Genomic DNA, 72,089 nt, shown 5'->3' with positions numbered 1-72,089 from the left:
GAAAATAGAGTAATAAATAAATCTTTAAACAGGTCTTGGGAAATATATACAGGCATGCAAACTTCTTTAACAAGAAGCAATTGATACACAGCAACAGAACAAACATAATAGAGTCAATAACCAATACAACGAAGGCAACTAAGTCCTAATTATTCAAACATTCTTTCCTTGTTTGCACCTCAAATAGAATAATAGAAACCCTAGACCATTAATCTAAATGTTTACTGGCAAGAGTTTCACTAATTGTTTTTACTGAGGTATATACGACTGAGTCAGATAATTAGTTACTAGGAAAAATCACCATAGATATCAGAGAGAAGTTTAATATCAAAGCGAACCTCGTTTGCTTCATTTGATGGTTTAAACACTTTTCCAGTGCTTTTAGCTCCATCTGTTAAATCACCAAATTCATTGATCGACCAACCATGTTTCCCAGGCTTCAACCCACTAAAGTTGGCCTCGATCCTAGCCAATTCCATATTAACCTGAGCTAAACGAACCACACCAAACACATCTGGACCTTTAAATTCAGAAACAGCCGCAGAAACCAAAAAATCTGTAAGCCATGAAAAAATATATACAAACTATATCAGTAGCATGAACTTTCACAATTACTTAAAAATTTTGAGCACTGAACCAAAATATGATTCAACATGCAATGATTTCTTCTGAAGTAGAAACAGGATTTAGATCATTTAACCGTTAAATGCTTAAACTCATGTTAACTGTTGGCAAATGAGTTCGTTTTTTATTGTTCAACTCAAACATTTTATAAACGGTAAAATTTGGCATTTTATCCACCAACTATACTCAAATCACAGTCCTGTATGTTCACATTGATGCAGCTCTACATGCTTGAATGATTGGCTGGAAAAAGGATATGCTTGTTTGAAAAAGAACCCTTATTCTATCTGTGTCATAGCTGTTCGGGGCAGGATTTCCGCAATAGCATCATGCTTAAGAATGGAGAAAGAAAAAAGATATAACCTTCAGGGATCCCCTGCCCAATTAATCTCACTTTTCGCCCCGTCTGCTCCAAAGCTTCAGTCATGGTCTTCAAAGGCGTTGAACCCAGAACCCTAACCACTTGACTGTTGAGGTCTACCTCTACACTTTTTACCCCTAGAGAAGATCCAATTGAATAACAACATTAGAAGATCAAACTAACAAACACAATGGGAAAAACAACCAAATATTTTCGATTGTAATGCAGATGTTCAGAAAAACTTACCCTCAACAGTATCTAACTTGTTCTTGACAGACTTAACACAACCGTCACATTTCATATCCACCATGTACTCTGTCTGCATACCAAACCAAAACCAAAAATTTATCTTCAGCAAAAATCAGCAAAACCCCTTAAAACTTTCATCACTAACAATTATTTACATCCTTAATTTTCTCATTAATAATTCCAAGCATTGAAACATCGTCTTTTTTTCATTTTTTTTACAAGCTATATACGAGGAGGAAGAGGGGGATTCGAGCTTGAGTGTAGAGGGGAGCACGATGCTCTAACCAACTTGGCTAAGACCAGGTCTGCCAATGCATTGAAACATCTATAAATAAATAAATTTCGGATCAAAAGTAAATAAAATTCTGAAGATTGAAACTTACCAGTAGCTCTGGCAACGCACCATCACTCTGCAATTCAAAACAAAAATAAATAAATAAAAAATCTGTAAAACGCTCAAAACGATCAAACAAACAAAACCCATAAGAAAATCCAAATCAAATAAACAATCAGATTACAACCCATTAATTTTTTTGAGAAAAGATTAGAACCCATAAATAAAAAAACCACAGAATTAATCACGAAACAAGGAAGTCGATTAATTTCAACGAACCTGAAAGGATGGCTTTTGCTCCGATGCGGGCGCGTCCATCTGGGTAGCCGAGGACGATTGGGCGAAGCTTGTAGCGAGGAACGGAGGGTTTGGGTTGAGCAGAGACGGCGCGGAGGAGAGAAAGGCTCTGTTTTGGGGTTTTGGGAATCGAAATCGAAAAGAAACAAAGGAGGAGGAGGAGGACGGAGAGAGGGAAGAAAGGACAACGGCGGCAGGAAACGCAGAAGCAGCTGCTATGGCAGTAGTCGTAGCCACTGACCTCAGAAATGCCATTTTTATTCTTTATTTTTGCATTTGGGGTTGGTAAACTTTAAACCTTAAACTTTTGGGAGTTGGATTTCTATTCATTTGTTTACATTATCAATCTCAAATTTTTTTACCAGAAAAATTTGTTGGTAATTTTGGGTTTTTATAATTACCAGTCATCTTCTTCCTTTCACCTGCTTGCTTGCTTGTTGTTTCATCCATCACAAAAAAAAAATTAGGGCAAAATAATTGGGTGTAATTTGTTGGTTGTTTATGGAAGATCCTCTTGGACAAACGTTTTTTTAAATATTTGGATTTACTTGCTTTTTAAAAGAAATAACAAATTAGCTGAGGTATCGGTAGAAGACAAGACACCCATAACACCTTTTTATTTTTTATTTTTTTATTTTTTATTTTTTATTTTTTGGGAAAAGTGGGATTCAAAAGGATCGCCAACGAGAAGCTTTTATTAAAACAAACATACACTTACAAACAAAACAAAGGCTCAATTTATTTCTAGAAACAAACAAAGAACTATCCTAAAGACAAAGAAAACACAGAAAATAAGCCCAACAACAGTGAAGCCCAAACAAAACCGAACATCCGAGAAACATTTACTGTGCTCTCCACCGCCAATCTGAGAAGCAACTAGCCATCCAATCCTCCATCCACCGCCGATCATCACCTCCACAAGCGCCACCTGCACACAGCCATCAACAAGAGATAGTCGCGCGAGAGAGAAGCCAACCATCGGAAAGAAACTCTAGGAAAATCCCAAGCAACACCGCCGCGAATGGCAGACAACAAGGAGAACGTGGTGGTGTGAGAAACACCCGAGCTAGATACAACAACAGAACTCTACACACAAACTCAACATAAACCATGGCTGAAAAACAAAGCACGGAAGGGCCATGAAAAGGGATACCCACGGGGGTTGAGGGATAGGAAAAGCCAGAGAGGAAAACGAGAAGAACTATTAGCAGATGGAAAGGGAGAAGAAAGAAAAAACAGAAGCAAAAAAACCAGAGGAAAAGGAGAAAGACCATCAACAGATGGAATGGGATGAAGAAAGAAAAAGCAAAAACAAAAAACCACCTGTCGACCCAGCCACAACAGGGATTGGCAACACCAAACAGAAGCACGATCGGGAAATCACTCACACAATATGGTGAGAAGCACCCTCAAACAGAGGGAATAACTCTCACAAGGAGAGAAAATAGTACTAGTTGCTTTTCCTTTGTTGGCGTTGTTCCTTTCTCTGCCTTCAGATTTGTTTAAACACCTTCTATCTTTAGAGTTTAGAATCACAACAAAACAAATCTAACTAGAGACTACTTGAGATCTATCTAGTAGAATCTCAGTTCACAGTAATTCTAGAAAGTGTGTTGTGTCATCATATTGTGTCATCACTTAGGCCATCTCGTTTAGAGAGGTTAAAGGTCTAAAAGTTAAAAATAGTCTAATTTGTCGAAAAACTCATATCCAATTGATGGCCAGACTATAATTTTATAAAGCCCACCAGACTATTACTTGACCAAAGGGGCATCAGGCTACCAAATGTAGCCTTTCTCTTTGCCCCTTTTTTGTGGCCTAACTCCGCAATTGCAATAATTTATTGAAATTCAAAGAATAGATTTGAAAATATCCAATGGTAATTAATTAATTAACTAATAAATTTAAAATATAAAATTAAAACTAATAAATTATTAAAGAGGCTATGTTTAGCATCTTCGGTTGGAGATGACATATAAATATAGTCTGAGATTCATCATTTAAAAATAATTTTTTGCAGTACTATAATGCTAAACAGGACTATGTTTAACCCTTTCGATTAAAAATGATCTCAGATTTATTTTGTATGAAATATATGGACCTCTTGCGAGGTCTATACGCCCCAACTAAGAGTTGTGCCAAATTGCCAATGTACTTCTGTGATTATTGTTTTACTTCTTCAATATAGAATGTGCTTTTGCATTCTTATTGACTTATATCGAGTCAACTTATACCAAAAAGAAAAGGTTCTATCTCGTTATTTTTATCTGATATGTATATTTGCAAGTCAAATATTACGAAGGGGAACTGTTATAAGTACTTTAAAATTTTCATTTTACACTCTTTGCAAGTATAATTTTCTTTCTGATTATAAAATATTTAGAGTGCAAAATATGATGTTTGGAATGTAAATAACAATTTTCTTACAAAAACCACTAATATTTTAGTCAAAAAAGGTACAAAATACAAGGGTCTCTTCTAGCCACTAGCCACAAAAGACTCGGTTCGCTAAACATATAACAGATTTGGATAAATCAAGCACCGTTGCAAAACCCAGTAGAATATATCTGAATAGCGTACAAATACAGAGCTTTCTCTAGTCACCGGCCACAGAAGAGTGTTCGTTAAAAACAAAATTAAAACTGCAAGTTCTTGACGCCAAAACGACTAACTCTGCAAGTAAGCTAATTATATGTCCAATACCATGTGGTGAAATGAAAGCAATAATAGTAATTTGATGCAAAATCTAATACCGGTAAACCAATTCAGAAAATTTCTAGCACGAATATTCAATTAGTTCGGACCTGTTTACTATTAAACTCTGACCAAGGTAAAAAAAAAAAAAATTTCTATCGCCGAGGCCCCCTCTTCCTTTATTGAAGTAAGTGCAAATGGTCCGATTCAAGATTTCCTAAGAATCAACTTAGTGAAATCTCATACTTTGTATATCCCGAAAAAGGATTCTTATTCTACCCAGACCAAAGCAAGATTTAATTTTCCTCAAGACTCAAAAGAGCACAGCTATAGGGCTAGTCACCTTATACTTATTAGAAACCCATCTCAAATATCCCTGACCAAATGATACACCTTCCTTCCCTGCACCCTTCTGTGCCGTGAACTTCACACGGTACGTAATGATCTGGTTGGCCTTCAGGAATCTAAGCTCCGGTGGACTCACATCCACATTCATCTTTTGTGGTGCTAAAATTTCCAGCTTGTAAGTAGAATTAGCCGGCCCGACATTCTTCACTGTCCTTGTGTAAAGCTGAGACCAAGTCTTGTTATTGGAACCTACTATGAGAGAAAAAGTAGGGTAATTTAGCTGTGCTTCTGATATTGATCCTACTTCTGAGCATTTTACTTTTTGTTGGGTGATGATCTGTATCTGTTTCTCTGTGTATTTCAAACCGCACAAGTATCGGATATAATCCTTCGGTTGTGTGTCGTATAGGAGCCCGGGGTCATTCGCTTTTGTAGGGTTAACATGGCCTGCACCTATTGCAAAAATGTCTGCTGGCCTAAGTGTTTGATCAACTATGGACTTACCTCCGAGGTTATGTACATCTGCGGTTGTCATGATTGCTGATTTAATTGCAGCTGGAGACCAGTCGGGATGGAAACTCTTGAGCAGAGCTGCAATGCCACTTAAGTGAGGGCATGACATTGAAGTACCTGAAATTGTGTTGAATGTTGCTTTAGACTTTATGGCCTTGTCCACTGGAATAGGCCATGCCGCTAGGATGCTGACACCAGGACCAATGATGTCCGGTTTCAAAATCCCAGGACTTGGAATGCTTGGTCCTCTTGATGAAAACGAAGCGACACTGGGAGCTTGCGAATCTCCAATAACAGTGCCTTTGAGTAAAATTGTGGCTGTAGGTTTGGAGGATGATTTTATATAAGACTTAATTTTCAACCCTGCGGCATAACTCACATGTGTTGCCGGAAGCACATGAGGGTCAGCTGATGTGCTATAGCCATCAATCTCTTGGTTCATGAGAATCATGGCAGCACCACCAGCTCTTTTCACTTCTGCCCCTTTGTCGACTCTTCCGCTCATTCCGCCTCTCTCGCACAGCACTATTTTCCCTCGAACATTTTCAAGCGTACCATGTTCGCAAGAGGGGGAAGAAGTGTTGCCAATTGTGCCTGCATGCACAAGGGGTAACATTAATTTCAAATTTGAGCTAAAATTCTTAGGCTGGAAGAGAGATTCCCCATTGTATGCCTTCTTATTCCCAAGACGTGTCGTTGCTCTTATGCTTCTGTCAATAGTGCTGGCGCCGACGGTGAGAATCCATGGGGCCACATTTGATAAACTAGAATAGGAAGGACCAGAGTTTCCGGCAGAGCAGCTCACAAAAATTCCCTTTTGCATTGCTCCGAATGCGCCAATTGCAATCCCATCTGTATAAAAAGGACCAGAGGGACCCCCAACGGAAAGCGAGATCACATCCACGCCATCATCAACAGCAGCATCAAAAGCAGCCAAAATGTCACCCTCGAAGCAACCCAAAATTGAGCATACTTTGTAGATTGCCAAATGAGCATATGGCGCCATGCCAACAGCTGTGCCTTTGGCCATTTCAAACACTGCGGCGCGTTTCACAAAATTTCCACCAGCTGTGCTGGCTGTGTGTGTCCCGTGGCCTTCTCTGTCAAATGGAGGACCTCCTGCAGGTTGCCCGTCTACGAAACTTCTTGCACCAATAAGTTTGTTATTACATATTGCCCCATCAAACTCACATTTGCCTTTCCATTTAGCTGGAGGAGGAGGCACTCCTTTGTCACTAAATGAGGGATGATCGGGTGAAATCCCGGTATCCAAAACTCCAATGATCACACCTTTACCATAATTTGCTCCTTTCCAAAATCCCGATCCGTGCTGCAAACCCAAGAAGTTGAGACTATGAGTTGTGTGCAAAGGCAGAATAGCCTCCAGATGAGCAGAAACAAACCCTTGTTTCTTTTCCATTGCTTTCACTTCCTCTGGTGTCAGCTTTGCTGCAAATCCAGTTGCCACATTGTGGTATGCATGGACAATTCGTGTCTGCTTCGAGCTTTCAATCATATTTTCTGGCAAAAATGACCGATACCACCTCTCCAAGTCTTCATCAGACAGTGCAGAAGGTTCCAGAGAAACCCGCGGCTTTTCTACCAAAACAATATAAGTTTGCATGCCATTTTGCTCCTCATCTGCAGCTACTAGTGACGGATCAAACACGAAAATGAAGCCAAGAAGATTAATAATCTGCAACACCATAGCAAACTTTTTGCCCTCCATCTTTTAATTCGATTGGGATAAACTCGAAAGAAGTGAAGATTTGTTTCAGTATACAATTCCAAACACCTAATGATGATTCAGTTTAAGCAAATGTGAAGGTTAACTTAATTAAGCTGTGATTTGATTGATTAACAGATTTCCAAATTAGGGTTATAAGCATATCACATGTGGCATAAGAGTACAATGCGGGAGTTTTGGAATATGCGAAGACTTGGTAATTGCTTGCTAATCCATATACAGTTAGAGCAATGCGGCGATAGACCTTGTGTTTGATTTTTTTTTTTTAGTCAATTGGTTTGCCATTATTGTCACAAATTAACCTTTAATGATCCACTAATTAATATGAAATTGTTGTAGGCATATTTAACTGAATAATTATAGAGTGGGAGAGAGAGAGAGGTGCGACAAGCACGATAGAGAGAATTTGGTGAATTCTAAGGTATGTATCGTTTCACCCCGTTGTACTTCAATTCATAGTAGTAGGGAAGGTAAATTCATTGTCCAATATGTATTGCAACTTAAATAGGATACTATCTAAAAGATATGGTAAAACCTCATAAGAATATCCTATAATTTACACAATCACATTCGTAAAGTAATTAGGACTGCAACACTCCTCATTGAGTGTGTAAATACTCAAACAAAATATGCAGTAGGTATTCAGCGGTGAAGTAAGGTCAGTTGATGAAGTCATTGGTACAACGGGCATATGTGAGTCTCAAATTAACAAAAGGATGGATTGGTAGTAAAACTCACAAAACCTCGCTATGGTAAACAAGTTAAAGGAGAAAAACTCATAGACTATGGAGAAACTTGAGAAGTATGCATAATGACAAAACTAAACGTTCACGTACAGGACGAAAGTAGAAAAACCTCACAAGGGTATGACCAGTCCAAGATGGGTGCTTCATTCAACCTAGTTAGGTAGTAATAACTCAGTGAGAAAAATGCTCCTAAGGGAAAAGAGTGTTAAGATCAAGTGAATATAATTCTAGATACTCTCCCTGAGTTTAGCAAAACTTCCAAAAATAAGAACTACAAATAATTCAAATAAGATAATTTATTCCTTGGATGACTTTGACAATGACTTCGTGAAGAGATCGGCCAGGTTGTCATGGGAATGGATTTGCTTGACTTCAATGTTCTGATACTTTTATTGCTGATGTGAAAAGAGGAATTTCGACAGATGTGTTTTTGGTGAAGATGTTTTTGGAACCCAATAACATTTTCTCTAAAAATTCTTTTAGTCATTTTAAAAGCACTTTTATACGAGCCTGAAAATGTTCTTTTATTCTTAATAATTTTGAGGTGTGTACTGTTGAATTCTGATTTAGCAACATATGCTTCCATTTTGCATATTACGTTACTCATGTAAAAGGTCACATTATTTCATGCTATGAGATGACTAGTATGAAGATAAAAAAATAAAAAATAAATAAATTCAAAACGGCAATTATACAATTTTCAGCAGTTAGAAAAAAGAGCAAAAAGACTAAAGACAAGAACTGTTAATTTCAAATATTCAAGCCAAGTTACACAGAGGAATATTAATGATCATTCGCATTACTTTTAAATATTTGATGATCATCATCAAGTCAGGCTATACAACGTTTATCCACAAATTCACAAAAACAAAAAAAAAAAAAAAACAAAAAAAAAACCCTCTTGTATAAACGTAAACTCAATTGAATTACATATTGTGGATATATAAAATAACCACATTTCAGTACAAGAATGACATGTGGATGTTTAGTTCAGTATGACGGTTTTACCTTGACGTTGTGAACATACCACACCAGACCTCAAATGCCTGCCCTATAGGTTGTGGGTCTTTGGGACCACACACATATCAAGTGTCATTCAAACATGTGATATCACACTTCTACCACCGTGCCTTCTTCGGTACAAGGAGGCACGAGTTGACTCTTCGGAGTCTTCTTTGGGTGTCCCGCGCTACGCCGACACTATTAACTACCAAAGATCTTTCAGGAACTTTGTGTAGTTGCCCACAGAGAATGGTCTGCATCACACTAGCAAAGTATAGTTTTCTCCCTTCTCTTAAACTATTCTCTGACATGTACATCAGAAGTCCTTTCTCTTTTTCTCAAGTGTTTGTCAATTAGACTAACGGTTTTCTTATTATTAGTGAAGCTTTGTCAATTCAACCTTGGACGAAATTTACATCCACTCATACTTAATGAGGAGGTATCATACTTTGACGAAACACGAGGAAAGCATTTCAACTCCTTCAAGATTTATGTTGGAAAAATTAGGGTCTAATTGCTATATTAAATCACATAAAAATTTTAAGAAATAATTCATGCAATTATATATCAAAATTAATGCATGTACATGAGTAACCAATGTTAAATGAACATGATATAATGGATTAGAAAAACCTAGAAAATACGGTTAAGACAAGCGTTGGACATTTGTCCTTAAGACAAATTTACGCCCCACTATGGTGCTCATGGTTGATTGGTGCATGTCTCCCAAGATAAAACGACCACGTCCTTGTAATGTTAGAGCGCCAAATCACAAGGCTCTATGAACCACAATTGTGTTGAAAACTCTCATATGAAATCAACGAGACTTTCTAATATTTTATGCACTATATGTATGTATGATGAAAAGTTATTTTGTGATTATAGGGGGCTTTCCTATTTATAGAATGTAAGATACCTATTTGGAAAGCATGTGATTATTCATGAAGAGTCAAAAGTTGCAACTCTTCATTTGAGTAGATACATCTTTCTACCAAAAGGCTCCACTTATAATTTCCATTCAATTAATAAATTTAATATAATAATATTATTATTAAATTTTCCAACTATTTATACAAATATAAACGACAACTTTATTCTGAATTCAATTTTTACTGGCCAGTTTTTATTGATTTTTAGAGATTGTCATCTTCCAATTGCTGCCATATGAGATAATGGCATGGGTCGTAAATACCTGATGTGGGAATGTTCGTTGCTTACTTATGTGATACTGTTATGCTATTTTAAAAGCTTGTCACTTAATTACCAGTTAGTATTACGGCCTAATAGTATTCCTCTTCACATATAAGTGAGAAGTCTTAGGTTCAATTCTTGTCAAAAACGAATTTAAACCACATTATTACTAGTCTATTATAAGACATAGCTTACTATCTTGGCCCTCTTAATGTAGAGAATAACATTTGTTAAAAAAAAAAAAAAAAAAAAAGAAAAAAAAAAAAAAAGAAAAAAAAAAAGGGTTGTCACTCAATCAACATTATCAATTCTTCAACTAACTATTCAAATTTTATTTTCACTTTTAAGTTTATCTTATCTTGATAGGGCTAAGGTTTTGCTTTTCCAACTCTTTAGTAAACAATGATTAAAATATATCAAGCGACCCAATTTGCTAAATTGAAAATGATTGTTTGCCACTTTTTCAATTTGTTAATTATGTTGCTACTTTCATTGAAGATGCTAGGGTAGGGATGACAACGAGGTGGATTGGGTTCGAATGTATCTTCATAGCCGAACCTGTTTATTTTCGCAAAACTCGAAACTGTAGAATCCCCAAATGGGGTTTCTCTATAACCAAACCTGTCGGGTAATATATTTTTCATTGGGGAATGGTTTTCCCCATTATGATATTTATATATTTATATTATTAATTAAATAAAGAATTTTAAATAAAAACGATATTAAATAAATTGCTATTATTAATACAATTGATACAATGGATCAAACTGTTGTAGACCTAATTTACTAAACAATACAAAGGACAGAGAGAGAGGGGGTGCGACATCAGTAGAGAGAAAGAGAGAGATGTGTAATTGTGAGGTGTGTGTTGTCTTACCCCATTGTGTCTTTATTTATAGTAGTAAGAAAGGTAAATTCCTTACCCCAATAAGATTACAACTCTAATAGAATAATATCTAGTCTAAGACTGCAACACTCCCCCTCGAGTGTGTAAATACTCAAGTAAATAGCGCATCAGGTCTTCAGTGAAGTAGTAAGTACAATTGATGAACTCGTCGGCACAATGAGCGAATGCGTGTCTCAAATCAACAGAAGAATGCATAAAAGGTAAAACTCACAAAACCTCGCTATGGTAGTAAAACCCAAGGTGGGATAAAAACCCATAGACTAAGGAGAAAAGTGAGAAGTTGCATTAAGTCAAAATTTTATGTCTTCTGGACGCAAGTAGAAAAGCTCACAAGGGTATGACCAACCCAGGATGGGTACCTCTTCAAAACCTAGTTAGGTAGCAAAAACCCAGTGGGAAAAATGCTCTTAATCATAGGGAAAAAGAGTACATTAAGATCAAATGTGTATACTTCTGGATACTCCCCTTGAGTTTGACAAAACTTCTAAATGAGAACTACAAGCATTGCACATGAATAGTTAGGCATACCAATTCCTCGGACAAGCTTCTAGAAGGTTGACTTCTGAAGTGACGTCATGTAGAGGTCGGCAAGGTTGTCTAGGATCGGTTTGCATGACTTCAGTTTGTAGATGCTTTGTTGATGTGATGTAGACACAATATATCGTGAAGTGTGGCGAGTCTTGGAACGATTCAAAGATCTTTCAATTAAGGTCATATCGTGGACCTCCAAGATATTATGATATCCCTAACGGTAAAGACATAACCATTTGGCCGAATCTGTAGTACCTTCATGGTAGAGGAAAAACATCTTTAATACCAATCTAGTGGCTGCATGTAGGCGCATTGCTGCATCTTTACTAATAGATCAACAGCGAATGAGATGTCATGTCTTACTCAATGGGCTAAGTACAAGAAAGCACAAAGTTGAACTTGGATATGGAACTTCGGATTCATAACCTCTTCAAGGGTCTCATTTGCATATAGCATATGGAAGATCATAGGTATACTCAATGGTAACACCTTTGGGGTGTAACTCAACTAGTAGACCAAATACCGTCTAAACAATGCTTGAACTGTCAAGGCATAAACAAGTTTTCCCAAGATCATTCATCTCAAATTCCATCTTTAGATGCGAGGCAGTTTTCTCAAGCTCTTCCAGAGTCTTAGTGAGATGCATGTCATTGATATAAACTGTAACTCTAGCAATTTGGAATAAGACCTCATAGTTTAACACGCAAGGTCATTTATTCATATTCGTAACTGATCAAATAATCACTTGGACAAAAATACCACATCCGCCAGGTTGATTCAATTCGTAAGTGAACACCTCAAACGAGTTAAGAGGGTGTTCCGTGGTTTGGAACTATTTAAACTAGTCCATGTAATTCTTCAGGAACTTACATGTCAATCTCCGTATCAATATCCCTATGGAGAAACACTAACCACACTTCATTATGCTGCAGTCAATCACAAGTTGTCTAAGAGAACCATTGTGCCATAAGGCGTGCATTACATCACACTGTTTCATTCTTCTCATTACACTTCATTTTCCACTAATAGCACGACAGGGTTACCTTGGGCAGTGTAGGAACTATGGGTCCAAAATAAAATTTTGGTAAGGAATTTAACCTGAATTGTGATTTCAGTTTTCTAACTAGTTCTTAGTTCTCATTCTTCAACGTAACACAGTTTGATATCGTCTTTTTTCATTTAAGTCAATAGCTACCATATAAGTGAAAACATCATCGATGATAATCTCATTCCAATTCCATTATCTCATCCAGACCAGTATAGTGAACCAAGAACTTCAAGTCTTAAGAGTAATCCAGATTAATCTTATGAGATGGAAATGATTGAGACATCGATTGAGTATGAATTCGTTTTGTGCCATGATCTTCCTCTTCTAGACATCATCGATGATAATCTCATTCCAATTCCATTATCTCATCTAAACTAGTATACTGGACCGAGAACTTCAAGTCTCAGGAGTAATCCGGATTAATATTATGAGATGGAAATGATTGAGACAGCGATTGAGTATCGATTCGTTTTGTGCCATTATCTTCCTCTTCTAGGGAAGTAAATCCTATGAACCGAATGATATGTCATGCTTCAGGCTGAGACAAATTGATTATCTATCCGCCGATGTACCCAACTGTCCAACATGGATGGCTAAACCATCCAACAAGGGCGGCATACCCTTCGGGGATGTTGACTCAACGTTCGTTAAGTACGTCTATCCTTGCAGGTATGTTTACAGCTAGTATATCATCTCGTCACTTTAGCTAGATTATAGGAATGCTTTTGGAGCAACATTCTGAAAGCTAGAATTCATCATACTTGCTTATCACAGTTGTGCTGTACGGGGATTGAGATGAGACATAGTGGGCAACGTCCAAGCAAATTTACGTCATTCTCCAAGAACGTTGATGTTTTTATCTCCCCCTAATGGTAAGAAGACTATCTTATGGAAGTGACAATCCGTAAATGAGTAGTAAAGAGATCGCTTGCAATGGTTCTAAGAGAGCTAGTGTGAAGGAGAATCATAATCATAAAAGATTCACATCCTTATGTGAGGACCCATATTGGTACGTTACGGCGGCGCAACTTGGCACATGGAATGCACACCCAAAATGCATAAGTACAAAACGTCAGGTTCGTACCCAATAATCAACTATAACGTCAAATAGGTTGGGTGGCAATGGGCCTCAAGGCGGACCAAAATAGCTATGTACAAGATTGCATAGCCCTAGGCAAAAACCAAAAGCTTGGTGCATTCACCAAGGTCCGGGCGATTAATTAAATTTCACTTTATGATCACTCTGCGAGGTTGTTTGGGGGTGAAAATGGGAATTCAATGCCTAATTATAAACCCAAAAGAAATGCAATACTTTATCAAAAACCTTCGATATAAACTCTCCTGCATTATCCAGTTTTCCAAACTTTATGGGATAATTAAGGTGGTGATCCCCTAAAATTAGCTAGGAGGTTTAGCAGCAATGTGTGTAGACAAACATGTAATCAGTTTGTCGATTCATCAACCAAAACCATAAAGTAATTATATGGTCTACATTTCGATTGGATTAGTCCACATATATTCCCTTAAATCCACAGTGAAAAAGAGTGATTTCATATCTGTGTGAGGGATGATATAGAAAATCAAATTCCCTAATGAGCGGGCTTGTCAAAGTGTGCTTGTAAGCACAAGATCTTTACTTCGGGTAAAGAGATGCATTGTAGCATCATTGTTCGACCTAAGTGTCCTAAAAAGTTGTGCCAAGGCAAGTACATTCTCGAATCACCAGGCTTTAGCTTGGCCACATGTGGCGTGTCCCAGTTGGGAGGCAGCTCATTGACCCCAAAATATAGCTTCTGACTTTGAATTTTGGAGGTGGTGCAAAGATATTCCACTCTATTTTCTTTAGTGGTTTCATTCATGATCATTGTTCTTTCGAATATCCTTAAAACTCAACGACGTTCTTCAGGAACATGGAGAATATAAGGTCTCCTAAATGGTAATTCAATACCATTCATACAACGAGGAGAGTGGCAATGATCTTAATTAGGTTGGATAAATCTAAAGTCGTTGTTAGAGATGTGATTTAGGCATAAAGTTAGCATGTGTAGTATCACATTCATCTAGACGACTAACTTTCCCACATTCGTACCTAATCACGTGTTTAATTGAATTCGGTTGCATGTATTAGAATTCAATTAGCTCATATTCGAGGACAATATCAATAACATTATCCATAACTTAAACAAGCACCAAATGTGAATCCAAGAACATCGAAGAGTTACTAAGGGGATTTGGCCAACAAGGTCATTCATGTCTACATTCTGCTCTTCCAACGATATTTAGTGGAGCAAAATTAGTCTTACATTTTGACTACGAGAATGGTACTCCTCAACGACATTGGTAGGGGCATGAACAGATGCATAACCAATTATCTATTACATTAAGACGGAAGTAGATTATGCAAGGTTGAGGTTCAAAAATATGATCCCTTATTCTTGAAGTTTTAGGTCTTAGGTGCCAAGGATCATGCTTTGGGCATGATGCCACACCCAAGCCTTGATTTTGCCATACATTGTGAAAACAAACTCTTAAATTGGATTGTGTGAGAGTGATAGGAGCATATTTAGGCGACTTAGCTAGCTTATTCTTGTGGATTTGTGTTATTATTTCTTAGTTAAGGTAGTATTTCAACTCATTTTCGTGTGTTTGTAGGTCCAAAGGGTTAAAGTACCAAGAAAGTGCATTTTGGTGCATTTTGGAGCAGTTTTGGGCACCAAATGGATAGGTTGTATATGGGCCAACATGGATGGACGAATTTGGAGTTCAAAAGGCTAGAAATCTGATGAGATGATGAAGGAACTAAACTCAAGAAAAAGTGGATAAGGAATTAGCTCAAAAGAGGAAACATTATCCAAAACCTTATCCAACATTATCCAAAGCCTTATCTTATCTTATCCTATCCTAACCTTATCATGCCTTAATCCTAGCTGCAAGGGGACCTAAATAGATATTTCTAGAACCTATTTCTAGAAGCATTCTCTTCTAGAAGTCCCAAATCAGCCACAAAGCACATTATTTCTAGAAACCCTACAAAGGTGCCGCCTATTCCCTTCTAGAAGGCCTTGCCTTGCCTTGCAAGCCATTCCCTCTTTCCCTCCAATATGTGTCACATCCCTCTAGGCCCTATCCCTTATGGATTCTGATTTATAGGGCCTCATTCCTTGTGGATTTGGGTTACACAAATCCTTTTATGAAACTAATTGGGCCAAACCCTCTCCTAAGTGGATTTAACTCACTTATTCCGAACTATATAATCATATTTTCAGCCACAAATTCGTATGAACCCCTTATGCCATTCAGAAAATCCTTGTTGCAAGCCATAAACACCATTCTCCATCATTCATTGAATCCACACACTTCCATACATAATCTGCCGCACCCTTCCGCCCTAATCAGCCATCATTCATCATCCCAAGCAAGAATACATCGTTCATAACCACCAAAACCACCACCCACACCTTGTGCCGCAGCAAGGAAGAAGGTGGAAAACCCTTGTACGTGCATGCCATTCGACTTGGAGTTGCTGGACGTTTTAGGTGTAATCTTTCTTGTGTTTTTCAATGTTTAAATTCAAGAATCCTTGTTTTGTGAGTATGAGGAACTAATCCCCTCTTAGCTAGGGGGAATTTCGAAACCATGGCCATATTTGCATTATGATTTGATTACTTCCAGTTGTGATTTCATGAATTGAGAATTCAATTTACTTATCTATTTGAATTAGAACTTGTTTATGTATGTGGGTTGAGAGTGCACACTTAATTTGCATGCATAAATTTAATGCCAGGATATAAGGGATCTTCACCTAATTGTTGTGAACTTATATACATGAGTAGTAAAGGTTGTTAGTTACAATCATGTTAAGTAAATTCTTGGCATAAGTATCATGCGCTTTCATACTTACGAATGCCTCATCAACACTTATGATTTTCATAGAATTTAATGATCTTTGATTGCTTCTCTATTATGCGCTTTCATGTAGAGAACTTTTGAGGAATAATTTGATTGCAATGCGCTAATTCCATTCAATTCAATGACTTAAGGAAAATCTGAGGGTTAATTTAAGCGTACCTAATTAACTTGGGGTGTTGAAGTTAATGATTCATTGAAAAGGCAACTGGAGATTGTTTTGTATGCAAGTATGTCATGTGTGGAGAAAGACCTCCTAGCTAGCCCATCATCCATCTATTTCCACCAAATTCGTGCAAATCTGCCTAGTTCTAGTTTTTATTTTGTTTACTTTATTTTCGCCCAAAACCAAATCCCCCTTTATTTTAGAGTGTCTAACTAGTTAGAATCTGTTTTAGATTGTGTTTTCAAGTGTTTTGAGTCAAGTTAGAACCAAAATTCGTCCAAAATTGTGTTTAGGGTCAAATCTGCCCAGTTTGTATTTTTAGGTAGTTTTGAGTGTTTTTAGCTTATTTTGAGTCTTGTGAACTTGTTTTGAGTCTTTTAAGTTGAGTTAAGTGTTTTAAAGGTTAGTTTTATCTATTTGAGTCAGTTTAAAGTGTTTAGCAATCCCTCCTAATCCCCGGTTTAAGAACGATCCTTACTTATATATATACTACAATTGTCAAAAGTTGGTTTAATTTGTGTGTTAAGTTAATTTTCGCATCAAATTTTGGCGCCGTTGCCGGGGGGAGCTTTAGTGGACAAAGCACCCATGGCTACCAAGACTCTCATTGCCAACCGAGCTTTAAATGCTCAACAATATGAAGGCGTTGGTCAACGGGACATACCACGGCATCAACAAGTTAATGAGGTAAGTGCTATTTCCGAACTTCAAAATCAAATGGCTAATCTTACTTCTCTTCTTTCGCAGGTGGTTGAAATACCAAAGGTACAAAGTATGGCTGTTTGTGGCGTGTGCTCCATGAATGGACATCTCACGGATAAGTGCCCACAATTGATCGAGAACGGAGCGTGGGAATCTGCCAATGCCGTGGGTTATGGGAGCCAAAACCAACCAAGGAGTGATCCTTTCTCTAATACCTACAATCCCGGTTGGAAAGATCATCCAAATTTCAAATGGAGGGAGCCTCAACAATCCCAACACCAAAGCGCATTTAGGCAGCAACCTCCGGGATTCTACCAAAGGCCATATGCACCCACACAACCCCAAGCATAACCTGCCCAATCCAAATCAGGTTCGTCCATAGATAACGATCAAAATTTTCAATTACTAACTTCTATGGCACAGTGAATGCAAAATAGGGACAAAAAGGTTTACTCCTTTTTCAGAATAACATTTTTGTACCTTTAATATATGTACCTAGGATTTAGAGGATTATGGGGACCGTGACGCCACTTTATGTACTTGGTTAATAAGATTTTGTTGCTTAATCCTTGCAAACAAGAGAAAACGGTGCCATGAAACATGTGATAACCATCATTATTGATGCTTAATCCTTCCATATACCCACATTATTATTGATGGATCGTTAAGGTTTTAACAAGAATGATAAACCAGGTGGCAACGCACAATGCAAGAACATCCTCCAAATTTAATCCAATCAAATTAATCTATCTAGTCACATGCATAAGCTATAGAGAAATAGATGGTGGCAGAAAGAGAATAGCAGCGAGAAGCTGTTCTGTATTATGAATAAATTCCTTGATAATCTGTTTATCATATTGATACAAGATATATACAACCCTATAGTTGACTTTATAAAGCATAAAAGCTAACTAATAACTCTTGATTATTTACATAAACCAATATGGAGAGAATGAAGGGATCACGGTTTAACAGCAGATATGTTGGAGAGATTTGAGGTGGATTTAATACTCTTGTCATCCCCCCTGAAGAAAAACGAAAGAAAGTGTAGATTGAGCTTGGAAGCAAGGAAAGAGAACCGATCGCATGAAATTCCTTTGGTGAAGATATTAGCGATTTGGTGATGAGTGGAGATGTGTCAAGTTTGAAGGACACTGTGGGGGAGAAGTTCTCGAACAAAGTGGTAGTCAATCTCTATGTGACGAGTACATGCATGAAAAACAGGATTGGCTGTTATGTGAAGGGCAGAGACATTGTTGACGGAAATGCAAGGTGGAGTATGAAGAGGAGAAAAATAGCCTCCAAACTTACATTGTTTTTCTCAAAAAGCCCGTCTCCTCGAAATTTTCTGTAGAACCAGATTTTGACGGTATCAGTCATTTTTGCCTGAAACTATTGCAAATTCAAACCAGCAGAGGATCGTTCATACATACCGCACTGTGGTCACTGGATTTGCAGCTAAACTGACACTAGAAGATGTGAAAGCAATGGAAACCAAAGAAGGGTTTTTGTCGGCTCATCCCCAGAAAAACGTTTCTTTGCTAACTACTCATAGTCCTGACTTCTTGGGGTTACACCAAGGATATGGACTATGGAAACGAGCAAACTATGGTGAAGGTATGATAATAGAGCACTTGGATACTGGCATTGGACTCGATCATCCTTCATTCAGTGACGAAGGAGTATCCACTCCTCCAGCTAAATGGAAGGGCAAGTGCGACTTCAATGGAACAATGTGCAACAACAAGCTTATTGGTGCACAAAATTTTTTGGGTGCAGAAGAAGGGAATATTACCGGAACACCATTTGATTAACATGGACATGGGACCCTTACTTCTAACACCGCTGCTGGAAATTTTGTGCAAGGCACCAGTGTGTTTGGAGACCCGAAGGCATGGCACCTTATGCTCATTTGGCAATGTACAAAGTCTGCTACGGGCCTGGTTGTAGTGAAGCTGATACGTTAGCTGGTCTTGATGCTGCTGTTAAAGATGGCATGGACGTGCTCTCCCTCTCACTTGGAGGCTTCTCATTATCGTTCTACAATGATGTGATTACAATCGGTGTAATTGCAGCAATTAAAAAAGGAATATTTTTCAACTATGCAGCTAGAAATTCTGGACCTTTCCATGAATTTTATCAAATGAGGCCCCATGGATTCTCACAGTTGGAGCAAGTATCATTGACAAAAAACTAAAATTGAAATATGAGAAGCTCAAAACCTATGGCACTATTACAGAGATACGCTTGCTCCCAAGGTCGCTCACTTTTCATCCAGAGGACCAATCATTCCAAGCCCTGGAATTTTGAAACTCGACATCATTGCACCCGGCTTGGACATCCTAGCAGCATGGCCTAAATTAATGGACAATGCCATAGTTCCTAATCCTAAGGTAACATTTAACATAATTTATGGTACCTCAATGGCAACTCCTCACCTAAGTGGCATTGCAGCTCTGATCAAGAAATCACACCCTGATTGGTCTCCAGCTGCTATTCAATATGCCATCATGACAACCACTGATGTACTAAACATCGCAGGCACGCCCATCGTTGATCAAAGGTTAAACCCGTGGACGTCTTTGTAACCGATGGAGGCCATGTCAACCCTGCAAAGGCAAATGACCCGGGGCTCATCTTCGACATAAAACCAGGGGATTACTTTCCTTACTTGTGCGGTTTGAATTACAATGAAACAACAATTATATCATCACCCAACATATAGTAAAATGCTCGGAAGTCGGACTAAACAAGGTTGTAGATCGTTGCAAGTTATTAATTTGTTAAGTGAGCATGACAGTGGGCACATACCATTTAAATATTCAACAAATATATGTACCATGTATGTGTATGTGGGATGTATGACACAATAAACATAACTTGGACATAAGATACTTTTTGGCTGGAAAAACCCACTTCTAGGTTAAAAAACCGGGGACTCTCCACTGAGTCCAATCCACCAGTGTAAACAAAGGTTCATACAAAGACCACATAAGCTCAATTCCTTGATCCCTATCTAAGGAGCAGCTTTACGTTTGTGCAACCTTGCCTTACACGAGATGGACTCATTCGGTCTTCATGAAGTGGCAGCTCCTCTTAAGCTCATCACCTTGTGGCACCGAGATCAACACGATCAATGATGTGATATGATTTTATGACATACACATGAAATCTAGATTCAATTGACCAGTCAGATTCCCCAGTCAAATAGTTGAAGGAAGAATCTAACTTGAATCCAAAAGCTTGGTCTAAAACCAAATTTAAAGCTTAAAACCAGACCAAGACTTAAATGAAAAACCTTAAAATAATGCAACCCTAATAGACAATGATTGTGTATTTATTGCATGAGGAAGGTTTGGTAGTTAGGGTTCATAAATGGAGAAGATGCAAGCTTAAAGCTTTTAAGGTAACTCTCCTTCTCTCTCTCTAAAACTAAGTTCTAAACCCTAAAGAACAATCTCCCCTTAAAGTAAATATACCCAAGGAAATCAGATTTTTAGTCAACCAACTTGTCCCAATGACACTTGTCGGCTGCAAAAGAGATCTAGGCAAATCAATGGCCAGAAACTGACTACCATTAGAAAGGTGTCAGTCAGCCCATGTGGGTTGCCTTAATCTGTGTGTCTAGACAGCTAGAAGTTAGCGCGCAAAACTGACTAGACAATCAAACTAGACATAATGCAACACAAATAGAAATATGAAATGCACGTGTATGAACAAACCTTTGAGTTCAAATGTACCATTTCTTGTACATTCACTCCAATAACAACAACCCATAATTTGAGTATATTCTAAAGCTAGATTGAGCATGTGTGATGGTTCAATTACAATATATGACAAGGAAAGCAAAACACTTAAAGCTAGACTTTACAACCTCCCCCTTTTGGCTTTCCTTGACAAAATATCCTAAGCCTATAACTAATTTCACTCAAAACCATCACTCAAGAGAACATCAAGCAACAAAAGAAGACCAAATAACGACTTTTGCAAAAGAACAATTCTTGACAAGAACAAGTGACATTTATTATGGGTAAAGGTTTGCAAGATATGAAGTACAACGAAATTTTTCTCTCACATTTTGTCATGGTAAGACAAAGAAATGGTGGAAATCACACATAAGAGTCAAATTTGTTGCACAAGCACATGATAAGAACCAAATGAGCACAACGGTTAAAGAAATTGCAATAGATCATATTGATATGCCCAAGCAAATTGAAGCCACAAATAGATTAGGAACAAGTAAACACAAAAAGATGCATGCATTGTGAATTGAACTCCCCCATAATGACAACTCCCCCAGAAATGATGCTTGTAATATAAACATATTCTTGGCCAAGATTACCACATAGAAGTAAAGATTTACACCAAGAGACAAACAACAACATAACAACTAGATGAGAATGAACTACAATGTAGCATGGATATCTATGCTTCCAAGAGATATGTAATTTGAAGAACACAAAAAGTAAACATGCAATGAAGTTCTCAACGGACAAATCTTCAAAGGCATACACAGAACATTAATAATGAGATTAACACAAGCTCATAATCCAGCAGTGATCTGTCAATGTATGGGAGAAAGGATGTTGGATAACCATCTTAAAATCATAGAACCAAGCATTTAATCTCAAAAGCATTTTCAAGGTTAACCAAGCTTTTAATAATCTATTAACCTTAAGAGACAACACTTCCTACATAATATGGACAATGGGCAAGACTCGCAAAAAGCAAGGCATAAGCCTTGAAGGAAAAACCAACTTTGGTGAGAAACTTTTAGTGAGGCACCAATTTGAGAAGTGCTAAGGTCATTTAAATGAAGGTGAAATTTTAATGAATCACCATTGAAATTTGAGAGAATTGCATACATGACCTAAGGAGGGGGATCTTGAGGCACTACTCATGACATTGCATGGAAGGCTAAATGAGGGGATTTTCCCATTTGATAATATACACTTTCTTTTAAAGATACCTCTTTCATAAAACACTTTCCCATTTGTTTTTTGTTTTTTTTGTTTTGTTTTGATTTTGGGGAGAGGATAACAAGAAGAGAATTGACACATGGTCTAGATTATAGAGTAAGTGAAGTCGCTACCACTCAATTAGGACCAAAGCAACATTAAATTCAAGAACACCACTAGATTTGGATGATTGGAAAAATGATTTTTCAGAGGCCATGAAGATAATAGGGAGAACCTTTGACATCATAGTCAATAATTATCCAAGGATAATCCTAAAAATATCATGAATGTATGACAGTTAAGATAAGCAAATAGAGAGACAAAACATAGGTATCTGATGAACATGCTGACAAGACAGACACAACCTGGAAGCGTAGCTATTCAAATAATTCAGTTCGTTGCAGAAAGACCAATAGACCGTCGGAGATCTTCATACCTTCGATTATCTAGGGCTTTAGTGAATATGTCAATAATTGTTTTTCAGTTCGCATAAAGTTTAGTGTAAGAATCTTAGCTTCCACTAGATCTCTAATGAAGTGATGCCTAATGTCAATGTCTTTGGTTCTCGAATGTTGGACAGGGTTCTTAGAGATATCAATTGCACTTATGTTATCACAATAAACAAGAAAGGTGGATTGAGACATACCGTAGTAGCTGAGCATTTGTTTTATCCATATCAGTTGAGTGCAACAACTCCCAGCAGCCACATATTTTGCCTCGGAAGTATATAAAGAGACACAATTTTGCTTCTTGTTATGCCAAGCAACCAAATTGTTCCCAACATAGAAAGTTCCCTCTAAGGTACTCTTTCAATCATCAATGCGCCCAACCCAATCAACATCACTGTACCTAACCAGGTTTGTGTGGGTATCATGAGTATATTGAAGTCTATAATCAGTGGTTCCACTCACATACTTGGGATGACCCTCTTGACTGCTTGTAAGTGAGACTCATTGGGACAGCTTTGAAATCGTGCACATACCCCAATAGAAAATGTGATGTTTAGTCGACTAGTAGTCAGGTAGAGTAAGCTTTCAATCATGCTTCTGTATAGAGTCTGATCAACATCCTTACCACTTGAGTTTTTATGAATTTTGGCACATTTTGGCACATGTGCTCATGGGAGATCTAGTAGCTTTTGAACCTTCGAGGCCAAACTTCATCACCAAGTTCATGCTATACCTTGTTTAAGAGATGAACATGCCATCCTTTTCTTGTTTCACTTGAAGTCCAAGGAAGTAGTTTAATGATGTGGTAGAAACTAACACACAAATTAAACCCTATAACTTAAAAGAATGTAGTATGAGCAAGTAGGGATCATTCTAGGCTGGGGATTAGGAGGGATCCTAATCAACACAAATTAAACTTAAAAAAACTAAAAACTAAGCTAGACTAACACAAAATAAGAACTAAGGGGAATTTTTGGATGAATTTTAACAAAAATAAAGTAAATTGCAACAAATGAATTAGGTCTTGTACAAGATATAGATGAAAGGCTAGCTAGAGGATTGTTCTCCACACATGAAACATATGCATACAAATCAATTTCCAGTTATTATTTCTATAAACCATGAATGAAAATGCCACAAATGAATTGTGAATTGCACAAATTAACTCTCAGATTTTCCTAAGTTCATTGAATTGGACTCAGCAACGCAACCTAATTATTCTTCTCAAGTTCCCTAACTATGAAAAGCAGGATAGAGATACATCTCAAAGATCATCAAGTTCTGTGAAAATCATAAGCATTGATGAAGCATTTGTAACTATGAAAAGCATGATACTCCTGCCAAGAATTTGCTTAACTCAATCTTGACTAGTGACTTTTACTACTTGCAAATATAAGTTCATAACAATTAGGTGAAATTCCCTTATATTCTAGCATCAAATCCCTGCATGCAAACTAAGCGTGCACCCTTAATAAACATACAAGAATAAGTTCTCTATAAAGCAGATAAGTAAATCACATTCATGTTTTACGAAACAATAACTGAATGTAATCAATTTATATAAAACATATGTTCATGGCTTCGAATTCACCTCTAGCTAAAAAGAAACTTAGTTACACATGTTCATCATAACTGAAAAGCAATCTAAAATAAACATTGAAGCTTAAAACAAAGATAGAAAGAACTCTGAAAATTATAGCAACTTCAATGGATGAATGGTAGGCATGGCACTCTCTAAATCTCTGCAGGAATTTCATATATATAGGGGGAAAATGGCTGAATCCAATGAGGAAAGGGTTTTGGCGATTTTGAGTTATTTTAGGACTCTAAAAACCAGGTAGAAAGTGTTGGAATGTGATTAGGATTCCTCCTTGCAGCTGGAGATAAGATAAGATAAGATTGGATAAGATAAGATAAGATAAGATAAGATAAGGTAAGATAGGATAAGGTTGGATAAGATAATGTTCCTCCCCAATTAGGATTTCTCTTTCTTGTGTAATTCCTTGCCTTCTAAGCCTCAACTTTAATTTCTCCAGATTTTAACACATATCTAGCACCATTTAAACACCCAAACATTGAGCCCATATGCTATCCATGCATGCTATCCAATCTAAGTCCAAAACTGCTCCAAATTGCTCCATTTTGCCATTTATTGTCAACTTTACCAACTAGACCTACAATAATACAAAAATAACTTAAATTACTACAATAAATAGAAATTAACTAAATAAATGCAAAGAAAGAAGATAACAAAGTCGCATAAATATGCTCCTATCATTTAATTCACCAACCAAGCTCATCGCAAATTCACTTGTGATCATATTGATAAATTGTTTCATAAGAGAATCAGAAGTAAACCTAACAACTATGTCATCGACATACATTTGAGCAATCACAACCTGAGATTTAACATTCTTAACAAACAAAGTTTTATCAACAGAGCCACGAGTATAACCATGAGTACGAAGATGGGAAGACAACCTGTCATACCAAGCACGAGGGGCTTGTTTAAGATCGTAGAGACCTTTCCTCAATTTGTACACCTCATCTGGTTTGTGAGGATCCTCAAAATCCTGTGGTTGTTCCACGTAGACCTCCTCATGAAGATATCCATTAAGGAATGCAGTTTTGACTTCAATTTGAAAAAATTTGAACTTTAAGTGGCATGCAATAACATAAAGAAGCTTGACTAATTCAAGACAAGCAACATGAGCGAAGGTTTCATCAAAATCAACACCTTTAAGTTGAAAGTATCCTTAAGTAACAAGCCTAGCCTTATTTCTAATAAAATTCCTTGACTCATCAAACTTGTTTTTGTAAATCCATTTTGTGCCAATAACATTAGTGTTCAATGAACGATCAAAAAAGGACTAGACTTCATTCCTCTCAAACTAATTCAGCTCTTCTTGCATGGCTAAGATCCATTCTTCATCAATTAGAGCATCTTTGATATTCTTAGGCTCAATCTGGGAGACATAGCAAACATTTGCAACTTCATCAGCAATTTGTCTTCGAGTTCTAATGCCTTAAATAGGACATAAAAGTCTTGTTCAATGCCTAATTCACTCTCATTGTCACTGTCTGACACCACACTTGACTCACCAGAAGCATCACCATTATTCCTAGAAGAGGGAAATAACATATCATCATTTTCAATCGCCAAAAAGGGAGGGAAATCAATGTCATCAATCTTTACGTTTATGGACTCCATAATGGTTTCTGTTCTCATATTGAAAACTCTATAAGCCTGACTTGTGTTAAAGTACCCTAAGAAGATTCCTTCATCACTCTTAGTATCAAACTTTGCTAGATGTTCAAGATGACACAGAATGTAACAAACACTCCCAAAAACTTTGAAATACTTTACCACTGGTTTCTTACCCCGCTAGAGTTCATAAGCAGTCACATTAGTGCTAGGTCTGAGGAACACTCAATTTGAGATGTAACAAACAGTGTTCATGGCCTCAACCCAAAAGTGCTTAGCCAAGTTTTTGTTGTTGAGTAACACCCTAGTAATCTCTATCAAAACACAATTTTTCCTTCCCACTACACCATTCTGTTAAGGGGTGATTGGAGCAGAAAATTCATGGTTGATGCCATTTGTTGAACATAAATCATCAAAATGTGCATTCCCAAACTCGGTTCCATGATCAGTTATGATTCTGACTAGAGCAAGATGGCTAGAAAGAGATTCATTCAACATTATTTTATACACAGTGGAGGAACAGTTGGAAGGTATCAGATATTTCCCTTAAAAAGCATACCTAAGTGAATCTAGAATAGTCATCCACAATTACCAAGATGGACATTTTGCCACCAAGAGATACGATCTGAATTGGTCATACAAGATCCATATGAATCAATTGAAGAGGCTTAGTTGTTCCAATGTCAGTCACTTTCTTATGATCTATCTTAGATTGCTTTCCCAATTGATATGATCCGCAAACATAAGAGTCAGAAACAGAAAGAGGATACAGCCCCTTCATAACCTCATGTTTGGACAACTTTTTGAGGTCTTTGAAGTTCATATGCCCAAGTCACTTATGCCACAATACACTAGTTTCATCCATAACTTTATGGCACTTGGAGTATTCAGCAACTTTAGAGACATCAAGAATGTAGCAATTGTCTCCAGATCTCAAGAGTAGAAGCAAGTTCTTTCCATGTTTATCCCTAATCCGACAACCTCGTTTTGAGAAGCACACTTCATCAGCCTCATCATCACATAACTAGCTAATGGTAATGAGAATTGACTTTAACCCATCAACATAGCTAACATTTTCAAGCTTAGGTAATCCAGGGATCTTGACATCACCTTTCCATATGATCTGAGACTTGTCTCCACCACCAAACACAACACCACCGCCAATAAAAGGAGCAAGAGATAAGAAAGCATCCTTGTCTCTAGTGTGACGAGAGCACCCACTATCAAGATACCACACATTTGGTTTAGTAGCAGATAAAGCATTTAGAACAACAACGCATCTATTTGAATCCTTCTCAACCCACTTTGAACTTTTCTTAATATTTGTAGATGAAGAAAAATGAACAAGATGAGCAATTTTATTGACTTCGATGACCAGACGGTCCACCTGATATTTCAGCAAGTTAGTCTTTGTATAGTACAATTTTCTACATTTTGGATGAATGTGCCCCACTTTCTACAAAACCAAGACCATTTTTGCCACCATGTAGTTTCCCAAAACTAAGCGTCATGTCAATTTTTTCAGCTCCATTAGTAAGGCGAATAACTTTATCATTTGCCTCATTCAGCTCAAGTAGCTATTTCCCGTTAGCCTCATGATACATTACATTGCTTGTCTTCAACACATGAATTTGATTTGTCAAGTTTTCTTGAGATTTTAGCAAGTTCTGGACTCGAGCTTTAAGAGTAGAGATGACATCTTTATCTTCAACTTTTTCATTGCAATTATGAGCTTTCTCATTCAGCTCCTCAACATGAGCCTTAAGATAACCAATCTTTTCATCCAATTCAATTCTGACTAGACGAAGATACTTGTTTTCCTTTTGTAACTCAGTAACTTTCTTAGCTAGTTCAATCTTCTCCACTTTTGTAGAGCAAGTCTCATCAAAGAGTGTATCATACTTAATGCACAATTCATCATAAGTCATCTCCTCATTGCCATTCATAATAAAATCATCATCACTTAAAGACACTTCCCCAATTAGAGTAACAAAAGCAACAACCTTTTCTTCATCATCTGACGACATATCAGACTACATAGAACCTTGCTTGTTGTCATCACTCCAAGCAAGCATCATTGCCTTTTCATGCTTTTGACCAAGGATTTTTGTATTATCAAAATCAGCAGCACGGTGCCCTCTTCCACGACATCCAAAGCAGGGACCAGGTACCTTCCATAAACCTTTGTCTCCTTTTTTAGTGAACTATTTATTCTTCACTCCAGTGTATTGTTTTTCTTGATGATTTGTTGGCTCACTAAACCATTTAGAATCCTTCCCTTTGTTTTTAAGAATTCTACTGAATTGTTTGACGAATAGAGCAAGATCATTTTCTGAGGCATGTCTACACACATCACCAACAACCCAACAGTTCTAAACTGTTACATCCCACATCGGCCAACGGAGTGGATCTTGTAAGCCTTATATGTATATTCCAATCTCTACCTAGCACGAGGCCTTTTGGGAACTCACTGGCTTCAGGTTCCATCGAAACTCCGAAGTTAAGCGAGTTAGCACGAGAGCAATCCCAAGATGGGTGACCCACTGGGAAGTTCTCGTGTGAGTTCCCAAAAGTAAAACTGTGAGGGCGTGGTCGAGGCCCAAAGTGGACAAGATCGTGCTACAGTGGAGTCGATCCCGGGTTGTGGTGGCGGCCCGGGCCAGGATGTGACAATTTGGTATCAGAGCCAATCCTTGGTCGGAAGTGTACTGATAAGGACGTCGGGCCCTTAAGCGGGTGGATTGTTACATCCCACATCGCTCAGGGGAGTGGATCCTGTAAGCCTTATATGTATATTCTCATCTCTACCTAGCACGAGGCCTTTTGGGAACTCACTAGCTTCGAGTTCCATCGGAACTTTGAAGTTAAGCGCTAGCCTGGGAGTAATCCCAGGATGGGTGACCCATTGTGAAGTTCTCGTGTGAGTTCCCAGAAATAAAACCGTGAGGGCATGGTCGGGGCCTAAAGTGGACAATATTATGCTACGGTGGAGTCGAGCCCAGGATGTTGTAGGGGTCCGGGTCGGGATTTGACATAAACACCATGAAGGGCCATCTCTTTTCTCTTTTGGAATCCCTTCATCAATGTCAAGCTCCATCTCATATGTAATGAGTTTCCCAACCAATTTTCCAAGCTTGATCTTATTTAGGTCCTGAAACTCTTGAATGACAATTTCTTTGCTTTAAATCTCTTGGGCAAGCATCTCAAAATCTTTTGAACAATGGTTGTTTCATCTATAGGCTTCCCTAACCTCAGGGCTTCATTTGTTAACATTTCAACTTTCTCAAAAAGGACCGAGAATGTCTCAGACTAGGGCATTCTCAAATCTTTAAATTTCGAAAGGGTCATTTGAAGCTTTAAATCTCTCACTTGTTTATCACCTTTGTGAAGAATTCAGAGTTTGTCCCAAGCTTGCTTGGTAGTTATGCAATATCAAACATGAGCAAATTGATTAGACAAAATGGCAGAAACAATTGCATCCTTTGCTTTCCTACTAGCCTCAACGAAACCTTCAACTTTAGAGTGAGATAATCAACAAGTATAAGATCTTAAGCCTCAAGGAATATCTGAAACTTCTCGGTCCGAGAAGCATAATTTGTACCATTAAAGAATGGAGGTGTATTGTAGGAGCTACCGACACGATCACGATCCATGGTGAGATTCCACCCAATATCATAGAGCTCAGCAAGAAAGAAGGAATGTTAGCCAAGTTACTTTATTTTGTCCTAACCCTATTCTAATCTTACACCACCTAGGTTCCAGCTGCAAGGAGGATCCCTAATTATATTAGGACATTTAAATAAATGATTCTAGAAGGCCTAATCCCATTCCTAAAGGGAACCGCACCTATTTCTTCTAGAAAACCCTTTCCCTTGCTGTGCAAGGCATTCCCCTTTCCTCTAGGATTTGGCGCACCTCTCTTTCCCTTTTCCTCTTGCATTCTGACATTTATATACCCTTTTTCCTTGTGGATTTGGAGTGCAAATCTTTCCCAAAACAATTAATTAATGTCGTGCCTTTCTTTCTTTATTTTTAAGTTTTTTGCCGCACAAAAAGACACCATTCATCCATCATTCACCACAATTTCGAACCACTCATCTATCCCTCACCATAATACACACAACCCATCCCTCACACACAAGAACCCAATTTCATACACAAACACCCTTGTGCCGCAGCCTTGCAAGGAGAAAGCAGAGGAGACCCTTGGAGCCGTGCATGCCATTCAAGTTTGGATTGTTGGAACGTTCTTAGGTGTATTCAATCTCTTGTTTTCAATGTTTAATTTAAGTTATCTTTGTTTAAGTGCGAACATGAGGAGCTAAACTCGTTTTGGCTAGAGGAGAATTCAAAGCCATGAACATATATGTGATATGAATTGATTTCATCCAATTATTGTTTCGTAAAACATGAATGTGATTTGCTTAACTGCTTGATTGATAACTTATTCTTGTATGTTGATTGAGGGTGCACACTTAGTTTGCATGCATGAATTTGATGCTAAAATATAAGGGATTTTCAACTAATCGTTATGAACTTATATTTACAAGTAGTGGAGGTCTCTAGTCACGATCGTGTTAAGTAAATTCCAGGCAAGAGTATCATGCTTTTCATAGTTACGAATGCCTTGTCAATGCTTATGATTTTCATAGCACTTAATGATCTTTGATATGTATCTCTATCATGTTGTTCATATAGGGAACTTGATAAGAATAATTTGATTGCGTCACTGAGTCCAATTCAATGAAATTAAGGAAATCTGAAGGTTAATTTGTGTAGTTCACGATTAACTTGGGGCATTGTCATTCATGGATTATTGGAATAATAATTGGAAATCAATTTTTATGCATATGTGTCATGTGTGGAGAAGGACCCTCTAGCTAGCCATTCACCCATTAAAACACCAAATTTCGTCCAAAGTTGTTTAGAGTCTTTAAATCAGTTTGCTTTTACTTTAAATTCGTCAAAAACCAATTCCCCTTTAATATTTCGTGTTTACTTAGTTAGAATCAGTTTAAATTTGTTTCTTTTAGTGTTTTGAGTCAAGTTAGAATTCGTCCAAAATCACCCTTAGTTTCTGTTTTGAGTCAATTTGCTTGTTTTGTGTTGTTTTGAGTCATTCTAGTTTGTTTTGAGTCATTTGAGTTTAGTTTTCTGTTTTTGAGTCTAGTTTAGTGCTTTAGAGTTTAAATTTGTGTAGATTAGCATCCCTTCTAATCCCCGGCCTAGAACAATCCCTACTTATTCATACTACAACTACATAAAAAGGGTTAAATTTTGTGTGCTATTTTATATCACATCAGAAGGTATCCCAAGACACAAACAAACAAACACAAACGACTCTTTTTGGGTTTTTCAAAGCTTTTTTCGAATTTTTTTTTCAAAATTTTCATATTTCCCTTTCAAAACACATTAAAACACTTCAAAACACAGTAAAAACACTTAAAAACAGTGAGTAACAACTTTTAGAAGTGATAGGTGATACAATCTGACGAAATTCATGGAAAACACTTTGTTTACCCCCTCCCAACACTTAAATCAAACATTGTCCTCAATGTTTCAAACATAGACTCACACGCAAACAATTAAATGACACAACTAACAAACATGACAATTATGGCAGAGTAAAAGTAATAAAGAGTAGGGTTAAGGAACGCAAATCTGGTTTTGGAGTTCAAGATTCCTATGTATTCTTTATTTGAACACATGGGTTGCCTCCTAAGAAGCGCTTGCTTTTAACGTCTTCCAGCCGAACGATACCTCATTTTAAGCTTCACTAGGGCTAACGGCATGGAGGGGCATGTCCTCCACGACATGCTCCTCAAAAGACTCATAGTAAGGCTCTATGAACGGAAGGGGATAGTGATCTTTCCTGATTGTGGCGTTGAGCTTCCTAAAGTCAATGTAAATTCTCCCACCACCTTGGATTCGATTGGGTACCTGCACTAAATAAGGTAACAACCTATTAGTTGAAATAGGAATTGGAATTGGAATAGGTGGCTTACCAATGTATTGCAATCAAGACTCAAAAGTAGCAGCATGATCAACAAAATCACTAGGGATGCTCTCGACCAAATTGGGTGTTTTGAGGGCAGTGGCATGTTCTTTGTGCTTCATTCCAATTCCCTCTTCGATGGTGGTTTGAAATACATCCTTCTCGATAGGTGCTAAACGTTCATGCCCTATATTTTTATTCTCATCAATGGCAAAACAAGAACGAACATCATTAGGATTCTTAACGGATTCAAAAACATTGAATTTAATCATATCACCACCAAACTCCATCGTTAACGCTCCCTTGGCCACATCAATCTTGGTTTGGGCTATTTTCATGAAAGGTCGTCCAAGTAAGATTGGCAATGGTGGAGAGTGGGTTGAATCTTCCATCTCAAGCACATAGAAATCGGCTAGAAAGATCAAATGATCAACCTGCTCCAAAACATCTTCCAAACTACTTTCGGATATGCATTAGAACGATCGGCTAATTGGATAAGAACTCCATCATTTTTAAGCTCTCCTCGATTCATAGATGCATAAATAGAATATGGCATGACATTAATGGAAGCACCTAAATCTAGCATAGCATGTTCAAACCTTGTATTACCAATTACACAAGGGATAGTGAAACTACCTGGATCTTTGCATTTAGGTGGCAGCTTCCTTTGCAACATTGCAGAGACATTTTCACTTACATGTACCACCTCTTTCTCCTGAATTCGTTTCTTTGTTGTACAAAGCTTCTTCAAAAACTTAGCATGCTTCGGAATTTACTTTATTGCATCAAGAAGCCGGATATTGACTTGCACTTTCCTAAATGTCTCTAGAATGTCTTTTTCATTCTCCTCGTTCCTAGATAGCATAAACCTGCTACAGAAAGGCACATTTGTTGGAATAACGTTAGAAGTAATTGAATTTGGACCTACCTTAGTTGAGTGGCATAGGGTCCTTAGGTGGTTGCGGCAAGGGTTGTTCTACCCTTGCCATGGCCTTGGCATTCTCCTCTTCCTCGAGCAGCAACTTTTCGTCCTTTTTTACCTTGATTTGGACTTTTGTGGGTTGGTTCCAACTTCCTTGCCACTTCTCAAAGTAATGGCATTGGCTGTCTCAAATCCTCTCCTTGTATTCACAATGGTTGAACTAGGCAGTTTGTCTTGTTCTCTAAATTGTCCTATGAACTCCGCTACTTGCCCCATTTGCTTATTCAATTCGTCCACCTCTTTAGCTTGATTTTGCATCTCTTTGGTTTGATTTTGTACTCTCTGTGTCAAAGAGGTGAGTAATTGAATAAATTTATCATTATCCAAAGAAATACCTAAATTTGATTGGGCCGAATGTGATTGAGGTTGCATTGGTGCAAATGGCCTTTGAAATATCCCAGGGCGTGGCTGTCGAAATCCTTCTTGTTGTTGAGTTTGTTGAGGCTCCCTCCACTTCGTGTTTGGGTGATCTCTCCATCCCGGATTGTAAGTGTTGACGTATGGATCATGCCTTGGTTGATTTTGGCCTTGATAGCCCACGGCAGTGGCACTTGCCCATCCCCCATTCTCTATCCATTGAGGACATTGATCATTGAAGTGTCCTTGCATAGTGCACACGTCACAAACACTTGCTCTTTGCACTTTGGATCCATCAACAACCTCTGACACAAGAACAGTGAGATTAACCAATTGAGATTGAATTTCGGAAATTGCACTTACCTCATTCACTTGTTGTTGTTGCCGTGAGGGGTCTCTTTGTCCAACTACCTCGTATTGCCGTGGAGGGTCTCTTTGTTCACCTACCTCGTATTGTTACTATCAGATATTAAGCAAAATTCGACAGAAAATGGATGCAGTGGCATATATAATAAGCGACAAAATTGCCAACGTCAAGAAATGAATTTTCCGATAGAAAATACTCTAAAACTAACAAAAATTGTGTCTAATACAACCGACAGATAATATATTAATAATGAATAAATAAGAGCATTCTCTGTCGGATAAAACCGACATAAAATACTCTAAAACCGACAAAACTTGTGTCGGATACAACCGACAGAGAATTTATTTATAATGAATAAATAAGAGCATTCTCTGTCGAATAAAACCGACAGAAACATTTATCTATCAATTTGATAGAATATGCATTCTACGAAACTGGTTTCAACGATCCAACCATCAAATATGTTTGTATATACCCGAGATAGCATGAGTAAAAAATCGCAAAAAAAAAAAAAAAAACATTAAGAGATTAGGTAACAGGGCCATGAGTAAAAAAAAAAAAAACATTTAGAGATTATTGTGATGACCCGTCCCAATTTATTATATAATTTTCTCCTCAAGCGTGTAAAGTGACGAATATGCCCTCATTGGCTAAGTGATGTGGATGTATATATGCAGTTTTAAATTATTATTTCCGCTATCATAATTAAATCGTACTCGACGTCTCGAGTGAGTTGAAGCGAGTTAGAACCGAATTGGAGCCATAACGAAAAAGTTATGATTATTTAGGTGCGTAAACGGGCAAATTGTGGACCAATTATATGGGCTCCTATTTCTTTTAGCCCAATCAGATAAGTTGTTTTTCTTCTTTTGGGCCAATTAAAATTAGCTCTATCTCTCTCACAGCCAATTAGAACACACACACACACACACTCACTCTTCCTTCTCTCTCTCCTTCTCAACTCTTCTCCCTTCGTACACCCAAGACACCCCATATACATAACCATCATCAAACTCACACGGATCAGACTTTTGGAAACCACCACCATTCTCCTCTCAACCACACGATCACCACCATACCCTTAGTTTTTCGTTTTGGTGAGTTTTAGCTCGAAAATTGGAAGCTTCGACAAGGAGTTAGTTTGCTCTGGTACGATCACAGACAATTGACAAAGTTTTGAGGCTCGGGATGGTCTCTATGCAACTTCCCTAGCACTTTAGAGTAGATTTGGAGTGGAGTGGAATAGGTGAGTTCGAAGACTTACAGAGTTGGTCGGATTTTCCAAGGAATTTTTCGATAATTTTTCGTTGAATTTTGGACTTCTAATAGGTACGAACATGTTCTACTCTTCGAGACCTTCAAATCCATATAAATTTCATGGATTTTGGTTAAGAAATGAAGTAGATATAAAGCTTTGAAAATTTTCCAGAAACCAGCGTGTGCAGACAGCGGCCAACGACAGCATACGACGGAAACCGGCAGGTGACTGGAGAAGAAGAAGGTATATTCCGTTAACTTTAACGGAATATTCTAACAGCGTTAGATAACGCCGTTACCATTTAACGAAATATTCTGCCTATTTTGACGGAATATTCCTAACACCGTTAGGGTTTCCGTCAGTGTGCCGTGCACGTGCCTACGCATGGCCGACACGTGTGGCCGTGCCTTGGCCAGTGCGTGAGGGTGCATCAGATGTCCAAAAGTCTTTCTAAAAATTTATGTGGGTTCGTATCATTAAGTAGATCACGTTCGTATATTCAAACCTTACATTTGAGCAAACTATGAGGAGTTATTCCTGGATTTCGTATGTGTGCTAATTAATTAACGTAAAAATAGTTGTATCGTATATAGGTGAGACATACCCCGAGGACGAGCGTGGACAAGCGAAGCTAGAGGGTTATGATCCTGCTACTTATTAGTGAGTGGGCATTTGTTTTCTATATATATATATATATACACACACAATTTCCAGAAACGTTTTTATATGGAACTATGATTTGCTTGCCATGTCGTAAATAAGTTACATTTTAAATATTGCATTGTTACACTTGTGAATTGTATTGTGTGATGCTACGAAGACTTAGGTAAGCTTCAGGTGAGTATTATGTGATTGAATGGGTTGTATTGTATGCACACATTTATTTAGAGCTCATCATGGCTGCACCCCAGTACTAATGCTCTCACCCGGGGCTAGGGCCAGCCTTCACGTGATTGTTCTCCTCCCGCACCGCACGCTCACCTTGGATCCAAGTCTGGTGCCAGCCTATCATACAGACGACAATAGGTGGTTCTGACTCGTAGCTGACCCACGAATTATTGCACATCCTTCACGTGATCGTAACATTTAAGCGTACATATTTATACCCAGCCTGTCGTACAGGCCACACTAGGTGACTCTGACTTATGTGATAGCCTAAATTGATGAGCTATAGGTCCAGTCGTACAGGTCACGTTAGGTGACTCCAACTGGCATACTATTTTATATTGGTTTCACACCTGGCTTACATTTATTATTGCTGAGATATTATGACATGGCATACTTCAGTTTTCGCTGCTTTTGAGCATTGGTTTTCATACCTACGTAGTAGTATTTTCTGGAAACTATACAGGTTTTACGGAGATGGGTTATTATGTTCATAAAGATAAATATGTTTTCAAATGCTTTTTTTTTGCCCATTCACCCTTCTGTTTTGTGCCCCTCTAGGTTTTAGGTAGTTGTTCATCTTTGGTGGCTCACGAGGACTACGAGACGGTTTTGACATTCTACTAAATAAAAGTAGGGATCTTCTCCCTGTTTGTATAATTAGTACTTAATTAGTTCGACTGCACTTTTGTTTTACCTATGCTATGATATGCGTGTATCTTATACTTGATCACTTTCACACTTACATATTATCTCTAGTTAAATAAGTTTAGTTCTGGTTTTTATTTATTCGCATTTTCTTATTATTATCACTTCTGTTGCGCACTTGGCTATGTCACCCTCACGTGACGGCCAACACTTTTTGACTTTGGTCGGGGTGTGTCATTATTATGGCGGCCGTCCAAAATTTTGCTTTGTTCGTGTCGGTTATATTCGACAGGGCCATGAGTGAAAAAAAAATTATTTAAACCATGTGTTTATTTATTTTTAATCAATATAACATTTTAAAATAATAAAATAGTCAATTTATGTCGGTTATAACTGTCAAAATACTAAATAATAACTGCCAAAAACTAAAATAATACAATAGTCAATTTATGTAGGTTATAACCGCCACCATTAACTTAAAAGCCGCTAGAATATGTTAAAAATATTTTTTTTTTTTTTAAAAGAATTCAAAACTACTGGCAGCTATAATAATTTTATGGCGGTTGCATCCGACACTAAATATCCGCCAAGAATTTATGTCGGATTATAACCAACAGGATTTCTGTCACATCCCGGCCCAGGCCCTTACCACATCCCAGGCTCGACTCCACCGTAGCACGATATTGTCCGCTTTGGGCCCCGACCACGCCCTCACAGTTTTGTTTTTGGGAACTCACACGAGAACTTCCCAATGGGTCACCCATCATGAGAGTGCTCTCGCGCGAACTCGCTTAACTTCAGAGTTCCTACGGAACCCAAAGCCAGTGAGCTCCCAAAAGGCCTCGTGCTAGGTAGAGATGGGAATATACATATAAGGCTTACAGGATCCACTCCCCTGGGTGATGTGGGATGTTACAATTTCATTGTTATCCGACACTAATTGAATGATGTGTCGGATATCTTTTATCCGACATAATGGCTTATTAAACCGCCACCATCAGTCGACACCTAAAGCTAATATTGTAGCAGTGTAAATCCGATAAGCATTCACTAGAGTAGGTTCAAGTCCAAAAGACACATCTCCCAATGCATCTCTTGTCCGCATATACTCTCAAATACTTCCTAATTTTTCATTCATGTGGGGAATTGTTCGAAATTTATATTACATATTTATTAGATATTATAATATTAATTTCAAAGTGTGAATGAAGAAATTGTTGGTTGTTCGAAATAAATATATTAGATATTATATCTATTAGATACTACAAAAACTGTTTTGTAGTTTAAAATTAGGGTTGGTGTCTACCTTTCTCAAGAGGTGGGATCATCCATCCTAGAGGATGTGATGCATTATAACTTACCTTTCGATTATTCCTTAACAATAAAAAGGTGTCAGATGGCCGGATCTCTCTCATCAAAGCCCACCAATCAATTAATCCGGACCTTTAAAATTTGATCAAACGGCTACAAACAAAAGGTCCCTTAAAAAATTATAATAATTTTAGCCATTGGATCAAATTTCAAGGGTCCAGATTAATTGATTGGTGGGATTTTGTGGGAGAGATCCGGAGGGGATCTCTTCCCACATAATTTATCAAAGGGTGCCGTGAGTTTTATATAAACTCAAGCATCCCACCCGTCTAATGTTTTTTTAAACAAAAGAGTGTCCTTCAATGTCTTTTATTCTTTGTTAGTTAAATTTTGAGTCGTCTTTTGAGAGTGCAAGATATAAGTAGTTCGCCAGAGTCTGAAGAATGAGGTGCTTCAAGTTTGGATTATAGAATGTTGAATTCTGGGAAATGTACGCTCACCAAACTATAAGAGTAGGAGTGAAATTCTATCTTTAAAACATTACATTTATGCAAATCTCAATCTCCAAGTTTGTCAATCTTTCTAATTCTCTCTAGTTTAATCTCATACATCATTGATGTTGTAATTTTCTTTATAATTATTATAATTGGAATTCTTGTATTATTTTCATAGTTTCTAATATTGCTCCAACATTTATTTCATACGATATCTAGATTGAAATATCTGGGTTGAACTTTAACTTTGTTCTTTGGGTCAAGAAGGATTCTTTTTGTCCTTTCTCCAGGCTTATTTTTTTCGTCTGCGACATTAACCTATTGAATTAGAGAAGCCTCCAAGTTAAATCCGAACAAATTAATCTATTCTGTCACATAAGCTCCATCGCCACCAGCGAGCATTACCAAGTCAACCTTCACAATTATCGACTATAAATATGGTAGAGACTAACAGACGTACACCACTTATCCTTTCATGTTCTTCTTTTAACCAAATTAAAAGATGGAGAAAGAAAATGGTGCAGCATTGCACCTCATATATCTTGTTGGTTTTACTTTGATCATGTTTTTTTCATCAGGAGTAGTTTCACAAGAGGAGCAAAATAGCTTCCAAACTTACATTGTTTTTCTCGAAAAGCCCACCTCCTCGAAATCTACAGTAGAATCAGATTTAGACAGTTGGTATCAGTCATTTTTGCCTGAAACTACTGCAAACGCAAACCAGCAGAGGATCGTTCATGTGTACCGCAATGTGGTCACTGGATTTGCAGCAAAACTGACAAAGGAGGAAGTGAAAGCAATGGAAAACAAAGAAGGTTTTTTGAAGGCTCATCCTGAGATAACTGTACCATTGCTAACTACTCATAGTCCTGATTTCTTGGGGTTACACCAAGGATATGGACTATGGAAACAAGCAAACTACGGTGAAGGTGTGATCATAGGACTTATGGATACAGGGATTGGACCCGACCATCCTTCGTTCAGTGATGAGGGAGTACCCCTTCCTCCGGCTAAATGGAAAGGCAAGTGCGAGTTCAATGGCACAGTGTGCAACAACAAGCTCATTGGTGCACAAAATTTTGTAGGTGCAGAAGAAGGGAATATTACCGGAACACCATTTGATGAAAATGGTCATGGGACCCACACATCTAGCACCGCTGCTGGAAATTTTGTCCAAGGTGCCAGCGTGTTTGGAGACGCGAATGGCACGGCTGTTGGCATGGCACCTTATGCTCATTTGGCAATGTACAAAGTCTGTTACGGGATTAGTTGTAGGTCTGGTGACATCTTAGCTGGCCTCGATGCTGCTGTTGAAGATTGCGTGGACGTGATTTCTATCTCACTTGGAGGCCCTTCACTTCCATTCTACGACAATGTGATTGCAATCGGTGCATTCGCAGCAATGAAAAAAGGAATATTCGTCAGCTGTGGAGCTGGAAATTCCGGTACCCATAAATCTTTGGCAAATGAGGCCCCATGGTTTCTTACAGTTGGAGCAAGTACTACTGACAGAATACTAAAATCACAAAATGAGAAGCTCAGCTCCTATGGCGCTGTAATTGGAGATGCTCTTGCTCCCAGGGTCGCTTCCTTTTCATCAAGAGGACCAAGCCGTGCAAGCCCTGGAATTTTGAAACCCGACATCATTGGACCCGGCGTTAAAATTCTTGCTGCTTGGCCTAAATCAGTGGACAATGCAACACTTCCTAATCCTAAGGCAACATTTAACATAATTTCAGGTACCTCGATGTCAACTCCTCACCTGAGTGGCATTGCAGCTTTGCTCAAGACATCACACCCCGACTGGTCACCAGCAGCTATTAAATCTGCCATCATGGCAACTGCTAATGTACTAAACCTCGCAGGAACACCCATCATTGGCCAAGGGCTTAAACCCGCAGACGTCTTTGCAATTGGTGGAGGCCATGTCAACCCTACAAAGGCAAATGACCCAGGGCTTGTCTTCGACATAAAACCAGAAGATTACTTTCCTTACTTGTGCGGTTTGAACTACAATGAGACAATGATAAAGATTATCACGCAGCAAATAGTGAAATGCTCAGAAGTCGGAGTCATACAAGAAGCACAGCTCAATTACCCTTCATTTTCTATTAAAGCAGGCCCCAATCAGACAGAGTCTCAGTACTATACCAGGACAGCAAAGAACGTTGGCCCAGCTACTTCAACATACAACTTGGATCTTTTAGTACCACATCAAATGGGGATAAGTGTGAACCCTCAGGTGCTTACATTCACAGAGGTTAACCAGGAGATTACATACCATGTCGAATTTATCGCAAAAGAAGGAGCTGGTAAGGATGGTGTACCATATGGTCAGGGATACTTGAGATGGTTTTCTGATAAACATAATGTTACTACCCCTATAGCTGTCATTTTTGACACTCCGCAAGATTAACATTTGGTCCTAGAGAAGCTTAGCTATATATTCATACAAGGAATAATGTACATAATGTAAGTACAATTTAATAATAATCTACCTACGAAAATTCAAGTTGATGAAGAATAAAAGCGTTTAGATGCCTAAAAATGTTTTCACAGAAATAACTAGTATGTTTCTCTCTCTTTTTAAGAATGATTCAAAGAAATTTTATATCATCAAAAGCGTTAGTGACAGTTTTTGCGTAAGGATTATTCTATAAAATCACCTAGTATGTCAGTATATGTACTCCCTTAAGAAGAAATTCCAAGTGTTATTCCAAGTACTTCGACTTGCATGCTTTTCAATTAGAATTGAAGAAAACATAACATGTGAATTAAACAATTAATGAACTTTTTTTATGTTTATTGTCGAGGTACTCAACGATTTATTTAGCTTTACAACCGTCCTTGGGTGAGGGATTGAACAACAATTTCCTTGTAAACATTGTTGTCTCTGTAAAGGCTTACTGATATATGGCTAGTGTAGTGCAACAGTTTCTAAGACAACAGTTACCCACAAAATTGGTCACTTATAGAAGTGCACCCTTATACATCATCCCAAATGTGTGCTCAGTCACCTTACGTAAATCCTCCAGAAAATCTGGCCACTCACCACGCACTTCATCAACCTACACCGGCGTGTAAGTTCTAGCCACTCTCTTCCACCACTGAAACATGATAAGGAAAATTAAGCAAATTTTTAGCTAAGTTCAATAAACCGATAAGTTGTTGCAGTACATATAGCAACGAGCATGTACCTTCAGTGATTATGAATATTTATCCTTACCCAATAATGCTCGGTATTAAAAACAAAAATCAAGTGCATATGTGATGATAAATAACAGACCCCCAACTTCTTCCCCATGCTCAGGCGGTACTTGTAATGTTCAACCGTGCAACCTTATAACTTAAAGGCTTCACTTGCAGTTTAGTTATCGCCAGAGTCAAGTTTTTGTCCACAGGTGGTCTTACCTAAGTTCACAATGCAGTCCTATCGCAGAAGGTCCATCACCAGTTCACCACCTTGTTATAGTTCGGCGATTATTACCATGTTCTGATTAATATATGTCGTTAGGTGGTCTGACCTAAGTTCACAATGTAGTCCTACCACATAAGGTCCATCACCAGTTCACCACCTTGTTACCATGTTCTGAATAATATATAAACACAAAACTCCAGATTGTGACTACTCACCCGTCGAAATTACAAGAAACGCCGGCCAACATTCCTTCAAATTTCAACTATATATAGCTGCTTGAAATGGTTGACTGACATCAACAACATCAACAACTTGGACTCCAAGTTCTTCTCTTGTCCATTAAAGATGGAGAACATAAAGGGTACAGGGTTGCATGTTTTATATTTTCTTGGTTTAACTTTCATGTTTTATTCATCACTAGCAGTTGCACAAGAGAAGCAAAACCACCTCCAAACTTATATTGTTTTTGTTGAAAAGCCTGTATCCCAGAAGTTTTTCGCACTATCTATTGAAGATTTGGATATTTGGTACCAGTCATTTTTGCCCAAAACTCGTGCAAACTCAAACCAGCTGATGAACCAAAGACTGACTCATGCATACCATAACGTGGCCATGGGGTTTGCAGCAAAATTGACTCCTGAGGAACTAGAGGCGATGGAAAAGAAGGAAGGGTTTGTGTCGGCTCATCCAGAGAGAAGGCTGCCTTTGCTTACTACTCATAGCCCTGACTTCTTGGGTTTACACCAAGGATCAGGAATTTGGCAACAAACAAACTATGGTGAAGGCATCATAATTGGAGTTTTGGATACAGGGATCCCACAAGATCATCCCTCATTTAGTGACGAAGGAGTAACTCCTCCTCCGGCTAGATGGAAAGGCAAATGCGAGTTCAATGGGACGACGTGCAATAACAAGGTTATTGGTGCAAGAAATTTCATTGGCGCAGGCAAGGGCAAACCTGATCCAGAACCTCCAATTGACACAGATGGCCATGGAAGCCACACGTCTAGCACAGCTGCAGGAAATTTTGTACTAGGCGCAAGCGTGTTTGGAGAGGCCAATGGCACAGCTACTGGCATGGCTCCTCATGCTCACTTGGCTGTGTATAAAGTCTGCGAATTTGACTGTGCGGAAGGTGACGTTTTGGCTGCAATGGATGCTGCTGTTGAGGATGGAGTGGATGTGCTCTCCCTCTCGCTTGGCGGCCCCTCAATTCCTTTCTATGAGGATGTGATTGCAATTGCTGCATTCGGAGCAACTCAAAAGGGAATTTTTGTTAGCTGTGCAGCTGGAAACTCTGGTCCTGTACCTGCTTCTTTGTCAAATGAGGCCCCCTGGATTCTTACAGTTGGAGCAAGCACAACTGACAGAATTTTAAACATAAACCCAAATCCTACAGCAACAATCTTGTATAATGGCAAAGGAGACCCACTCGCTCCCAAGGTAGCATCCTTTTCATCAAGAGGACCAAACACTGCAAGCCCTGGAATTCTGAAACCTGACATCATTGGACCCGGTGTTGACATCCTAGCAGCATGGCCCGAATCAGTGGACAATGCCACACTTCCTAATCCGAAGGCAACATTTAACATAATTTCGGGTACCTCAATGTCAACTCCTCACCTAAGTGGAATTGCAGCCTTGCTCAAGAGCTCACACCCTGATTGGTCACCAGCTGCAATTAAATCTGCCATCATGACAAGCGCAAATGTTCTAAATCTTGCCGGCAGGCCCATTGTTGATGAATGGAATAGGACTGCGGACATCTTTGCAATTGGTGCAGGACATGTTAACCCTTCGAAAGCAAATGATCCGGGGCTCATCTATGACCTACAACCAGAGGACTACATTCCTTACTTGTGTGGCTTGAATTACACCGAAAAACAGATAAGGACCATCACGCAACAAACAGTGAACTGCTCTCAAGTCGGCGCCATAGAAGAAACACAGCTGAATTATCCATCGTTTTCTATCATAGTAGATCCGGATAAAATGCAGACCAAGTCTGTGCTTTACACAAGGACTGTGAGGAATGTTGGCCCGGCTAATTCAGTTTACAACTCAGATCTTTTAGTACCAAATAATACGATCATGAGCGTGACTCCTCAGGTGCTTACATTCACAGAGCTTAACCAGACGATTACCTACCAGGTGGAATTTACTGCACTTGACAAGGCTAATACCCAGACACAAGGATATTTGAGATGGTTTTCTGCAAGTTATAATGTAACAAGTCCAATATCTGTGGTTATTGCCTCTAGGTAAAATTTGAATTTGGTGTAGATAATTGTGTATTCTCTACATATTTATTTATGAATTAATAATAATGAAGACAATAAAATCAAGGGTATTCACAACCTTGCTCCTGAATTTAGCTCCGAGTTTAGCTGACGCTTTTATGGTACTTGCCCGTCTGGACACATAGTACCTCGTTCGAAACATTATGTACAGATGGTATGAATTGCCTAAACAAGAATTCTTGAATAGCAACCAACTGGAGCAATTACTCTCAACAATATCAAAAGATTTCCATTAATGAAATATGTCGGATGAAGTGGTTATTGCTCTACTACCAACCACAACTCATGGGCTTAACTGAATAGCTAAATGAATTAGAGCATTTGGAGGGCTCATAATCTTTAATCAATTTTTTTTTTTTTTCCTAATTAGAATGGTTAAAATCTAATGTAGTACATGTAAGTAATACAACGTATAACCATACAATAATACTACTGAAGCTATACAAAAACAGATCCAAACCTCAAATTGACGATGAACTAGAAAGCGCTATCTCATCCCCGCGAGAACTTGCCTGCAACAGGACTAGTGAAGATTAAGGATAATTGGCATCCTTAATTTTGATTATTCCTTAAACATGCATTTCAATGTGTTTGTTGGGCAATAATCCACTTAACATATGTAGGACGTTGCAGTGCACCCTCGCATGAAGGAAGTCTTTAACATTGGCACTCAAAAATCCTACGACAGGCACATAAGAAATAGTCTAGTGGGAATTAATCCACTCATGGAGGTTATAACTAGGTTTTAGTCTAGTGATATTTCTCTTCTTACTATTGGAAGAAGTCCTAAATTCAAATTCCCCATTCCCCTTTATTAAATTGAAGACTCATTACCCTTGATAAATTGAGCAGTCATGATAATTTTAAAAATTCCACACAAACAAAACAAAATCTCAATATTTTCCAAAGAAATCGAAAAGGTAACGAACACTATAATACTTGTTGTGCACACAAAAATTTGACGGAAAGTAGAGGTATTTTGAGGAGTTTGACAAAGAAAACTTTCTTGTAGATTTCATATGACCGGTCGAGGATAGGTGTCTCATTAAAACCTCATTAGGTAGTAAAAATTATGTGGGAAAAATGCCCTAATCTAAGGGGAAAATAGTACACTAAGGTCAAGTAAGTACACCTCTAGATACTCCCTCTGAGTTTGACATAACTTTAAAATAAGAACTACAAGCATTGCAAGCGAGATAGTTACGCAAACCAATTCCTCGAACAAGCTTCTGGAAAGTAGACTTCGACAGTGACTTGATGAGGAGGTTGGCAAGGTTGTCTTGGGTTGAGATTTGCTTGACTTTAATCTCTGATACTCATGCTAATGTAATGTAGACGCAATATGCTTGGCGTTGACTTCTTGGATGTATCATATTATGGTATGGATACATGCGGCATTATCTTCATAGATTGTCGTTAATTGAGACTCAAAGATTGATGATAACTGCAAGTGCCTCAAATATTCATCATCATTTGTCAGTCATGGAGTCATCCTTGCCATCAAAAGGTTTTAACGCAAGCCTTAGGTCCACTGTCTGATTTCTTCTTACCATCGTAGAACCCTTGAATGAAGCTCTCGATAACAAATATTATAATTATGACTCTCCTCTACTGGATCTTGCTCTTTGAAGTCTCTAACAATAGACTAAACTTAGCAAATTAGAGAATAACAAGAAACACTAGATTCATACTAGTTCAACAAAACTTTTGCTTACATCCAGTTGTGATTTCTCTTGGTAGAGAAATAATTGCTTCTTTGATTAATGATAGAGTATACAGTACTTTGGCAAACCCTAAAAGTAATCCCTTTTCTCCCTCTCGGCTATCTTTGGCTATTCTCACTTTTTTCTTGCCTTGCAACACCCTATTTGCATATGGTCTACTAAATTTGGTCACCCTAACATCATTCATTGAAAATATTTTGTTTGTCTATTCACTTGATTGCATGGCAATGATGATGGTATGACTGGTGCATGACTCTAAAAATAGGCCTCACATTCATTTTATAAGATTTCAGTATAACATAAGGCTTATCGACTGCTTCGGTATAAACGAATAAATTAGCGAGCATTACTAAGTCTGGTATTAACTCCGAAACACCGACTCCAAAACTCCAGCTCCCCAGCAGCTAGCATTTGGCTTCTCTTCAATTTTCTGTACAAGAAATGCAGGCACATTCCAGCATGATCCATTGTTATCTACAATATATAGTTGCTCCTGTACGGTAGACTAACACAAAACACTCGCACTTCGGAGTAGTTCTTCATCGAAACATGGAGAACAGAAAGCGTCTAGTGCTGCTGCAGATTGCATGTCTGCTCGGCTTAATTTTCCTGTTTTGTTTATCGGTAGCAGCAGCTGCTGATACTCAAACTTACGTTGTTTGGGTGAAAAAGCCAGTCCAAGGTAAGTTTTTTTCAAAATCTCATCAAGATTTGGAGAGTTGGTACCAGACATTTTTGCCCGAAACAGTTGCAGACTCCAACGAGGTGACGAAGCCACGAATGGTTCATACATACCGCAATGTGGCCACAGGATTTGCAGCAAAACTGACCGCAGAGGAAGTAAGAGCGATGGAGAACAAAGAAGGGTTTGTGTCTGCTCGTCCAGAGAGGATTCTGCCTTTGCACACTACTCACAGTCCTAACTTCTTGGGATTGCAGCAAGGATTGGGAGCCTGGAAAGAAGCAAACTACGGTGCAGGTGTGATCATTGGAGTGTTGGATACTGGGATTGGACCTGATCATCCTTCGTTTAGCGACGAAGGAGTACCACCTCCTCCAGCTAAATGGAAGGGCAAGTGCGACTTCAATGGACCAGTGTGCAATAACAAGCTTATCGGTGCACGAAACTTCCAAAGCGGACAATCTACTGGAGGCCCTCCAGTTGACGATGAAGGCCATGGCACCCACACATCCAGCACAGCTGCAGGAAATTTTGTGAAAGGTGCCAATGCGTTTGGAATGGCCAATGGCACAGCAGTTGGTATGGCACCTTATGCTCATGTCGCAATGTACAAGGTCTGTGGTGAGGTGGGTTGTTCTGATGCAGACATTTTAGCTGCTATGGATACTGCTGTTGAAGATGGCGTTGACGTCCTCTCGCTCTCACTTGGCGGTGCTTCATTTCCCTTCTATGATGATGCAATTGCAGTCGGTGCATTCACAGCAATTCAAAAGGGAATTTTTGTCAGCTGTGCAGCAGGAAATTCTGGTCCTGACTACGAGTCTTTATCCAATGAGGCCCCATGGATACTCACAGTTGGAGCAAGCACCATTGACAGAAGCATAAGAGCAACAGCGCTCCTTGGAAATCACGGAGAATTTGATGGCGTATCTTTGAACCAGCCTAAAGATTTTAATTCAACATTGTTGCCTCTTGTTTATCCAGGTGCGAACGGCGACCAGTCATTATCTTTATGTGCTCCAGGGTCCCTTGGAAATGTTGAAGGGAAAATAGTGTTGTGCGAGGGAGGAAGAGGAAGAGTTGCCAAAGGGGAAGAAGTGAAAAGAGCTGGTGGTGCTGCCATGATTTTGGCGAACCTAGAGGCTGGTGGCTACACCGTCTTAGCTGACGCTCATGTTCTTCCTGCGACACATGTGAGTTATGCTGCAGGGTTGATGATCAAAGCCTACATAAACTCAACTGCAACACCTCAAGCCACAATCTTGTTCAAAGGCACTGTCATTGGAGATCCTCTAGCTCCCCAAGTTGCTTTCTTTTCATCAAGGGGACCAAGCATTGCAAGCCCTGGAATTTTGAAGCCTGACATCATTGGACCTGGTGTTAGCATCCTAGCGGCATGGCCCGTTTCTGTGGACAATGCCACACTTCCCAATCCTAAGGCAACATTTAACATGGTTTCAGGTACTTCGATGTCATGCCCTCACTTAAGTGGCATTGCAGCCTTGCTCAAGAGTTCCCACCCAGACTGGTCACCGGCTGCCATTAAGTCTGCAATCATGACAACGGCAGAAGTAAATAACCTTGGAGGACAGCCCATAGTTGATGAAACACTTAAACCAGCAGACATCTTTGCCACTGGTGCAGGCCATGTTAACCCTTCAAACGCAATTGACCCGGGGCTCATCTATGACATAAATCCAGCGGAGTACATTCCTTATATGTGCGGTTTGAATTACACAAACGAACAGATACAGGTTGTCACCCAACAAACAGTGAACTGCTCCGAAGTGGGAACCATCCCAGAAGCACAGCTAAACTATCCTTCATTTTCTATTATAATAGGGTCATCTGATGAGTCTAAGTCTCAGGACTATACAAGGACGGTGAAGAATGTTGGGCCGGCTAGCTCAACTTACAAGCTGGATCTTAATGTGCCACATAAAATGGGCATGAGTGTGAATCCTGAGGTGCTAACATTCACAGAGGTTAACCAGGAGATTACATTCAGTGTGGAGTTTATTGCGGAAGACGGGGCTGGGAAGGATGGTGTACCATTTGATCGGGGGTATCTGAGATGGATTTCTGATAAGCACTCTGTTACTAGCCCCATCTCTGTGATCTTTGACACATAGGAAAAGATACCACAAGAATGCAGAGAACGATAGAAGGAATTGAACCCAAAAACTAAGTGCTACTCCAGTGGTGCCATTTTAGTCATTCAAGATTTGATGTTTAATTTACAAACCCTTTGTATCATTGCTTACATACTGTTTGAGCAATAATTGAAATTGATAAAGGAAGTAAATGGACTCGCAGATTGCTTGCAGTTGTATCAGCTGACGGACAAGAGTTCTTCGGTGTTTTTTTTCCCGGATAGAACTAATAATTTAGCAGCATTAACCAATATACAAATTTGGGGATCGCTTAGCATAATGATTAAAAAAAAAAAAAAAGATTAAGGCACTTCAAGTAAAGTCTTCAAAGTTTTACATAATACATACCTCTAGCGTGTGCAGGGAAGCCAACCGAGCAACTGATCCGGTCACTTGGATAATTGAGTTTCAGAAGCCGTTCTTCCTCAATTTAGAAATATAGCAACTCGAGGCCAGCTCCAAAACCTGCTTGACTGTAGAGCCCAATGTAGTTGCATTCACGGAGACAAAGCAAACAACAACGTTCTCTGTGGCATTTACTTGAACAGGTGACAGTACTTGGGATGCAAGAAACATACAGTGGGCACAACACATGGTGCCGTGTCCTGCCTCTTCATTGTACCATGTTTGGCTTGTTCAACCACCTAGAGTAGACATCAGTATAGTGCCTCGTGTGATTGCATTCGCGGAGGTTATGCCAACAGAAAACTTCTCAGTGACATTCACTCCGACGGTACTCGTGATGCAAGCAACCCATTTTCTTAAGGATATCTAAAGTGGGTTTCTTTTAAGCATAGTATACAAACCCAATATCTGTCAATGTTTAATTTAGGGCTGGGCAAACGGGGCCTGGACCCGCGGGTAGGGGCGGGTCCAAGCGATTCGGGGCGGGTACGGGGCGGGTCCTGTTTTTAAAATTCTGAAACGGGGCGGGGCGGGTCGGGTCCATGTCATTTGCGGGGCGGGACGGGTCCTAATTGCTGAGAAACGGGTCCCCGACCCGAACCGTTTCCACCTTCCAAAAATGCGTTGATTTAATCTGATCACTCTGTCTCTGCCTGCCAGACTCCCACACCCACAGTCGACTGACTCAACTTGACACCCCACTCCCCAAATCTCGTCTCCTCTCTCGTCTCAGGCCTCGCTCGATCGTCTCAGAGTCAGACCTCACTCCCCAAATCTCTCCTCCTCTCTCGTCTCAGATCCCTACTGAGTACTGACTCGACTCCCTGAGACTCATAGTGAGTCAGTGACTGTCGACATCACCATCGCAGGATCGTCTCCTGAGTCCTGACTCTCCTTCAATCCTCCCAATCGCGAGTTCCGACCACCACGACACGGTCCACACCAACCTCGCCGTCGAGAACACTACCATCATCTTGCAAATTCCTAGGTAATTTATGAATTAGGGTTTCTGATTTAGGAATTTAGGATTTTTGCATAAGCTTTTCAATTGATTTAGGAATTACGTGGGTTTTTTATTTGGGAATTTAGGGTTTTTGGGGCTAAGCAGCTCAAGGAGCGCTTACTTATCCTTTTTTGAATCACCACCACCACCACCGGTACGTTCCCCTTCCTCTCTCCGTCCAGATCCAACCCTCCGTTTCCTTCTCTCCCCTCTAGATTCTGCATGTTCCGCCTCCTTAGCTTCTGTTTGGTTTCCGAGAATCTGTTTTCCCGAGAAATTTTTTGATTTTGTTGTTTGTGTTGAGCTGTGCGTTTGGGACCTGGTTTTGTTTTGTTTGTCCTGGAATTTGTATAGCGTGATTGTTTAATTTAAATTTTCTTTTGGTTTTTTTGGAGATGATTAATTCTGTGCTTTTAAAAAATTGTAGGGCGGAAGAGATGGATCGTTACCAGAGAGTGGAGAAGCCGAGAGTGGAGACGCCTATCGATGAGAACGAGATTAGGATTACCAGTCAGGGCAGGATGCGCAACTACATCACCTACGCCATGACCCTGCTTCAGGTCTCTCTCTCCCTCTCCTCTATTTTTTTTCTTCCATTTTTTGTGTTTAATTTCTGCTTTCGGATGCATAGAATTGAAAAAAAAAAATTGAAAATAATGAAATTTTGTTGTGTATTATGATGAAACAAATTCAAACCATGATGTTAATCTTGTGTGTTTACCTGCTGCTGTTGATTTTCTGCTCGTATGCGATTATATGGTAGTATATAATGCGTATGGAAGTTTGAGTATGCGATTATCGGATGAAGTTGTGTTCAAGGCCATGGGAAGAGCCATCAACAAGACTAACGATTGTGGAGTTAATCAAGGTTATGTGTCTTGTTCTGAATCGTTATATATTGTTTGTGAGATGTTTGTTTCCGTTCTTGGATTAGGCTGACAAGATATTCTTATTACTGTTGTTTCAGAGAAGAATTGTTGGTCTTCATCAGAACACTACAATTGGTTCCACAGACATAACTGATATCTATGAACCTCTTGAGGAAGGCCTTGATACGTAAGCCTAGTTTAAACTTTAAACCGTATTTTGAACACCTCTGATTTGTTGCAGTACCTCATGAGGTCTATGGTTCAGATGCAACTCAATGCAAAATACTTAGTTCTTGATTTAGTTGAAGTTTAGCCAGTGCTCCCGGGGAATATATTTATTTGTTGGTAACTAATCAGTTTAATTTCGTTCCAGGAAGTATTGGCTGCTTCAAGAAGTGTTGGTAACTAATAAATTGACTTCAGAACATACATGTAAACAAATGTTAAAACCGATTATGACTCTCATAACTGATTTCAAACCTAGTTTCTAGTATTGTTGCCTGCCATTCGAGGCTGAAATGTGGCCTGAAAAGAACCTACTTATTTAATAGATTCTTTACTTCATAACACGATTATGTATATCAGTGTAGGAAGTTGTTTATGGCTCTAATTGATTATATGATTATGGACTACTGCGATATAATTGCATAAGCTTTTTGATTGATTATTTGTACAATCTGTGAATCTGTACAATTTTTTTTTTCTTTCAAACATAATTGCATAAGCTTTTTGATTGATTATTTGCAATCTGTGAATCTGTACAATTTTTTTTTTCTTTCAAACAACCGAAAAAAAAAAAAAAAAAAAAAAGGGACCCGTGGACCCGGCCCGAACCGGCCCGTTTCAACCGGGCCGGGTAATGTCCGGTTCTTATATTAAAAAATGTAATCCCCGGCCCGGCCCGCCCCGTTCCCTTTGAACCTAGGTCCGGTCCGGTCCCTTCAAAATTGGGCCCGGCCCGGCCCGTGCCCAGCCCTAGTTTAATTGACATGTTCGCAAAGGATCTAGAGATAATATTACAGTCTGAGAATAAGAGGTAAAATCAAGTTTCCTAATATAAATATATCAGCCTCTTCTTAGCAAGGATCTCGTTCCATTGTAATGGGACCATAGCGTCCTCGTAGAGATCATGTATTTACTGAATGGGACCCCTATAATCTGGAGCAGAAAATAAGAGAAATAGTAAAATATATAAGAAGTCCTATATGGTAAATACATGATCCCTACGATGGTATTATTCCTATTTTGTTGTTGCCACACGGGATCCCTACTAAGAACTCCCAATTATATATAGCATATGTAAAATATGTTTTATTATGATCTAACTATTTTGTGAATGCAACACGAGTTCCTAACATTAGATTTGAGACTACCATAAAATCACAAAGTGTAGTATTGTACACTATGGAAAATTCCCATCTGCATAATTCCAAGTAATAGTTGGCAATTTGTGTAAGAATATATACAAAATACGTACAAAAATGTATAATAAAATACCCTGGGCCCTGGCTCAAAGAAAATGATCAAAAGTCTGTGAATGCTGTCAACTTCAATATTTTGAAAGGTGAGGTTTCATGGATAAGCCCTGTCTAGGAAAAAAACCTTCACCTCACAAGATCTAAATAATTTTAATATATATCTATATATATAGTGAATTGTTATTAGCACTTCAAAAATCTTATTCTACACTCCAAACTTTCTATATTAGGAAAGAAAAATACACTTGTGAGAAGTGTAGAATGAGATTTTTGGAATGCCAATAACACTTCCCCATATATATATATATATATATATATATATATATAGGTTTACAAAACAAATGTTAATTGTCAATTAAAAGTGTACAAGTCACAAACAAATTTAACTCTCAAAACCAAATTTAACCAAGCAATCAAATTAATCAACAATTTTGCTCAAAATAATAATAATAATAATAATAATAATAATCAAGAATCAAACAAATAGAGTCATACATCGCATTTGGTGGGTTGGATGAGATAGGTTGTGATCAATTAAATACACTTGAGTCCAGTTCGTTGTTTGTTATGTCAAATTGTGAACAGTACTAGACATGATTGGTTATGAATCCACAATAAAGCCGGTTATTTAACTTATCCTTATACATGAGTTACTAGTTATGTCTTACAAGTCCTTGCTAACTCAATCATATCCCTAAGACTCAATCACATCCAACTCACCAAACAGAGCCCTAGAATCTTAAGTGTATTTATATGTATATGAGAGTAAAATTTGAGTGGGATATGTAGTCTTAAAAAAGAGAAATGAGAATAATATAATATTCTTTTTAAGAAAAGAATAATATAAAGTTAGAATACAATAAAAAATAAAAAAAAGATGTTTATCATTTTTATTTCGTGGGTTGTCATGAGAATATCCAGAAAAAAAAATGCTCATCTATTCTAAAAAAATAATAAAAACAAAAACAAAAACAAAAAGATGCTTATTTATCTATTCTGTATATGAGGAAAAAATAATATAAAAAAAAAATAGGAATAGAAAAAGATAGTGGGGGTAATAAATGTCAATGAAATGGATCGATTTAAGTTTTAAAGAGAAAAAAGTATAAAAAAACCAAAATAAAAAAAATGAAAACCCTCACAAGTGGCCTTTTACCACAATAGTGGAAAGGTGTTGAGTCCTTGCATGACGGCATGGGTCTAAACCCCGTCGGTGGCTACTATAACATCTAATCTAACAAAATCAATCGTTTAACCAAAAAAAAAAAAAAAAACCCTCGGCTTCTTCATCTTCTTAGCTGGCCACCCTAGCTCTGCAACTTCATCTTTTTCTCTCAGCATCCCAACTCTGCAACTCAAAAATTATGAATTATGCAACTTGAAAAGGAAAAAAGGACGCTAATAGGCGTGCCTCGACCACATCTAGACAAGTTTTTGCCTCCTCCCGATGAGCAGAGGTGATTTCATGGTCGCCCCCGCCTCCATGGCTGTCTAAGCGCACCCCATTTTAAAACACTGGTCAACTTTTATGTCAAACCAACATATGGTACCAGCAATGTACATTTTTTAAATTACAATCAGAGTGAACCAAGCCCTTTGACCAGCTAATCCAGACAACACTGAAATTACAGTAACTTTGAGGATGCAGAGAAACCAGTAATTCATCAAGAAATGACTTTGAATGCAATGCATTTGGCATGTCTAATATCTATGAGATTGATGCTAGTGACAAAATATAACAAAACAGAAAAAGACAGCAACGTCTAAGAACCGTCCAGTTCACAACATAAAAGGTAAGGAAAAATGGACTCATTCAGTCAATCCTTGAACTGGTCAGACATGCAGTAGAACTAAACAAGCTAGGCAAGATATGCAAATAAAGCATTACCACTTGAAGTAAAAATAAAACCTGCACAGATCCGTGTTGCCACCTTGGGGAAAAGTAGAATCACTAAATAAAGTTCTCCGTGGGACAGAAGACAATAATAAGGCAAGAATAGGAAAAAGTTTACAGGGAGCCAAACCATAAAGCTCCAACAGATATATTGCTAAGCTTCTGTGAAAATGCCGGCCAATTCTTCGCTTCCATCAACCATATATGATGCTTTCCTGAGACTATCAACTCATAACAGAAACACAGGCATCTTCTACTGTCCTTACGACTTCATTCAGTAGAGATTTGTTCACCATGGCTGTGATCCCCTTTCTTACTCTCATTTTCATGCTTAGTTTTTGTTATGTTACCGCTCGGAAAAATGAGCTCTTACCAGCAACCACTAAACCAAGCAATTTACAGATGTACATTGTCCATGTAAGGCAACCAGAGGGCAGAGTTTTCGCTCAAACAGAAGACCTGAAGAGCTGGCATGAATCTTTTCTGCCCGTTACTACAGCAAGCGCAGATGAAACAGCCACGCATTCCTACTCGTACCAAGAAGTGATTAGTGGTTTTGCTGCGAGACTAACTCAGGACGAAGTAAAAGCAACGCAGGAGATGGATGGCTTTGTGGCAGCACATCCTAAAATAGTAGTTCATCGGAAAACTATACACACCCAACTTCTTGGGCTGCACCAACAAACCGGAATATGGAAGGATTCAAATTTTGGGAAGGGAGTGATCATTGGAGTGCTGGATGGTGGAATTGAGCCCATCCATCCTTCATGTAATGGTGCAGGAATTCCACCTCCACCCACTAAATGGAAAGGGAGGTGTGACTTTAACGTATCAGACTGCAACAACAAATTAATTGGTGCAAGGACTTTCAATATTGCAGCTGAGGCCCTGAAAGGAGAGAAGCCTGAGGCACCGATTGATATAGACGGACATGGGACACACACAGCAAGCATAGCTTCTGGTGCTTTTGGGCAGAATGCTGATGTTCTAGGACATGCCGAATGTATGGCAATTGGGATTGCACCTCATGCCTACCTAGCAATGTACAAGGGGTGCTTCGGAGGCTAATATACTAGCTGCACCTGCAGGAACTGTTCAGGATGGTGTTGACATGATCTCAATCTCCCTTGGTGAAGATTCAGTTCCATTTTTTGCAGCAGCAATGCAATCAGCTCATTTGCGGCAATCCAAAAAGGAATATTTGTAAGTTGTGCAGCTGGAAATTCTGGCCCATTTAACGGCACAATATCTAATGAAGCCCCCTGGATCCTAACAGTTGGAGCAAGCACCATAGACAGGCATATTGTAGCCATAACAAAGCTTGGAAATGAAGAAGTATTTGATGGTGATCTCCCATTGAGCCAAGAGATTTCCCTTCAACATTAATGCCTCTTATTTATGCTGGATAAATGGTAATGATTCTGCACTGTGCACTCAAGAATACCTGAAAGGTCTCCTTGTTAAAGGCAAGGTAGTTGTGTGAGCAAGGGGGAGGAATAGGAAGAATTGCTAAGGGAGAGGAGGTGAAAAACGCTGGAGGGCTGCCATGATTCTTTTGAATGAAGAAACTGATGGTGTGAGTACTTCAGCTGATGTTCATGTTCTTCCCGCAACAGATGTGAGCGCAACATCAGCAGCAACAATCTTATTCAGAGGAACTGTAGTCGGAGACTCATCTACTCCAGCTGTTGCTTCCCTCTCTTCAAGAGGCCCTAACCTGGCAAATCCAGGTATTCTGAAACCAGACTTTATTGGACCAGGTGTGAGCATTCTTGCTGCATGGCCATTCCCTGTTGACAATACCACAAACTCAAAAGTCAATTCAACATAATTTCTGGAACTTTAATGTCATGTCCGCATCTCAGTTGAATTGCTGCTTTGCTGAAGAGCTCTCACCCTTACTGGTCACCAGCTGCCATTAAATCTGCTATAATGACTTCTGCTTACCTTCTAAATTTGGAAGGCAAACCTATTCTCGATGAAACATTTAAGCCTGCAGATGTTTTAGCCACCGGTGCTGGCCATGTCAATCCATCAAAGGCAAATGATCCAGGATTAGTTTATGATATTCAACCAGATGATTATATCCCTTATCTTTGTGGCTTGGGCTACAAAGACGATGAAGTATCATTACGCACAGACAAATACAGTGCTCAAAGGTATCGAGCATACCTGAAGGAGAGCTGAACTATCCTTCATTTTCTGTCACATTGGGACCATCTCAGACATTCACGAGAACTCTTACAAATGTTGGTGAGGCATATTCATCTTAAGCAGTCAAGCTTCATGCACCAGAAGGAGTATATGTGAGTGTCAAGCCCAAAAACATTTAACTTTGCAAAAGTGAACCAGAAGATGTCAGTTCTCAGTGACATCATCCGTACTGGTTCAAAAGGCAAAGCTGGTGAATTCACTCAAGGATTTCTAGCATGGGTATGGGTTTCTGCTAAATATATTGTTAGGAGTCCGGTTTCTGTCAAATTACAGTGACCATTGGATGCATATCGTATAGTGGTCACATGGTGACTTCTTGTGTTATCAAACTTTATGGAGTTGTGTGTGATCAAACATTTATATACCGACTCATTTCCTTATGTTTCCTTCAGTAACATGGCAACATTTTAAAGCAGATGACTACTTAGAGAATTTAAGTCTAGGACAGAGATGGAGAAATCTTGGATCTACTACTAGTCGAAAAAACAATTAAAAAATTAATATAGTAATAAAGTTAACAATAATAAACAGGATGTTGAAAGAGACAAAAGCTGCAAAAATAGATGCCAAAGAATAAAAGGTAAAGAATAATCGCATAACCCAGTGCACTGTCTCACATCTAACTTGGTTTTTATGTTAGTATTTCAGTAAAACAGTGCTGATAGAAATCTAATTACTAATTTAACTTCCACTGGGATGACTCTCCTTACCTAGATGTTGAACACTGTCAGCAAAGAATACATATAGGAAATGAGAAGAATCCTTGCTCAAGAATGATAAACATTAGATTTCCTGTTAACTCACACATCAAGTCATCAGATCTACATTTAAGGAAGCTAATACTTTTGAATCCACTAAATACCCAGGAGCCAGATGCCCACATGCAATACAATGTCAACAGTATCGCGTTCTATCAAGGGAATTGCAGAGAAACTTTCCCATTGTAGGGACTCAATATAAGATTCATTAAGCAGTTACCATAGATTGATCCTCGACTGCATTGTCTCTGAATTTAATGTTTAAATAGTAACGGTAAAAACTGAAATGCATGAAAACTCATCAACCAAAACCTGGAGGCACATCAGGGTCCTCATCACTACCATCACATGCCTGCTTGTGCTCCATGTCTGTAGAAATGCCAGGTTCCAATCTGTTATCAACAGAATCCATCCTATCTTGTAACTGGTGTGAACTTCCCTTCCATTCTTCAATGGCTCCTTTAACATGAGGTAGAGGTAGTTGTAACGCATCATTATTATTTTTCTGATAATTGCCAGAAAAACAAAATCCCAGTGGTATTTTTGGCTCATTGTCAGACAACTTATCATCACTTTCACTGGCAGCAGCAACAACTAAGCCATTACTGTCAACTTCGTTTTGAACTGGAACATCACGAGTGGAGGGTTCACCCTCAGCTTCCTCATTTGGGTTAGTCAATTTATTGTAGACGGATTGAACAGTTTCTGCTATTTTACTTTTCATGCCATCACTTGATCTGATTATACCCCACAACCCATCAGATATGTGGCTCATTACTTGGTCCCTAGCAATTGGAAGCACACCAAAGGAAAAAATCCAACATTATCAGCTCCCACATAACTTTACATTTCTAATCCTCTGACGGTAACCATTCAAAGAGAGATTGAATAAAGTTTGTAACTACCACTTAGAAGTCCCGAAGGCTAAATATCACCCTTATTTAATCATTTAATTGTAAAACGCTATTAGTATTTTAACAAAGAGATACAAAACCACCACCACATAAACCTACACAGTCACCAGTCGCATTTTAATCATCAAGAGAAGGCGAAAAATTAGTTACGTACCCAACCTCCTGATAAATGTCATCGGAAAGCTGTCTGGGTTTCATATTCTCAGCACCTTCACGATTAAGCGCGGCGGATTGCTTCACAATAGAAGCAATATTTTCTCGCAATTCTTCCTGCAATTAATTGCCCCTCTTTCAGAAATCCCACTCATAAATTTGGTTCAAATTTTCAAAACGTACAAATAAATAATTTCCAATCGTCCAAACATACTTTCAATCTACTCCAATCCAATCCAAAAGTCCAAACATTGGCTAAATTAAAAATCAAATCGAATATTATTGAGTAAAATACAAGGTTCCCATAATAATTCAATGAATTTAATTAGAAAATTCAGTGGAAATTAGTTTAAAAAAAATAAAAAAATAAAACAAAATCAGTAGAAAAAGGCTTGATTTTTACAATTATTAACAAGCATTTTAGACAAATCTGTTTTCCTGCATTCCCGCAACAGCGGCCCTAATCATAAGAATTTAGATACAAAAAAATACAGAAACTAGCGAATAATCATAAGAATTTAGAGACAAACAAATACAGAAACTAGCGAAATTCGTTACCCTAAGAAAGATGAGAGAGAGAGAAGGGTACGGACATTGTTTTTTAGCTTGAGGATGATGCTGCGGCGGAGCCTGTCGAAGTCTCCGTCGTCCTTGAGCTTGGCGATCACCTCCTCTTTGCTGACCTTGTGGTCGTGCGAGCACTCCATTGGATTTTTGCTTTGCCTCTTTGCATCCAAAACCCTTCTACTTATTTGCCGCCACAAATTATAGCCTTAATTAAAAATACTTGTTGTAAATTTATTTTACAATTAAGGACAAACCTCATTAAAATAATTTTCCATTGCTCGATAATTTGCAAGTTTATTTGCATGGATTATGTCCATAATTGCTAAAGAAATGTTCATAGGTAAAGTTTTTTAACCCCTCAAAGAATTACTCTGATAGAAAGCTAAGTAAATCATACTATGTACTAATTTTGTGCAAGTAGCAATTATCTTTAAAAATTTGACAAAATAGTCCTTAAAGTCGTAGATAGTTACATTTTCCCCCTATCGCTCTGATATATAGTTAAATTTGACAATACATTGGGATTACTAGTGTGGATTTGTAACTTTAAAGCATGTGTACTTACTTGACTTGAGAGGAATCATTAGAGAAAATTATACTTCTTTGCTCAGAAAAAAGAAATTGTACTTTTTTGTTCAGGTATGAAATAAATTATTCTTTTCTTGGCGATCTAATACTTGGTTATTCAAGTATGAAATAACCAGTAATACAGCCCACTCATTTCTTGATTCTTTATATGCAAGTAAGCATACATGTTAGAAATGAGAATGATTAATCCTCGTACCTTGCGTAGTCATTCGTGTCAAGGGAAAAGGTTCTGGCAATGGCCAACAGCCTTTTCTTTAGGCCCACTCTCACACACGCGTTGTTTTTTCTTAAGACTATTAGTTATTACGGAGAAAAGTTCCAACCTCACTCATTGCAACTTCTTATTGGATGACCCTACAAGTCCAACCATATAACGCCTGTACTAAAGACTCCCCGTATTCACAGTTGTTTTGCCCTTTTTTCAAAGACATACCAAAGTTACATGCACTAAACCATACGCCAGAGGGAGTTTGAGAGGTAAGTGGGAGATTTTCTTTCTTGCTGTTCTTGGAACACGAGTCGGCACACCACGTGTCATATTATAAGTGTACCAACCCGTATTCTTGGTACACTATCTCTCCATATGGAGGCGGATACGGCTTTTGAAACCCCATGAGAGGGGGAGATAGAGATCTTTGGCATTCATGCCATTGTGTGTGTTACGTGTTTAATGAAAAACTCTTAAATTTCCCTGTCAGTACGGGATTCTATAGAACCAGCCCAAAAATCGACATAGCTAAGCGTCCCAGTTCTCAAAGCCAAGCCCTTGCCTTGTGCACATAGAAACACTATGAGTAGGCTCGTCGAATCGGAAAACAAGCAATACCACCCGCTTCTCCAAGACAGTTCCTTGAAAACATAGTAAACCCGAGGGCCCGACCAACCCGACAAAAATTTTAACTACAAGAATTTTCTTCTATGTGAAGCACATATAGAATCAGAATACAGGCATCGATGGATAAAAACAATTTTACATCAGAACAAACTAGGCTGATAAATTGGTGACCGTCAAAAACCGCACGGTTGAATGGATAGCATTCATTCATCTAATCTAGGTCAATATGGAGAAGGAATGGTCGGGGCTCGGTTGCCGATTCAATAACTGTACAATTTAGTAACTAGCCCCAAGAACAGTCCCATCTGGGAAAAAAACAGTATACATGTATACAACAGGACACAAGGGAGACTTCACTGGATGTTTTGCCACGATGGAAATGCAAAACTCCGTCAGATGACAAACCTATTATCCGAAAAGACCAAGGGAGGTTGGCTACATCAGTATTGTGATTGCCTGTGGGATGAATGATGAGGCCTTTTCCTTGAGCAGCTGCGGTCGCTTCCATAGCTTGAGTTTCTGCACAGAACGATATATGCCAATGAGCTAGCTACACAAGCATTAACCTGAAACTCAACTTTTAGTTCATTGTTTAAGCATTACAATTGTACTTACGAATCATGTTCCTGCATTCTACTTCTTGATGATTCCTCTGATCTAGAACCCTGCCAAATATGAGTTACTTTAGAGAGACTGCAGTTAAACTGGATAAAAGGACTCGACAGTAAGGTCAAAATTCCAGCACAGGGGCATGTTCTACTGTGTTCGCCCAGATCTGTTTCACTGAAAACAAAGTATCTATATTTTACAACAGGTTGTAATTTAAGTTCAAATATTTTGTCGTTTGAGGTTTTATTTTACGATATTTTATTATGGATTATGGAATTGCCTGTATAAACTAGCATTTACACCAATAAGAGCAGAGAACAAGCATCCATTCTGGCTTGGTAATCTTTTAACCCCTCATTAATTCCACTTTAACTTGCATTAGCCCAAAGCAGCATAATGTTTGACCGATGCCACACAGTCCAGTTGGACCTGGAAAAAGGTGACACCTCAAATGTGCCCCCCACACCCCCCCCAAAAACCAAAAAAAATGAAAAACCCATCCCACCCTTGAGGTAAGACAAATATCTTTGATCCCGACACTGTTCATGGCTCCAGGAGTATTGCTCTCTAACCCTCCACACATAAGGTTAATTCCTATGATGAATTGATAGGGTTTCATAGATTTCTAGGTTTCAAATCAAAACATTAAACACATATGGAGCTTATTAAAACTACCGGTAACTCCCAAGAAAAATTTGCTCTTTAATACGTAAACTTGAAAACAAGAAAAAAGAAATATACAACTTTGGCTACGAGAGCTTTTCAAAATCATAAATCGTGACCTGCATCAACTGGTAATAAATTTTAAATATGCTATACTACAAGTTTAGATAGTATACTGACAGGCAGACATAGTACCTTGCTACTTCTGCTTTGGGCCTCCAGGTATTCTTCATAAGACTGGGTTAAGAAGAAAAGGAAATTTATCAGAGCGGAAATTTCGTTGCTTAAGAAACAGAATGATTTTATAATATCAGTAATAAGCTTAAAAAGTAACATCAGAAATAAGCTTAAAAAGTAATGTACAATGTGAACTTTCCTTGACAGAGCATTCAGCATGCAAAACAACATCACTCTTACCAAAGATAGGGTAAATTAGTTCAGCTTTTCTTGAGAGAGAGAGAGAGAGAGAGCGAGAGAGAGAGAGAGAGGGAGAGTAGAAAACATGATTGGGAACTATCAGACAATTTAAACCAAAATAAATCAAGACAAAGTCATGTTGGTTAGATTTTTTACCCTCAAGTTTTACAAAAGCTTTTGACCAAGAAAAAAAAAGAAAAAAAAGATGATGCAAAAAGCCATAAATTCTAACATATACTACAAGTCTACAACAACGAAGTCATAAGTTTAGATTCAAATTATTTTCAACAAGAGTCATCGATAACCTTTCATGTAGAGCTCTACATCTGCAAGGAAGATTTCAAACAGCCCTTCGGTATAAAATGAAGAAATGTGAAACAAAGAAGATAAGTTGAGAAAAAAATTGGAAATAATACCATTTCCAAAAAATCATCTTCAGTCAGAAGAGCGCTAGCTAGATGACTTTCTGCAGACAAACCCCAAACAACAAATTGAGATGACAAATTCCTGTCCACTCGTATATAAGAATGGTATCCATTAATGCAAGATGCAACAAAATGACAGACAAATTTCAGGAAGAATAATACCAGTAGATCTCTGATTTGCTAAATGATATCTATTTGCTTCAGCCTGCTGCTGGTAAAGAAACGAAGGATACATCATGGGTGTCTGGGACCACAATAGATGCATGGGACCCACATTATACTCTTCCTCCCCTAATGAACATGGAGGCTCTATACAAGGCCTTTTTGAAGGAAAATCATCCATGGAAATACTGCTCCACAATAAAATCGAAACTAAACGCTCTTGACCAGATTTATAAATAAATGAATGAATGCATCTGCCAGTGTTCAGAAATTATTACCCGTTTGGTAAGCCGTGCACATCATCCGTCCCATCAAGAAGCTCACAAAGAGCTTCTCCAACATCTGGAGACAACTCCTGAAATAAGACAGAATATCAAGTCAAATTTTAAATCATTCTTCCAAGAAGGTAATGCAACAAAAGGAAATCAGAAAGCACTTGATATTAATAATTAAAAAAACCTGGCAGTCTCTGCTAATTTTAACGGGTTTGTACTCATTCAATGGATTCTTGAGATGAAGAGTCTTTTGGAAAGGAAGATCATTTAGCCGCAGCCATTCGACCTTAAAACTGCGGCCCCATGGATTACTTCTACTACTTCCTTGACTCCATACATTGTCTCGTCTCCATCCAACAGAAGACATCATTTGAGCATACCCTTGGAAGGCACCACTCATGTTGACACTGAATATTAAAATTACTTTACCAGAGTTCTGCAACACAACCATATGCTACCCTATAAAGTATCTAGATTGGAAAGGAAAAACACAACATTAAAACATAGACGATCTTACATGAAAGGCTTCTTCCAAAATTGGTTCATTCATGACTTGAGTAGCCCAAATTCCTTTCTCAATTGATAGTTGGATATTTTGATGATTCAAACTCTTAATGATGAAATATCTAGTATCATGCACTGTACTCTTTTTTTGTGAGGTGGAATTCCCGACCTGATCACGAGAATGCTCTACTTCATCTGATTTAGGTGGATCAACCCCCTCATTAACTTTGTGACTTGAACTCTCTGACAACAAAACATCATATTATTCACGCATCAAAGTTAGAACGAAAACTGAAAATGCCTATCTAACTAATTGGAAAGTGTCATTTTTTGGTTAGAATGATGATATTTGGAGACTAAAATTAAACTCCTAGAGTTCAGCTAAACCTGATATAACAATTCAAACTACCAACCTATATACTACTACAAGTTCACATCTTCCAAGAACAACATATTACATAACGACGGCAGAATTGTAAACACTATGTGTAGGCAAATACATAAATGAAAATATATCAGTGCCAAACATCTACAAAGAGGTCCAGCATGAAAATCATTAGGTGCAACTTCCAACATCAGGCCATAAACTGGAAATATCCTGAATGCATTAAACACAAACGTATGATTATCCGAGTATATCTACTACACATGCACAAATGTAAAAGTAGTGTACATGCGCAACACATATTTTGTACATTCCACCAAAGAACTTCTAAGGCAACAGTTTCACAACAGAGATCTGAAACTTCAGTTGTAGCTACAAAGCTTGAATCACTTTGCATCCAACACATCGATAATCGTATACTTGCTTGTGAGAAAAAATGGTCAGTTTACAGTTAACGAGATGCAAATGAATAAAGTACTAATCTGATTTTAAAAAGTTCTGAGAAAAGACAGCACTTAACAAGGATAGCACCGAAGTGAGGGATAGCAGGTTCAACAATTATAAATCAAACTGCTCTAATGGACTAGCTCTGAAAAGACACCAACCCACAATTATAGCACTTTAATTAATCACTTCTAAACTATAATTGCTTTCCATATCGCCAGTCAACCAAATCCTTATAATCTGCGATCCAAATTTTTTATTTTTTTTTATTTTTTTTTGTGTGTAAAAACAATCTGCAATTACTTTGATTATGCATGCACTCATCAAAACATTGGTTAGGGCAAAGCATTGTCAACAAAGAGACAAATTTTCAGTAATTACAAATATAAAAGGCATGCTTCAAACTGTTCTTGAACAAAATTCTTCGTTCACAATTTGCAAAGTTCCTGAGATCCAAAGCAAGTGGGGCTTCCACCCACTACATATTTTCCCTAACGCTTCAATTGGCTTATAAATGAAATAAAATTGCAAAAGGAGTTGGTCAATTCTCTCACTACTTGGGTTAACAGCATTAGACACTTCCATTACCACCCCACAACTTGGCAACCCTGTCAAAACAATGAAAACACAAAAACTGTATTACCTATCAGGCAAGAGGAAAGATGCCCACATTTTCTAGTTTTTAGGAAACAAAATTTCATTAAGAAGATGTCCAATTTTTTCAACACCAACAATGACTACAGAGCAACAATGAGAACCTCCAGAGAGGAAACTTACCCACTGATGTGAAACTATATAGTATAAAGTATAAACAATAAAAACATCACACTAGAGATTATAACGGCTAAGCCATAAACGTTTTACGACAATTCCTAGGCAAGACGTGTAGATTCTCTATTCCAAACAGAACTAAGTTACTGTCTTACTGAAGACATTATTATCATATATGAATGTCCAATGACAGAGAAATGCAAAAGCCAGATATTTACTGCCACCCACCCTAGAGCGATGGAGAACATATGCAATTGAAGTTTGAAATGTTTTTGATACACACTGGGGAACATGTTCAAGTTCGACCCTAGGGTGATCCCCAATCAGAACAGTGGCAAGTTATGGTAAGAAAAATTAATAAAAGAGGGCAATATCAACTGTCCTACAAAATTTAGGATGCATAAGACCTCCAAACTGTAATGTCATGATCTATACAAAGAGAAGAACTAAGAGCTTTTCAGTATGCAAAACAAAGATACATGGAAATTTACACAGGGATAATTTCCATACTCATCATCCATCTCCGACATAGCATTAGGCCAACAACTACTAATTCAACTAACTCTTTGAACTTGGGTTACGTCCACAATACCAGATACAGTACGCATAAATTAAATTCATTTGAAACAGCTACTCTATATCAAACAAAGTAAATTTTATCAAGTTAAATGATCAAAAAAAGAACGAACTCGCACTCTTGTTACCTGGATCATCTGAATTGCCTATGTCTTGTTTCCAGTCAGTAACAGATGAATCGACTACAGATGCATTTTCCTTCGTAGTATCACACGACATATCCGTATCAGCCTAATTTGTCATAAACCAGGTGAAATGTAAGCACAAACTAACTCTATGGCGATCAAATGGTAAGGTCAAATAAAATTCAATGAATAACTTTACTAAAGAAACCAAATAAACTAAATCCTCAATGAATAACTTTACTAATGAAAAGCGTGAGGCGTGGGCAAGGCCACCGAGGGATAGCCCGGCCTAGGCGTGAGGTGTGAGGCTCGCCTCACGGGACCTAAATTTTTTAATATATATACCAAGCGTACACATATATTATATTAAAAAAAAAAAAAAAAGATTATTAACCAATAATCACCCTGAGCACACACATATATTATAAATATATACACACACATATATAGACATATATTATATTATATATATAAAATAGAGGATGAAAAGCACATAACAATGCATGCAGACAGCACACACATCCCTTATATAAAAAATAAAAATCAGGAAAAAAGGCAGAGTGACGATAGTGCAAGGAAGAGGTATGAGGCAGTTAAAACCCTACCCAAAATTTGCGTTTGGGAGTTAATAAAAAAAAAAAAAAAAAAAAAAAAAAACCTTGAGGCGCGCCTTCCACCTCCTAGGCGGCTCCGGCGAAGCCTTACGCCCACTCCCTCAAAACAGAGGCGGCAACCCTCAAGCCCAACCTCAGAGGGTGCCTAGGTGCGCCCTGGGGAGAGCCCTTTAAAACATTGATCTTAAAAACCATTTCCATAATTCTTATATTCAAACAGGCATCAGAAATTTTTTTATTCAGCTAACTTCTTCTCACTAAAATAAACAGAGCCTACTGAAAAAAGTATAATTGTCATTCATTCTGAACAGCCAAGAACAACAAATAAGTACAAATAGCCACATAGGCAAGACTAAAGAAAAATATGGTAGAGGGATTTCAACGTGCAATTAAACAAGAAGTCTGCTACTAGTTCTCTGTAGCATAAATAAATAGTGACGTAGCAACCAATAAACCATAAAAATAAAAACCTCATTAGCACTTGCAGCACCTAACATGCAGCGTGTTTCTTATTTGTACGTACTATAAAGGTGTACACTCCACCATAAGACGTTCAAACTGATCAAATACAGGTAGTCCTTAACAATATTTTTAGTATTTCTCATAAACAGAAAAAATTAGCTTGTTTATGGTTTAGATAAGTTCTAAGAACCAATTAAAAGCATAATCTAATCCTCTCAACTATCTATAGATGAGGCATGCTCCACAAATTCATATTAAGTGTTTTTCTTCAATAACATTCCAGAAATGAAAAAGACGGCTTCCAACAAAACTCGCATTTCAAACTGTCATTGTCAATTAACGAAACTGAAACCAAACTCTAAAGCACAACCAATAGACGAGGGAAATTCCAACATTTCAGTTTGTACTAACACTAATTTGTATTAGCTCGTCAATTTTGTTTACCACTTCCTACAATTCGAATTAGCATCTAACATTCAAATATGTATATTGAACCCTATTTTAGACAGCCCAAGCAATGATTCAAAACACTCTCTAAGATCACTAAACCTCAACAATTAGTCAGTTCACAAAACTAAATTAATACAAATTAAATAAATGAAATTAACGTCCAGCACAATTTTTATCTGATCTCGTTCCAATCATACACAGATACATAACATTTGTAAAAAAAAAAATATGGAAAAATCATTCTCTTCACTTACTTCCAACATTTCTCTCAAAAATCAATAAAAACACAAAAAATAAAGATTAACTCAGTTACGGATGAACTCAAACAAAATTACCCCAACCCAATACAAAAGCTCAATGAATTAACTTAAATCAACTTTCCCTCCATTGCGAAACGCACAAAACACGAGCTAACAAGGTCAGAACAGTATACCCATTCAAGCAAAACATCAACAGAAGCAGGAGCACTCATACCTTTTAAGAGAGAGAGGGAGATGAAGAAGTTGAGGGGGAAGAGAGTTTTTTTTTTCGGGGGGGGGGGGGGGGGGGGGGGGGGGGGGGGGGGTGAGGGGAGTGAAAAGAGTACCAGGAGGAGTGTGTGTGTGTGTTGCTATGAAGTGTTGTGTAATCTTCCTCCTCGAAGGAGCCCTAGTTTTCGAAAAGTACTTGGTAGTTGTAACCTACAGTTTCACGGCTTCCCCCGAACTCGCTTCTGCTAGCGTTACAGGACCCTAGACCATATGGATTCTACTGCCACGTGTCAGATACTATTGAGATATAGATATTGAGATCTAACTTCTTTTTTTTTTTTTTTTTTTTATCGGTTTTAGGTTGGTCGGGCCAGGCTTTGCTTGACAACCAACGGGCCAAACATAATAGGAACTGAAGACTACTTTATTTCTTACTATTTAGTATATGGTCGTAAACACGAATATTCTGTGACAAATGACAAAAGAACATGTGTAAAAAATAATTGTTTATATTAATGAATTTGTAGAGTTACAATATCTTTACAACTTGATCCTCTGATTCGATCTTCGAAATGTGTAGATGTGTAGTGTTGTTAATCCAAAGGTTGCGATGACTTAATCTTCGATGAACGAATGCCGCAAGGTTTTAGCTCTTGGCAATGGAGAAACCAGCACGTGTAGGGGTGCTTGGTGGTTCTTCACAGGATTTAACGAAGAACATGAAGGGTTTTCCGAGTCTTCTTTAGTGTTTGAGTGTTTGGGTGCTTCAGAGCTTCAAAGTTTCAAAGCTTCAGCGTCTAGGTGTGAAATGATTTTTGGACCTTTTTGTTTGTCTTGGTTCGTCAATTAATCAAGCCCACAATCAAGGGCCGATGAAAGGCCGTTGATTTCTAGACCTTTTTCTTTGTCTTGGATCCTCCGCATAGTGAATGTACTTTGACCACTGTACTTTGAAGTCCTTCAATGTAGATGTCAATTCAAGGGTCGTTGAGGCTTGATCTTGAATTGGGATGGAAATTTCTTCTAGGGCCGTCGAGGCTTGGTCTTGAATTGGGCGGGAAGTTTATTCAAGGGTCGTTGAGGCTTGGTCTTGAATGAAACGGGACCACAAGGATTTTTCACGTGGCTGGTGATCTTCGGCTTTGGTAGTGGAGGAATAAGCACATGTTTGTTGCGCTTGTTGATTCTCCATGAGCTTGATAAAGAACACTGAGTGTTAGCTTTGGCCGGAGAGCTCTCTGGCTTTCCTCCAAAGGTTCGAATTTACTTTATTTCTCTAGAGTCGACTTTGATTCAAGGGTGGTGGACACTGGACCTTGAATCGAACTTGTGATTTCTTCAAGGGCCGTCGAGACTTGATCTTGAATGAAATTGGACCACGAGATGCTTAACATGGCTGGTGGTCTTCGGCTTTGGGGGTGGATGAATCGGCACGTGTTTGTTGTGCTTGTTGATTCTCCACAAGCTTGATGAAGAACACGATTGTTTGGGTGTTTGAGAGATTTTTGGATGTCCGAGCTTCGACTTGCTTCCTTTTTACCCTCCCCTGCTTATGAACGAGTGCCTAGTATTTATAGGCAAAGAATTGGGCTTGATTTGAATACCCAAGTGGAGCATTAGGCTGGCCTGCTGCTTTATGTCCTCACCACACATATACATAAGGATAATACAAATATGTACATATACACACGGCACCATCATTTTTTTTTCCCCTTCTTTTTTTTATATATATATTCTTTCTTGATTTTTTTTAATTATATTTTTTTTCTCTGTGTGTCTCTGAACAGGTCTTCTTTCTCATTTTGGAGACTAAAATTTGGCGCCTAAATCACTCCTTATTTTCCAAAACAAATCCCCGCAAATGGGGAAAATGAATCCCTAGTGAATGAGGGATAACATTTGACTTTCATAAGAATTTCCTTCCTTTTTTAAGCAAACTTGAGCCAATAAATTGGACGAGCCATGCATGCTTCAGTCCAATTATGGCATTGCATTTCTTTTTGTCTTTCAGTGGGCAACATGTTACCCCTCTTTGACGTGCCTCATTCTGCATATTTTTTATTTATTTTTATTTTGTTGCATAATCTTTTGTAGGTGATGGTACATGTCGTCCTCTCACTCATCTCGCTGCTGCTCTCTGCATACGCCGTTGTTTTCCTCATTCAGGGTACGTTTCAACCAACATGCGTATGTATCCTACGTTTGCTTAGATTCGAGCCTGTGTTGTTGCGTTCTGCTGCTGTCAGCCGCCCACCCGCTTTGTTGCCGCTGTGAATTGCTTGCTGTTTTGCCGCACACTGCCTGTTGTGTAATGTCGTTCACTGTTTACAGCGTATTGCTTGCCGCTCACCGTGACTTCTTGCTTTGTTGTGCACTGCCTTCTGCCTTGCCTTCACAAATTTAGGCCCCAATGCAATGAAAGGATCCACTCTCACATTGATTTCTGCACGGACTATATAATATTATATATGTATATGTATATATATTTGTCTTTTATGGGGTTCTTGTTTTTTGTTTTTTTGTTTTTTAATTTTGCTCCTTCTTCTGATACCTTTTTTTTTTTTTTTTAAATTTGCAGGTAACAACGCTCATGGAGTTTTGCATCACTGTTCTATGTCATCCTTAATTTCTGCCTTCTGTCTTTCGAGCTCGCACGTTGTCTACGAGCGCAGTTTCCAACAGTAGGCGACAGCTTTCTGCAAGCTTGCAATTAGTGACGGCTTTCTGCAAGTTTGCAATTATTGGCGGCTTTTTGTAAATTTTTGCAATTAATGGCGGCTTTCTGCAAGTTTCTACAGTTAGTGGCGACTCTTTGTAAGTTTACAGTTAGTGGCGGTTTTCTACAAGTTTATGCGGTTAGTGGCGACTCTCTGCAAGTTTCTACCTTTTATGAATCAAGTATGTGTGTTGTCCTTGAGCGCAATTTCCAACCATAGGTGGCGACTCCTTTTTTTGGGTTTGTTATGGCTTTCGGCATTGGTTCTGTGACGCCCACTGCTGCTGTCACAAGGGAAGTTACTCGCCATAAGGAAGTGTGATCACCGTAAGGGAGACTACTTGACATAAGGGAGGTTGTTCGCCGATAAGAAGGCTGCTCGTCACAGAGGAGTTGTTTGCTGCAATGAAGGCTTATTGCCGCAAGGGAGTGTGCTTGCCACAAAAGAGTGTTACTCATCATAATGGAGGCTGCTCGTTGCAAGGCAGCCTGATTACTGCAAGGGAGTCTGATTACCGCAAGGGAGTCTACGCGTCGCAATGGAGGTTTGCTCACCGCAAGGGAGGTGTGCTCACCGCAAATGAGGGTGATCGCAACAACGAATGTGTGTTCGCCTCAAGGGATGTGTGCTCTCCACAAGGAAGTGTGATCACCGCAAGGAAAATGTGCTCACCACAAGGGAGTTGCTGGACTGCACGTATTGTCACTGCCGCAAGGGAGTCACCGAACTACATGCATTGCCTTTTCCTGTGAAGACGAGGACACACCATTGACTATAACGATGAGCCGTTGTGACGACAAGTTGTGATGTCATTGTGAAGACAAGATGTGATGCTGCTGTGACGACAAGCTTTGATGTCGCTGTGACGACAAACTGTGACATCGTTGCTGGCTACCACTGTTGTAGGTGTCACTTCTGCGCCCGTACCGCTTCTGGGACAACATTGCCTTTGATGCACATTGCTTTTGTGGTTGAGGACTCTTTGCTTCAGATTGCTTTTACCACTTGCTCGTTCGTGGAAGACATCGATAAATTGAAGACGTTGGAAGGTTTGCTCATGATTCAGCTGCACAACTTCAAAGACTTAGTCTCATAGTGATGGTTTGATCTTGCATCTTCATCTTAAAGGTTGGAACATTTATTTTTTCCATTTTTATGTGACTAAACTTGACTTTCGTTTTCGAGTTGCCTACGTACCCTTCCAGAAAAAAGATCAAGTCATAACGTAGTTCAAATACGTTTTTTTTTTCTTTTTTATTTTTTTTGTGTGTTAACTTTTTCTTGAGCCGCCCTTTTGAGTTTTCAACTCAACGGACTTTTTTTTTCCTTTTTTTTTGTGTCCTAACTTTTGCTTGAGCCGTCCTTTCAGGTTTTCAACTCAACAGACTTTTTTTTTTCTTTTTTTTTTTTTTTGTGTTGTACGTAATTTAGGCTTTTACGGGCTAGGAGCATGTCTTCTTCTTAGGCATAGCATTGCTTCAAACGTGGCGAAGCTTTCTTTAAGTCGTTAATGGTTACTTACCCCCCATTCTCAAGTGGTGGAACTTCCTTAATATTTTCTCCCTCGACCTCTTCAACTGTGACATGGTAGACGGCTCGTTGGCTCAAGCATTGACCAGTCTATATGATTATGCGTCGTTTCACCTTAAGCTAACCATTCGAACTCACGTCTAATGTTGAACGACGTTTCATACATGAAGGGATTAGACTACAAATTCCATCATCCTTGGCTAGGTCAACAAGTCTCTTTCCTTCTGATATCAATTGCTTTTCCCCATAGGGCTTTTTTA

At 38.5% G+C, this 72,089-nt stretch overlaps 3 protein-coding genes, 1 long non-coding RNA gene and 6 pseudogenes across 8 annotated transcripts in view; 6 read left to right on the top strand and 4 right to left on the bottom strand.

Moving 5' to 3' along the window:
- The window catches only part of LOC137711062 (copper chaperone for superoxide dismutase, chloroplastic/cytosolic), a 5,044-nt gene extending 800 nt beyond the window's left edge, over nt 1-4,244 (bottom strand). Inside the window, exons 1-5 of the mRNA XM_068450266.2 lie at nt 1,848-4,244; nt 1,618-1,644; nt 1,232-1,304; nt 988-1,122; nt 339-556 (exon numbers count right to left, since the gene is read on the bottom strand). Coding sequence (XP_068306367.2) covers nt 339-556; nt 988-1,122; nt 1,232-1,304; nt 1,618-1,644; nt 1,848-2,120 — 726 coding nt within the window. The 5' untranslated portion in view covers nt 2,121-4,244. The remainder of the gene's footprint in view (nt 1-338; nt 557-987; nt 1,123-1,231; nt 1,305-1,617; nt 1,645-1,847) is intronic.
- A 20-nt stretch (nt 4,245-4,264) lies between these two features.
- LOC137711744 (subtilisin-like protease pseudogene) lies at nt 4,265-7,269 on the bottom strand (annotated as a pseudogene). Its single transcript, XR_015963621.1, has one exon. The product of XR_015963621.1 is annotated as a subtilisin-like protease pseudogene (transcript).
- Nucleotides 7,270-18,489: 11,220 nt separating this feature from the next.
- LOC137710020 (subtilisin-like protease 3 pseudogene) lies at nt 18,490-20,153 on the top strand (annotated as a pseudogene).
- An 18,624-nt stretch (nt 20,154-38,777) lies between these two features.
- Nucleotides 38,778-40,691, top strand: LOC137709679 (subtilisin-like protease 3 pseudogene; annotated as a pseudogene).
- A 1,347-nt stretch (nt 40,692-42,038) lies between these two features.
- On the top strand, nt 42,039-43,958 carry LOC137710023 (subtilisin-like protease 3 pseudogene; annotated as a pseudogene).
- A 2,221-nt stretch (nt 43,959-46,179) lies between these two features.
- On the top strand, nt 46,180-48,727 carry LOC137709687 (subtilisin-like protease 3 pseudogene; annotated as a pseudogene).
- Nucleotides 48,728-49,445: 718 nt separating this feature from the next.
- LOC148696320 (uncharacterized) lies at nt 49,446-50,521 on the top strand. The gene is made up of 2 exons (XR_015963809.1): nt 49,446-50,114; nt 50,388-50,521. It is a non-coding gene; the product is annotated as an uncharacterized LOC148696320 (long non-coding RNA).
- Nucleotides 50,522-54,495: 3,974 nt separating this feature from the next.
- Nucleotides 54,496-56,691, top strand: LOC137711126 (subtilisin-like protease 4 pseudogene; annotated as a pseudogene).
- Nucleotides 56,692-57,178: 487 nt separating this feature from the next.
- Nucleotides 57,179-59,002, bottom strand: LOC137711127 (uncharacterized). The gene is made up of 3 exons (XM_068450333.2): nt 58,834-59,002; nt 58,242-58,357; nt 57,179-57,958 (listed from the first exon to the last, which is right to left on the bottom strand). The coding sequence occupies exons 1-3, from the start codon at nt 58,945-58,947 to the stop codon at nt 57,475-57,477; spliced, it is 714 nt and encodes a 237-aa protein (XP_068306434.2). The 5' UTR covers nt 58,948-59,002; the 3' UTR covers nt 57,179-57,474.
- A 1,287-nt stretch (nt 59,003-60,289) lies between these two features.
- LOC137710742 (YTH family protein) lies at nt 60,290-67,644 on the bottom strand. 4 transcript variants are annotated; one of them, XM_068449853.2, is made up of 11 exons: nt 67,587-67,644; nt 65,590-65,692; nt 64,669-64,722; nt 63,299-63,528; nt 62,966-63,217; nt 62,785-62,861; nt 62,507-62,694; nt 62,336-62,385; nt 61,683-61,739; nt 60,846-60,895; nt 60,290-60,749 (listed from the first exon to the last, which is right to left on the bottom strand). In XM_068449853.2, the coding sequence occupies exons 2-11, from the start codon at nt 65,678-65,680 to the stop codon at nt 60,671-60,673; spliced, it is 1,128 nt and encodes a 375-aa protein (XP_068305954.2). In that variant the 5' UTR covers nt 65,681-65,692; nt 67,587-67,644; the 3' UTR covers nt 60,290-60,670. The 4 variants fall into 4 exon arrangements, with proteins under 4 accessions (XP_068305954.2, XP_088551945.1, XP_068305956.2 ...); XM_088695819.1 differs by having other exon boundaries at nt 61,698-61,739; XM_088695820.1 differs by having other exon boundaries at nt 60,651-60,749; nt 61,679-61,739.
- Nucleotides 67,645-72,089: the final 4,445 nt, after the last annotated feature.

The sequence above is a fragment of the Pyrus communis genome, chromosome 6 (assembly GCF_041283825.1).
Source record: "Pyrus communis isolate YQ-2024b chromosome 6, ASM4128382v1, whole genome shotgun sequence".
Classification (NCBI taxonomy): Eukaryota; Viridiplantae; Streptophyta; class Magnoliopsida; order Rosales; family Rosaceae; genus Pyrus; species Pyrus communis.
Note: the sequence above shows the minus strand (reverse complement) of the source record. Positions and strands in the feature narration are given on the sequence as shown.

Coding starts and splice junctions, on each gene's coding strand:
- LOC137711127 (XM_068450333.2), bottom strand. CDS start 58,947: ATGGAGTGCTCGCACGACCACAAGGTCAGCAAAGAGGAGGTGATCGCC. Junction 58,358..58,833: donor TCCTCAAGCTAAAAAACAAT/GTCCGTACCCTT, acceptor AATTAATTGCAG/GAAGAATTGCGAGAAAATAT. Junction 57,959..58,241: donor GACATTTATCAGGAGGTTGG/GTACGTAACTAA, acceptor TCCAATTGCTAG/GGACCAAGTAATGAGCCACA.
- LOC137710742 (XM_068449853.2), bottom strand. CDS start 65,680: ATGTCGTGTGATACTACGAAGGAAAATGCATCTGTAGTCGATTCATCT. Junction 62,386..62,506: donor AGCAAATCAGAGATCTACTG/GTATTATTCTTC, acceptor GTTTGTCTGCAG/AAAGTCATCTAGCTAGCGCT. Junction 60,750..60,845: donor AGAATGCAGGAACATGATTC/GTAAGTACAATT, acceptor CGTTCTGTGCAG/AAACTCAAGCTATGGAAGCG.